This window comes from Zalophus californianus, chromosome 11, assembly GCF_009762305.2.
Source record: "Zalophus californianus isolate mZalCal1 chromosome 11, mZalCal1.pri.v2, whole genome shotgun sequence".
Classification (NCBI taxonomy): domain Eukaryota; kingdom Metazoa; phylum Chordata; class Mammalia; order Carnivora; family Otariidae; genus Zalophus; species Zalophus californianus.
In genome coordinates, this window is record NC_045605.1 from 91,484,022 (window position 1) to 91,534,740 (window position 50,719).

Here is a 50,719-nt window from a genome sequence, read left to right on the forward strand (position 1 = left end):
CATAGCAGAGTATATAATTTTTATAAGTATAATTAACCAAAAAACCCCCAAACCTATGCATAGAAAAAAACATTTATGTGTAATAATTGTGCAAAAAATTTAAAATTTTAGGTATTCAAATGATCTGTTTTGAATTTTTTCTATAAATATGCACAGTAATTGCTCCCTAATCATGTGCTGCCTTTACATAAAATTCCAGCATATGCATATTTCTATGATACCCACACAAGGAAAAGAATTTAAGGGCACAAACTTGGAAACCATATTGTGCTGTGAAAATGTTTTGAAATTAGGAAAGTTGACATAAGGATAGGATCCAAGAAAAGCTACTGGCATTTGATCACTGGAAATTATGGAAAAGAGGAAGTAATGATGAATTAGGTCTGACAGTGGTGCCAAGGTAAAGGGATGCTATAACACCATATATAAGAATCTCCAGATGTTTGGATCAGGGTGATTTACCAGACAACTGTAACTTTTTAAGATTATCTAATTCCTCTGCCTGGTTCATATCCAACCAATCACATAGCTGAGCTAGACTTGTTTACAAAAAATGTTTCCCTGTTCCATGTAGAGTAGTGGACTAGTCAAATAAATGTTTGATGGTTTGTTTCTGCTTTGATAATCCTTCAAGTGATAACATTGGTTTTAAGTTATAAAGCTTTCTCTAGTGAGTTTTAATATATGCAGATATTATGATCATGTATTGTAAATTTTTAAATTGTTATGTTTTCCTGAAGCCTCAACATCCACAAGAAGGCTGTGAGAACCTCGCCCAGGTTATCAGATGCACCAGTGTGATAAGGCTGGTTCCTACCTCAAGCTTCTCTTCTTGCTCTCCCCTGACTGTGGCCCTAGTGACATTAAAATGCACCAGTAAAATCCCTTCATGCTTAAATATTCCACCTTGACTCCCAATGAAGGAACTTGCCCACAGGTGCTCTCTCTCTCTCTCCCCCTCTCTCCTCTACACCTGCTTGGATAAGACTGCCCCCTTGAAGCTCCTCCCACATATCCCTCTGAGTGGTGTGCTGTGCTGCCCTCTCCTAGGACCTCAGGGTATCATCTATCTTACCTTCAGTTATCTCTTTATCTTGTTATTCCATGTCTGCACCAGACTGATCACCAAAAACCCCTACTTTAGGGGAGCCTGGGTGACTCAGTTGGTTAGGCATCTGACTCTTTGTTTCAGCTCAGGTCATGATCTCAGGGTTGTGCAATCAAGCCCCACACTGGCTCTGCACTCAGCGGGGAGTCTGCTTGAGATTCTCTCTCTCCACTCTGTCTGCCCCTCCCCTCGTTCTCTTTCTCTCTCTCTCTCTCTCTCTCAAATTCTTAAAAAAAAAACTACTTTAAAATAATGTAATTATTTCTACAACAGAGTTTAGGGCTGCAGAATCTGGGCTTCCAGTCCCATGCAGCTGAATACTTGGATCAGTAACATCAGTTCTGGGGTATATCAGAACATCTTTACCACCACTTCACAAGCAGAGGTCAGAGTTGGATGGTTATCACTGGAAATTATTGTGGTAGATTCATAAAAATAAACGAATCTGTGATTTCTAAGTGTGCATAGCCAACTTTCAGTGTTATCACTGTGATGTTTAATTTTATGTAATAACTTGGCTAGGTAGGCCATGGTACCCAAATGCTTGGTCAAACACCATTCTATGCCAGATGTCAAATATGAGGTCATTGTGAAGGTATACTTTGATGAAATTAGCATTTAAATAAGTAGACTGAGTGAGTCAGATTACCCTCCATAATGTGAATGGACCTTATCCAATCAGTTGAAAGCCTTAAGAGAAAAAGACTGAGGTCCTTCAAGGAGCAGAGGGGCAATTTTGCATCCAGACTGCCTTCAGACTCAGTCTGCAGCATCAGCTCTTTCCTGGTTTCCAGGATTCAGACTTGCCAGCCCCCACAATTTCAGGAGTCAATTCTTTAAAATCTTTCTCATCCCCTCTCTTTCTCCTTCTCTGTCTCTCTCTTTCTCTAGATACATGATAGGTAGGTAGGTAGATAGATTGATAGATACATAGATAGATATAGACTTTCTCTCTCTCTCTCTCTCTTTCTCTCTCTCTCTCACACACACAACACACCTTATTGGTTCTGTTTCTCTGGATAACCTTAAAACATTGTTCTGTGTTCTGATATATTTTGAGCTACTTAACAATCTATTTCCTATGGTAGACACAATATTTTATACTATCTTATCAATCCCTCTTTGTGGGAACTCAGGGGGATGATATCTTCTAGCCTCCTTTGTAGTTATGTTGAACCTATGTGACTGAATTCTGTCCAGTGGAATGTCAGTGGAAGCAAAGTAAGCCTCTTTCATTCAGGCTTAGTCCTTAAAAGCATCTTACTGAACCTCCAACTCACTCTTCCTCTTACAAAACAACCTTGAAGGCCATGTATCCCAGATGACATAAAAACAAGATAAAGAAAAGCTTTCTGATCCACATGAGACTAGTTTAAGCAAGAAGTGAGACTTTATTATTACGCGGTGACTGAGATATAGGGGTTTATTTCTTACTGTAGCATAGTCTAGTATTGTTATTTATACCATGCATCATGTGAGTTGCTTTCAGCAGTGTGTAATAGCAAAGCCAGAATCTGACTGGTTTCAACAATATGGAAATACACTATCTCACATAATAGGAAGAGCATTAGTTGGATATGTTTCACAACTGGTTGAATACATCAGTGATGTTAATTACCAAAGGCTGTCTTTTAAAAAAAATCTCTGGATACACTCCCAGAGATTTTATTTTAAAAGACAGCCTTTCATTACTTTTATTATTTTAATGATTTAGTGAAGTGACTGAATCTGGTATAGACTTTTGGGGGTATGTGTGCGAAGTTTTTTATCAAACTGTAATATTTGTGAATGGAATGCCTTGCAATATGAATGTTAATATAATGTGTAAAGGGAGATTAAAAGTTTGAATGATTAAAAAATAAAATAAAATAAAAATAAATAAAAATTAAAAAATAAAAAAATCTCTAATCTATTTTCCTCAGTCTTACAGCTTTGCCTTCATGCTGGTTCCCCTCATACTCATACGGCTGTGGCAGATAGACTTCACATCCAGATCCACTATTTCCCCAGAACTCTTCAGCAGTCTTTCCTCATGTCCCATTGGACAGAACTGAGTTACACACACCGACCCCCTGAACCATCAATGCCAAGAGAATTAGGAACATGATCATTATTTTAAGTAAATGAAGATTTCCCTTCCTGGGACTAAAGTTAGGGTATATGTCTCCAGAATCATGTGAAAAAGAAGTGCTCATTTGAAGCAAATCAAAGCTCTATCAATAGCATGTTCCAAACTCAAGGTCACTGGGGCATTAAGTTTAGATATTATGCTATGGATCTATGAAGGGGTCATTACCTAAGCTATCTAAGAATCAAGCTATAAAGGGGTCACTACCTAAGCTGAAGAATCCTGGCCAAACCCATCACCATTCCTTCAGGGGGAAGGGTATATAAGTAGGGCCAGATTCACATTATTACATTGTAGGACAGAGGTAGGGCGGAACATGTATGTCCTGAGATTTTAACCATACCCTAACTCTTAAAAAGTTTGTTTTTTCTACTATCAGGAGCTGTCAATGATTCCTCCCAGTAGTAAATAGTGGGGACAAGGCTAGTCCTTTCACTAAATTCTCATAAGGAAAATAAAAAGTAATAGGGTGATCTGTAAAATGCCTCACTGGGAATTCAATATCAAAATGCATTAATTTCAGCATCAAATAACAGAAAAATACATTTCATAATACATGACTACATCTCTTTACCACCCAAGAGAATAACAAAAACAAGGGAGGGGAGAAATCTAGAGAAAGAGATGGGAAAGATATAGAAAAATAAAGGAACAACATTAATGGCAAAATGCCATTATGCTTCATAAAATTAATTAAGTCTTCTCTTGCATGTCATCCAAGAGCCACATAATCCCTGCTCAAAAAGATTAACCCAATTTATACCAATTAACCCAAAGCAAATCCAGCTATTTTGCATATGCTTCACAGAAGCATACATAAATAATATAACACATCAGGATTAGATAAGAGTCATTGTAATTTTATCTTATTGACTAAGCATTAAAAAGCAATAAAACATAACCTATTCAGTTGTTGAGTGTATTCAAAATGTCACTTTATAGAGGTACATAGTATAAGGTTAGTGTCCATGGTCTTGAATTTACCTGGGTGACATTCTATGAAGGCGTGAAGTGGCAACTGGTTGGTTGGGGAGTTGGGATTTCTAGTTTTAAAAATCTCTCCATTATTAGCTTTGTGACCTTGGGTGATTCACTCAAACTTTCTTAGGTTCTGTTTATTTACCTAGAAAGTAACAGCAATGAATATATTCCTATAAACCTCCAAGAGTTGTGTTATTTATGTAAATATCACCCCAAGGTTAGACAAAAGAGCTGATATGTATTATCACTGACATGCTATACTGATCAAACATTTATAGTCTTAAAATAACTGCTTGTTCATTAAAATATTATACACATTATTCGGCATTTGGCAGCTCTAAAGCCTTATTTCCTCATTACAATTCAGTTGCTAGTCATGGAGGACCAACTCCTGTACTCAAGGTAGTCAAAAAAGGGCTAATGTCACAGCTTTTATCTTTCCCCCCTGCTTTATTGAGGTATGACTGACAAATAGAGATTACATATATTTAAGGTGTACAACATGTTTTGGTATACATGTACATTGTGAAATGATCACCACAATCAAGCTAATAATACCCATCTCTTCACATATTTAACTGCTTTTTGGTGAGAACACTTAAAATATAATTTTTAGCAAATTTTAAATATATGATACCATATTAACTATAGTTACTGTGCTGTATATTATTTCTCTTATTTATCCTGTACATCTGAAACTTTGTACCCTTTGGCCAACATCTCTCCATTTTCCCTTCACCCCAATCCCTGGCAACCACCATTCTACTCTCTGTGTCTATAAATTTATGTATTTTATACACATATTATATCAAAGATCAGATAAATGTGTGGGCCTATTTCTGGGCTCTCTGTTCTGTTCCATTGGTCTACATGTCTGTTTTAATGGTAGGACCACCCTGTAACTTTGCAGTATATCTTAAAGTCAGGCAGTGTGATAGCTTCAGCTTTGTTCTTCTTGTTCAAGATTGCTTTGACTATTCTGGATTTTTCGTGGTTCCACATGAATTTTCGGTTTTTTTTTCTATTTCCATGAAAACTGCCACTGGAATTTTGATGGGGATTGCACTGACTCTGTCATTCACTTTGGGTGTTGTGGACATTTTAACAATATTAATTATTCTCATCCATGAACATAGAATATCTTTCTATTTATTTGTGTCTTCTTCAATCTTTCATAATTTTCTAGTTTTCAGTGTACAAATCTTTCACCTACCTGGTTAAATTTAATTCTAATTATTTTACTCTTTTTCATGCCAGTATTAATAGGATTGTTCTGTTCATTTCATTTTTGGATGGTTCATTAGTATTATCTAGAAATGCAGCTAATTTTTGTATGTTAGTTTTATATCCTGCAACTTTACTGTATTTGTTTATTATTTCTAATAGGGATCTTTTGTTTTGTTTTGTTTTGTTTTGGGTTTTTTTTTTTGGTGGAGTCTATAGGGTTTTCTGTATAAAGTCATGTCATCTGTAGACAGAAAAAACTTTACTTCTTCCTTTATGATTCAGATGCTTTCTATTTCTTTCTCTTTACCTAACCGGCTAGGATTTCCAGTGGTATGTTGAGTAGAAATGGTGAGAGTGGGCATCCTTGTCTTGTTCCTGATCTTAAAGGAAAAACTTCCAGCTATTCACCATTGAGTATGATGATATTAGTTGTGGGCTTGTGATATATGACCTATATTATGCTGAGGTACATGCTATCTATACCTAAATTGTTGGGAGTTTTTAATCATGAAAGGATGCTTTATTTTGTCAATTGCTTTTTCTGTATCTATTGAGATAATTATGTGATTTTCATCCTTCATTCTATTAATATGGTACATCACATTTAATAATTTGCCTATGTTGAGCCATCCTTGCATCCCAGAGACAAATCCCACTTGAGCATGGTGTATAATCCTTTTAATTTGCTGCTGAATTGAATTGTCCCAACAGTTTCTTATGATCCTTTTTATTTCTATGCTCTCAGAAATAAAAATTATGTCTCCTCTTTCATTTACAATTTTATTGAAACTTTTCTTTTTTTTCTTAGTATAGCTAGTTTGTTAATTTTCTTTTTAAAAAACAACTAAGTTTTGTCAATCCTTTTTATTTGTTTTTCTCATCTCCACTTTTTTGATTTCTGCTCCAAACTTTATTATTTTCTTCCTTTTACCAATTTCGGGCTTAGTTTCTTTTTCTAGTTCCTTGAGGTGTAAAATTAGGTTATTTGAGATAATACTTTTTTTTTTCTTAATTTAGGCATTTATCACTATTAGAATTGCTTTTTCTGTATTCTGAAAGTTTTGGTATGTTGTGTCTCCCCATTATTATTTGCCTCAGGATAGTTTTCTATTTCTCTTTTGATTTATTCTTCAACCTATTGGGTATTCAAATTCATGTTATTTAATATTTCCATGTTTGTGAATTTTCCAATTTTCTCCCTGTTACTGATTTGCAGTTTGATACAATTGTGTTCTTGAATTGATTTCAACTTGATATGATTTCAGCCTCAATTTGTTAAGACTTGCTTCTATGTAAAAATCACTTTTATAATAAAGCTCCTTTCATTAAAACATACTTCAATCAACTCTTGCAAAGGAAAGCTCACCTAATCCCAAGTCAACAATATAAAAGCAAGGAGAAAGGACAGGTTCTCTGCTGTGATCATGTTCAGGACATTCAGAAGGGTGAATGAAGGGTGAGCTAGACCCCAGGAGCGCCATTGTGCTGTCTGTGCCAAAACTTGCACATACTGCCCACCACCTCCCAGCCCTGAAATAGTCAGCTCGTGGGTTGTATGCTGTCCACACTGGTTCTCCCACAAACAGCCACGTGGCCTTCATGTAGGTCTTTTCCTCAGCATGAAGCATTGATAAATCCCTACAGGAAGAGATATCATGTCTCCTTTTTCCATGAAAATGTGGATCCATGTGTCTTCTTTATTTCTCACATCAAAGTAGCCACTGCTGTCCAAGATGGAGCAGATCTCATCATCCAGGTGCTCCTCACAGAACATCTTAGTCTTTTTTTCGTGATTTGGTTGCTTATCTTTGCATACAGTTATTATGTCCATCCAGGAGTAGTTTCTCTCTCTTCAGGGTTTTCTAATTCTGGATCATTCTCGTATTTGTCAGCAACCAACTTCTAGTAAAGAACTCCCAGCTGGTGCAGCTGTTCCAGGCCAACTGGGAGGCTGGTTTGGTGTGATGGGGCCGCCTGGGGTCATGGGCAGACTCTGCACCATGACCCAGCTGGGGCGCCGGGAGCACTTGCCTGCTTAAATTCCCTGCTTGTCTGGACCACTAACCCCACAGCTACTGGTGGTGGAGGAAGAGTGGCCCTTATATACTTTTGATGATGACTTATTTTTCATCATATGATGACCTTCTTTGTCTCATTATGACAGTTTTGATTCAAAATCTATTTTGTCTGATATAAGTGTGGCCACCTCTGTTCTCTCTTGGTTTCCATCTTCACGAATATCTTTTTTTTTCATTCATTCACTCTCAGCCTATCCATGCCCTTAAAGCTATAATGAATCTTCTGTAGATAGCATATTGTTGGATCTTGTTTTTCATCCCTTTAAACTTTTTATATCTTTTGAATGGAAAATTTAATTCTTTTACATTTGTGATAAAGTGAAAGCTTCTTTAGGAGTACTCATCACATACCAGAAAATCCCAATAAGGCTATCACTGGGCTTCTGAGTAGAAATTTTGCAGATCTGGAGAGAGTGAGTTCCAGCATGCTGAAAGAAAGTGGAAAAAAAAAAGAAAAAAGAAAATTATACCTGGCAAAGCTGTCTTTCAAAAATGAAGAGAAAAATACTTTCCCAGAAAAGCATAACCACAGGAAGTTTATCACATGAGACCTGTCTTACAAGAAAAGCTAAAGGGAGTTCCTCAAATTAAAATGAAAGACACTAATTAGTAACATGAAAACATATAAAAGTATAAAACTCACCATTAAAGTAAGTATACAAATTCTGAATACTCCAACACTTTAAATAATGACATACATAGTGCCATACCTGGCACATAAAACTAGTCCTTAGCTAAAAAACAAAATAGTTATGAATGCTATTTAATGGTCTATGTCAGTTCTGTTCAGAGTGTGGCCCTCAGACCAACAGCACTGGCGTCAGTGGAATTTGTTTTAAACTTAAGTCCATTAGTCCTACATAGACACATAAAATCGGAATACACAGAGGTTGGGATGACACATGTGTTTTAACAAAATCTCCAGGTGATTTGTACACTAATTAAAGTTTGAGAAGCCCTGGTCTAGGTAAAGTCTTTAAGAGGCAAGTAATATGTTTAGAACTTTTATTTTGAAAGTATAATGCCATTTAAAGGGGGACATTATTATAGTCGAGTGCATGGACAGATACAGCGGATAGTTAGCACATGCCACATAAAGATACACTCTTCTGGATTTAGAGCCTATATCTCTTAATTTATTTTCATATTTCAAAAAATTAAGTGACCACTTTTGACATGCCGGTGGTATTAATGAGTGGGCACTGGATATACAAGAATAAATTAGAAACTTAACATGTATCTGAAAGGGAGAATCCTTGCATTATCATACATGAATTGTGACAAATAATGGGTGTACCATAAAAATTCAAATAAAGTTACTATCTTGACAAGAAAAAAACTCAGTAGTCAAGGAATATGATGACAGCTTAAGAGTATTGCTAATATTGAGAAAAACCTTTCAGAAGAAAGCATACTCTGAATTCTTCTTAAGTACAATACTTTATTACAAAGGAAAACAAGCACTCACTGCATATAACCAACAGCTTAGTAAAAGTTTAAGGGGAAAAAAAAACACATACACATTTGGGAAGTTGTAAGGCAGAAACATTGACTAGAAAGGAAAATAGAGATTGAAATACAGAGGAAAGTGAGAATAACAATAAAAAAATAAGCTAGAGATAGAGAACAGATGGAGATATAGCCAGAGGTAGAAAAAAAAGAGCAAAAGGATCTTGGAGGCAGTTAGCTGAGGATATGTAAACTCCTAAATATGAAGATACTTGTATGGGGGCTTCAGAACTGCTCAGACACTCAATGAGCTGTTGTGAACACATTCACATGCCTCCTGCCCACCCACTTTCCCACAGACAAAAAGGAGAAGGATGAGAACGGTGTTTGGAACTCTATTCTAAAGGCATTTTTGTCCTGGTGTGTAGGAAGTGTGGAAAATAATAAGGCTGTTTTTAAGATGCCATTCCTTGGCTTTCTATGGTAGAAGTATCACATCCAGTGTAAGATAGCAATCTACTCAGGAGAATTCAAACTCCTACCCAGGAGAGACACAGCACTGGAATTATCAACAAGTACCATGTTATTATAAGAATGTCTTTCCTTCCCAAATTTCAGAAAGAATAGCACATTTCGAGACTTTTATTACTTTCATAAACATCACTACGAAAACAGATTATTGTTTTTTTTTTTTAATTAAAAGCAATTCTTAGAACAATATCAAACCAAACTAAAGCTACCTGAGGAGAGAGAAACTAGTCAGTTTTCAACTGCTATAACCACACTCTATTGACGGACATCTTTACATGGACACATTTATGTGCATGTGAATTTTAGAAAAAGAAGCTCACAGGCTGCACCAATTTTTAGTGCCAATCCACCAACTAGCTACAATCATTGCTATTTTAATAACTGTACTCATTTCAAAGAAACCCAAGTAATGCCGCTTTCTGCAAAAGCCTTGAAACTGACTAAGCCCTTAGGGTATCAGCATTTCTCAAGGAAAGAGGTTCACAGTTTTCCATGCTATTTATAAGCATATTGAAAGAGAAAGATTAAAAACAGCATTGTGTCTCCCTACATTTTATGCCTGCCAACTCTCTACTCATATTATAAAAAAGAAAAAAGAAAAGAGTGTAAACTAAGAGGATATAATCTACTCATACCTTGATTAAACTAAGGCAGAAAAATCCAAAAGTTTCTGTGCTGCTCTGGAGAAATGCTGTGGAGGGTACCTGATGAAGCCAGTCATTCAGCAAAAGCCCTCACATTTGTGGAGGCTGTCATATACCAATTCAGCTGGTCACTTCCATGAAGCCTTCAGAGAACAATTCAGTTATATCCTGATTTCTTCCCTGCTCATAAACACCAGATTATATTCTCAAGTGGCATATATAAATCTTGATGTGGGTTGACCCTCCCCACCTGGATCATATAGTCTTGAAGAAGCTTCCCTTACAGCCCACCAAGGATGCAATATAGTATTTTATGCACAGAAGATGCTAAATATTTCAGTTTAAGACTGAGTCATCATGCTTAATGTATTTACCAGAGATTCCATATTTGTCACACAAGGATATTTGACTCAGCCAATATTGTAACCACATGTAATTTGTTTAGGAGCTAAGTACTTTTATAATGGTTGCCAAGGATAATAAATCTAAGCAGAATTCAAAACTCACATTTTGTATTCATTATAAACTTTTGTAAAGTGAGAAAAAGTTCAAGCTTTTTATACCCAACATTTCCAGAGAGGATCTTTAAGGGGAAATTCTTTCAAGTTTAGGGAGAAATGAGAAAAAGAAGACAACATTTGTAAACCCAACATTCCTTATACTATCTTTCATAGTCAGGGATTTACTTTGGGATTAAATGGGTCATGGGTGCATTGATCATGATTGCCAAGCCCAAAAATCCAGAAGTAGTCTGTTGAGGCAATATTTGTAATTGGGATTGTTGAAAAATCTGGAATAGTAGCCAAAGACATGAGACTCTTTATACTTCACTCATTTAGGCTTAGAGGAGGTTACTGTTTAGGGTCCAAGATTTTAACCTGGCCAAAGAGAGTTTGGAGAAAAAAATAATTTCTACTTTTCTGAAGAGGAAGTCTACCTTCCACCTTCAAACTGTTATGTTGCAGCATAATTACTGTAAACATGCTTAGCCAGTTGTGTAGAAAATTTCAGTGTCTATGTTTCAGAGGATATCCAGTTTTTCTTGGAAAATTTTAGAACTCCAATCAACAGTTGCTAATCTGTAGTAGCCTGTGGCTCTTGAAAGGCATGAAGCACCTTGTTGGTGATCATTTCTGCAAACAATGTCACACCCTGCATCCAGGTACCAAGTGAAAATTCCTTCCGTGTGTAACGGTTTGAACACATTTCTTCCCAAATGTCTTGGATGTTTCTCAAAAGATTAAGTTTATCTCTCCAACATTCCCAAATAAATGCCTTTGTGCATACCCAGTATAACCACAAATTTAACTTTTCAGGCAGGAGAAAGATGATACAGTATGAAAGACTGGGAAAATATCAAGATTGGGCACCAATCTGCTTGGTTTCTAATCTCATCTGTGAAATAATCTTGAGAATAAATATCTTTAGCTCTCTGGGATCCAGCTAAATAATTTCCACAATCTTACCCAGCTTCATTCTGTAACACAAGGAGCCTGGAAATATCTCTATTCTTTTTTGACCGTTATCATGATAACAAAGATTGTCAATAAAAATATATAATATTCTCCTTTTCTTTCATCTGCATAATATGCTGTTTTTTCTTATTTATTTATTTATTTATTTGACAGAGAGAGAGAGACAGAGAGAGAAGGAACACAAGCAAGGGGAGTGGGAGAGGGAGAAGCAGGCTTCCCACAGAGCAGGGAGCCCGATGTGGGGCTCGATCCCAGGACCCCGGGACCATGAGCTGAGCCGAAGACAGATGCTTAACAACTGAGCCACCCAGGTGCCCCCTGTGCTGTTTTTTTCTAGCCAGATATAAAACTGAGGAATTTACAGACCCTGTATTAATTACGGTTCCTCTAGTCAAAATAAAATACAACTTGAATTCATTCAAAAAGAAAACAGATTTTTTATAAATATTGAATAAAATCTGGAATATCATATAGGCCCATCCTGGCACATTCAAAGAAATATGGTCTGTTAATCAAATTTAATTATTGATAAAAAAATAACTAAAATCTTTACTGAAGTCTCTCTAGTTCAAAGAGATTTTGTAACTCACAGTATTTCATAAGATTCTCCATTTCTCTAATTCTCAACAGCTCTCATCTATAGGGGCCAGCTTCCTGCCCCTCTTTCAACTCCCTCTGAGTCCACTCCTAATCAAACAGTACCCCAAACACCTCCCCTTTTCAAAATTCCATAGTCTTGCCTATTTTTCATCTCCCCTTCCAATGTAAAGTAAAGCTCTCCTCTTCCTAATGTCAGTTCTCTCTACCAATCACTCAGAATTGGTAGTACAAAGCCAGGGAACTTGAAATCAACTTTAGAAAGTGAAGAAAAAGAGGAAAAAGGAGAGGGATTATCTCAGTGGGGATATTGAAAGGGGAAAAGTTTGAAAACTTTTATAATATTACATATTCTTTTATTTTCTATACTTTAACATTCATGGGGAGAGGGGCAGCGGGCTCCTGACCAATCTATATGAAACATATAGCTGGGTCTCTGGAATACACTAGAAATAGTAGTATGGATATTTTCAAGGGTATCTTTTTTCAAACTCTGCTTTATCTGTTAGTGCATGTTTGTATCTTTCTTCTCTCCTGCTCTAGAAACTGTTCTTCACTGCATTTTTGTCTCTATATGGGAGAAAGCACATTCCCAGTGAGCTTTCCATTTAATATGTTATGTATTCAGCTACTCAGAGAGTAAATAATCTCTTTGTAATAGGAAGGGAATCTGACTCAATTTATATCTCATGTCCATTCAACATCTAATTAAAAATTGCCAAGGTGATTGGTGCATATTATCCCAAATATATCTCGGTATGGATACAAGAAGGATTTTTTTTAAAGATTTTTATTTATTTGACAGAGAGAGACACAGTGAGAGAGGGAACACAAGCAGGTGGAATGGGAGAGGGAGAACCTGATGAGGGGCTGAGCAGGGAACCCGATGCGGGGCTCGATCCCAGGACCTGAGCTGAAGGTAGACGCCTAGTGACTGAGCCACCCAGGCGCCCCTACAAGGAGTATTTCTTAAAATGCAGTGGAGGGTATGGTCTGCAAAGACATAGCAGGTGGCATCAATTCCAGGGCAATCATGAATTCCAAGTCTGAGTGTAAGAGCAAAATTCCTGATTATTTAGACAGGCTTGGATCATCATCCCTCTCCTCTTCATTGTTATTTTAGTTGTATTTCAGGTATCTCAGTTTCAGTGATGTATCCCTTATTGGAGAGATACTTTAAAAATACATTTCTACAGATAAAATGTTTTGTTAATTACTCATTGTATATCTTTGCACAATATTGTCACATGTATCAGTTTTCCTAATGAAACTTACTGATTTTTATTTTTACCGAGAATCTTGCTTTCAGAATAGTAAGATATTAAAAATTTCAATATATTCACTGTATAGATGATGGAACTGAGAGACTTATCCAAGACTACAGAGCTGGTAAGAAAAAAACACAGCAATTTTATCTCCTCCTTACTTTTCATTTAATTTCACCTGTGGGCCCATGAAATGCCAGTAAACCTGTTCTGTGCTTTGGAGGCAGAGTCAACTTAGGGTTGGCTAGGTTACAGTATCTAATTTTCAGAAGAAAGATAAAGGCAGAACCAGTAGTTTTGTGATTTAATACAAGTTAATATGCTAGCTAAATTCATTGTTAAGCTAGGTACCAAGTTATATGACCCAGGAAATTCATAAAACTCTGGATTTTCTTTGTAACTTAATACCTATAGTGATAGTGAATTCTTCCATGGCTTTAGCTGCACATAAGAGGTTTTAAAATGACCTTCAATCAAACACCTACATTCCAGGCATACAGAAAGAATTCATTTAGAATGTAAAACTGGGGCGCCTGGGTGGCTCAGATGGTTAAGCGTCTGCCTTCGGCTCAGGTCATGATCCCAGGGTCCTGGGATCGAGTCCCGCATCGGGCTCCCTGCTCCTTGGGAGCCTGCTTCTCCCTCTGCCTCTCTCTCTCTCTCTGTCTCTCATGAATAAATAAATAAAATCTTTAAAAAAAATAGAATGTAAAACTGGATTTGAACTTTCCTTTAGTCAGATTCATCTAAACTTTGCATTCAACTCTTTTTACATCAGTAAGAAGGGAGAAGGAAGGAGGAAAATTATTGTGCTATCTAATTTGATGATGATAAGGTTGGGAAGGAAGATGGGCAAAGACGGAGTCCAAATATTTAATTACACTGACTAGAGAGACCAGCAAAACCATGGGGCAGAAGCAAGCAAACTGCAAAAGTTTTCTTGGTGATCAAGTTATGTAAAGCCTAGACTTCTAAAGGGCAGCAAAAAAAGAGCTGGATTACAGAGAGATCCAGATTCAAGAAGTCTCCAGTCAAGGCCAAATTCACACAGATAAGTGCATATTAGAACATGGGATTAGGTGGGATAGGGGTTAGGGCTAGTGGAATTAGGAGGCAAGCGAAAGTATTTACGGATGTGTTGGTAAAAGCCAACCAAACTTGGAGGATTTCGTCTCTGTAATAGTTAATTTTATGTGTCAACTTTACTTGGTTAAGGGAAGCCCAGAGAGCTGGTAAACTTTATTTCTGGGAGTGTCAGTGAGGGTGCTTTTAGAAGAGACTAGCATTTAAATCAGTAAAGAAGCTCCATTCTCACGAATGTGGGCAGGCATCACCCCATCTGTTAAGGGCCCTAAAAGAACGAAAAGGTAGAGGAAGGATACATTCTCTCTCTCTCTCTCTGTCTTCTTGAGCTGGAGCATCCAACTTTGTATGTGTGTGTGTGTCTAATGTTTTTATTGAATGGGGACATCCCATGTTCGCCTTCCCCTGGACACTGGAGCTCCTGGTTCTTAAATCTCCAGCCTTGGACTGAATTACACCACCAGCTGTCCTCATTCACCAGCTTGCAGATAGCATCTTGTAAAGTGCTGTGGTTAGTCTTGAGTGGGCTTCATATGAAACACCACAATGATTTATGATGCACCACTTAGAATAACTATAGTTTTCAGTTGTTGGCTCATGATGATAGGGTTGTAATGAATATATACATTTAAATATATGGTAGTCTTTTAAAAGCTGTTTCCACTTGGGATATACATTCTTTGGTCCTGAAATCTTAACAAAATGCTACTCTTCTTTTACTTAACCCATGAAGTTTCAAATTAATCTGAAAAGTCTCTCTCATTCTGTTTCTTCTAAATGCCTCTTTGGAATTTGACTTTCTCTTTAAAATAGACATGATATGAATACACTGAGACTTGTGACACAGCCAACACAAGAAACTCTGGGATTTTCCTGATTCGAGTTCAGAAAGATCTTTGCTTCCCTCCACATTGCTAAATTACACTCAGTGCTCACTTTCATCCTCACTTTCTCATGGTCAGCCTGGATATTAGAAAGAAAATCACACAGACACAGGATTCCTGGTGAGCAGTAAACACAAAATTAGCTTTCTTAAAATTTCAAGATCTATGTTCATGAAAAGAAGAATTGAAGAGAAAAAGTAAAAGTTCCTAAGTGGGCCCAGTTCTTCTTTTAGATCTATTTAAATGTTATATATATCTTTAAAAATCTATATATATCTTTAAAAATATATATATATTTAAAATGTTATATATATACACCATATATATAAGATTTATAGCTTATAAAGTATAAAAATAAGCAAATAAGATTTCTAATTTTCTTATCTGTAAAATGGGGATGATATATATGCATTATTGCAGATGTGCAGGTCCATCTGGGTCAGCATTATTTATTTATTTGTTTGTTTATTTGTTTATTTACTTATAGAGCATGAACGGTGGGGGAGGGGTGGAGGGAGAGGGACAGAGAATCTTAAGCAAGTTCCGTGCTCAGCATGAAGCCTGGCACAGAGCTTGATGCCACAGCCTGAGATCATGAACTGAGCTGAAATCAAGTGTCAGAGGCTTTACCAACTGAGCCCAACTGTGTGGGTATTTATTTATTTTTTATTTTTGGTTAAATATTTTATTTATTATTTATTTATTTGTTTGTTTATTTATTCATGTGTCAGAGAGAGAGAGAGAGATAGAATGCGCACAGAAGCAGGGGCGGGGGAGAGCGTCAGGGAGAGGGAGAAGCAGGCTCCCTGCTAAGCAAGGAACCTGATGCAGGACTTGATCCCAGGCTTCTGGGATCATGACCTGAGCCGAAGGCGGACGCTTAACCAACTGAGCCACCCAGATGTCCCAACTGTGTGGGTACTTAAACATGAGGCTACCAAATACTTGATGTAGTCAAGACGATCACAGCAACTACTCCAATTTTGAATTTGGAAACATGTAAATTCAGGGACTTAGCCCAGATTTACCTATTCAAAACTTCTGGAGATGAATCTGAATATTTTTTTAAGTTCCTCAGTGAATTCTGATAGATGGCCAACTTTAGGTTTTAGTGAATAAACACCTGTTAAAATTTCTGATATTAATACAATTTTAACAACCAATTTTTACTGTGTGTTTATGGTTTGCTTGGCACTTTGCCATGTGTAATATATGCTGCATTCTCATAACTACCATAGAAAGAAATAGAATGGGGCACCTGGGTGGTTCAGTCCTTAAGCATCTGCCTTCAGCTCAGGTCGTGATCCCAGGGTCCTGGGATCGGCTCTGCATCAGGCTCCCTGCTCAGCAGGAAGCCTGCTTCTCCTTCTCCCACTCCCCCTGCTTGTATCCCCTCTCTCGCTGTCTCTCTCTGTCAGGTAAATAAATAAAACTTAAACAAAAAAAAAAAAGAAATAAAGAAATAGCTTAATTGCATTTGACAGATTAGAAAACAGGCACAGAAGGGAAGCAACTCCCCTAAGTGGACAGAGTGGGATGATGACAAAGCGGGGGCTGAAACCCAGTTCTTCCTGACTCCAGAACTAGTCCAGTAATCTTAACCAGTACACTAAACTATCTGTTCTGAAGCACTGTGATACACTCTTCTTGTTTCTTCCCTGTTCCATAGTTCCATAACAACTAAAACCATCTGAGCATGTTCTACTTTGATTGTGTTTTGAGCAATGGGTAGGAATGTGCTCTAAACTGCAAATCTGTGTGAAATTATGGATAAATTTCCCTTAATTTCTTTCTGTTTCATTTATAGTGTCAACACATTTGTAGCTTTCGGAATTATCTACGCATTTGAGAGCTAATTAGAAAACTTTAAAAATGATGAAACATTCACAAAGCCTTTGTAACTTCTTTTTCTTTTTAAACATGAACAACAGCAACGGTCCCTTTCCTTTTAGAAAGCTACTCATCACCAAAAAGAATCTAAAGCTTCCAGGCACCTTTTTTTTTTTTTTTTTGCCTTTATTTCCTGGCTTTCATTTAACTATGTTGCTGCTTTCTAGATATGAACAGGGATCTATTGATGACATTAACTTAGAATCATATTTGAGGGAACAATTATAGTTACCAAGAGGATTGATTAGCCATGCATTGGATTCTGATCAGTCCTCTGTACAAAAGACCCCAAAACAGAGTGGTGATACAGTACAAAAGTTATTTTTATCTTACATAGCCTATTACAGGGGCTATTACAGAGGGTAAAAGAAAGCAAGCATCTAGGCTTCTTCTATCTTTTGGTCTTTGCCTTCCTTGACATGTGGTACACAGACCATGGTTTAACCCCTCCCCAGACTTACAGTAGAGCCATAAGAAAAGAAAAAGGGAGGGGGAGAAGTGTACCTTTTTCTTTTAAGGACATGACCCAAGAGTTAATCCCATCTCTTTTGTTCATATGCCACTGGACGGAGCCTAGTCACATGGCCACACCTACGTGCCTAGAAGACTGTCTGGTATGGACCTGGATGTATAGTTACGTGCTCAGGTAAGATGTATATACTATATGAGAAAAAAAACGGACATGGGTGGGCAATGTCAGCCTCTGACATTATCCCCATTGTTTTAGAGATAAACATTTATAAGTGTTCAGAAGAGATACAGTTCCATTTTTTCCACCTTGATCTTAGTTCTTGACCTATCTCACTTAATCCCTGGTTAGACTTTAATAAAGAAAGCCTATTTAAGTCAAAGCTTAGAATAGAAGTTCTACAGCATTGGTAAACATTTCTTTCTTTCTTTTTTTTTTTTGACTGTGCCATCTCTACAGATGCTAATGAGGTCTTAATGGATGAAAGCCTTAAAATAAATAGTAGGATTTTTTTTTGTAAGGAAAATACTCTTTCTATTGATGTACTGCAGCTTCAGTGCCTTCTATCAAATTAAGCAAATGTCTCCTACTACTGAAAGCAGCATAAAAACATTGAAAGGACATTCAATAATCCATAAATGTCAGGAAACTTAGGTCTTAGTCTTGACTCTACAGGTGACAAGCTGAATGACCTTTGGTAAGACACTTTGTGATATTAATGTGGGCAAAATAATGGCTCTCCAAAGATGTCTGGATCCTAATCCTTAGAACCTGTGAATACATTAGGTTATATGGCAAAGGGGAATTAAATGTGCAGGTGGAATAGAAGCTGCTAATGAGCTAACCTTGAGATAGGGAATTATACTGTATACTTCTGGTTGACCCAATATAATTACAAGAGTGTTGTTTTAAATCACTAAGTTTGTGGTAATTTGTTACAGTAGTATTGGAAACAAATACCTTTATTTGTATTATATTTAGATTCAAGAGTTTTACTACATTATTCAAAGCATCTCTTTGACTCTCTCAAGTAAGTATTGAAGGAAACCCAGGATTAAGGAAGTTAAGTAACTTTCTCAAAGTCACACAGGAATTGGTGAAAAAAGTACTCAAATATTGTTCAAAAGTCTACGGTGTCCTATTTAAGGCATAGTCTTTGTACTTTATAATACTTGTTCCACTATGTATTTGTTTATATACCTTTCCAAATGTGTTATATTTCACAATAAACAAAATATAAAATCAAAAACAAAAAGATACAGTCTTTGTATTCAGGGACCTTAGAGGGGTTCTGATTCATTAATTTTATGGTGTTTTGAAGAGCATAGAATAGGAGCTGGCAAACTTTTCTATGAATAACCACACGGGAAATACTTTAGACTTTGTAGGCCAAATGTTCTCTGGGCATACTCGACTTTGCCATTGTAGCATGAAAGCAGCCATAGACAATACCATAACAAATGAGTGTGGCTATATTCCAATAAAACTTTATTTACAAAAATAGGCAGTGGACCAGAACTCGCCCATGGGTGTGGTTTACGAACCACAGCTCTAGAATACAAGAGCTTAAATACAGGGCATTCTTCTATTAAATGGTTTAGCTTAATGGAGACTATTCTCTGTGTATAGGTAAAGACTGTTAATAGAAAGTATAATTCATAATGAATTGGACTTCATCCTGGTACTTTTCATGGCTATTCCTTTCCTGATAGGCTACCCCTCCCCCAGCTCCCATGTGTACACAGCTAACTTCTCCTCTCTTTTCAGTCTTTATCAAATCTGATCTTCTCCATGAGACCTACCCTGATCAACCCATTTCAAATGAGAACTTTTTTGCCATAACTGCATGATAGATCCCCTTTACCTTGTTCTATATCCCCCCCACCAAGGTATTTATTACCTTCTGATATATAATGTATTTATTCATTTTGTCTATGGTTAAGTCCCTATCTTCCCCTAATAAAAGTGATCTTTGCCTTGTTTGGCTTGCTGACATATCGTAAGTACCTTAATATAGTACTTAGTATATAGCAGACTATCCACACATATTTGTTGACTAAATATTTTCCACGGTATCTTATTTGTTTCTTGTTAGGTCAGATTTGTAAAGCATTAATTTCTTTACACTTGAAGTGTGTATGTGACCAGAAGACTTCACTTAATATTAAATTTCATTTTCCATTGGGATAGTGCATTTTCACTGCCTTGTTAAACACAAACATAATTCCTTTTAACCTACTGAATCCCCCCCATTCAGATGAATTTGAGGTTTTCTATTCCTGTCTCTAAATTTGCCTTCCAATGCAATTCCAAATATTTGTTGCTTTTCTCCCCAGAGAATCTCACATCAGTGATCACAAAGCACTTGGAAAATATTTCAGAAACAAGTGGCTATTTAAATGCAAGCTCCAATATGATAATGAAGGAAAGGAGAGACATTGCAAGACACAAATGAAAGATAGAGCATGCTTGTGTTTATCCTAGAGCTGTATTGGGATTCCTATAATGATTAATGATGCAATAATATAATAAGAACTCAGTGGCCATGAGGCAGTGGCATTTGCAAATAAAGAATGAGATCGGAAAGTAATCAGCAGCAACTTCGAACCTAGTTAAGGTTCCAAGTTATGCACCATTTTTTATAACATGTTAGTTCATTTCCTTTCATATTACTACCCTAAATCATTTTGCTCTAAGGAAGAAAGAACATCTGAGTTGAGTATGAAGATTAACGGGCAGTATATCTATCTTTGTTTGGTAGGATGAACACCTAAAGTTTAGAAAGCAAATCAGAACTTCTAGGTTTGCAAATTGGACTGGAAAATTGCCCGAGAATAGGTTTTCTGCTAAACATACTCTCTAACCCTGGTCATACTGGAAATGTAATGCTGGTCCTTATTAAACCAAATACAAGCTCTGAAGAGACCACAAATATATGACTGCAAATCACAGCACATTGAAAGAAACCAAGTCTCCATGACAGTTTAATCAAGTTGAAGACCCAATTATTTGAATGGGGGCTATTTATTAATTCAAAGTATACTACTCTGGACTCTTGCATCTCTCTTTCTTGACACCAACTCCTTTTCAGAAACCCAGACCTGCATTTCTGTCTGACTGCTTCACTTCTCCATCTAGGTGTCTTACCCAAAGGCCACTGACACCATAAACCCATCATGTTCAAAATAGAATTTGTCACCTTTCTCTTAAAATGCCTGCTAATAGCATCAGTCACAGAGATCTGATTCGTCCTTCTGACATCTATTATCTAATCACTTACTAAAATCACATAGATTCTATATTCCCAGTGTCCTTCATATTTTGTTCATTCTCACCTACATTACCCATTATAATACAGGCCTTTATAACATTTCTACTTTGTCATTGTATTAGCCTTCTCACTGGTCTACTGCCTTCTCTGTCTCCAAGGCAACATTCTGCCACCAGATTAATCTTCCTAAATTATAGCTCTGACAATAACCTGCTCAAATACTTACCAACTCTTCAATACCTACCAGATTAAGGATGGCTTTTTCTGTCTTTGTATTCAAGTCTTCCTACCTATTATTGAACTACCTTGCCAAAAGCATCTCCAAGGTGCTGCCAAACACAGAGATCAAACTGTGGCCAAAATCCCCCTAACTTTCCAAAGTCAGTGCTTTTGCTCACAATACATTCCTTATCTGAAATGTCCTCCCTTAACTCTTCTGCCTGTGAAAACCTTATCTACCCATTAATCTCACATGTGAATCTCTTTAACACATTCCTATTTTCCTTAAAATGATGTGTCCCACCTCTGTTGAAAATATATACAATCCTTTGTTAGTAATTTCCTATATCCTCACCTCTCTCCCAGTTAGGTCAAGAAGGATGGTGCTTCCTCCATATTTGTATCCTTCTTGACATCCTGCACAGGGTACCACACATAGCAAGCCCTTGTTACACGCATGTGGCAATAAGTAAGTTGAAACCAGGAATGTGAACAAAGATCTGACTAAAGATTTCTAAAAGGCAGTTAGTGGTTTCCAGTCATTTTAAATTTCAATTTCTGTAGCTGTTTTTTACCTTACCCTGGAAAATTCTGAATGATACATTTTTTTTCACAAGGAAGGAACATGTACTGAAATTCACTTAACCAAATTCAGTTAATCTTTATGAGAACATTACATAACAAGATCTAGCCATAGACATCTATTAAGTTTGAAGTAGCAATGAGTATACTATATATGTTTTGGTGAGATATCTAAAACTACTGTAAGCCTCCCTGCTCAGCTGGGAGTCTGCTTCTCCCTCTGACCCTCCCCCTTCTCATGCTCTCTTTCTCTCTATCTCATTCTCTCTGTCAAATAAATAAATAAATCTTTAAAAAAATAAAATAAAAAAATAAAACTACTGTAATGGTTTATGAAAATATCTGTTAGTTACAAGGTTGACAAATGACAGGTACTACTAATACTTCTATGATTTATCACCTAAATTCATAGATAATAAATAATAGGTTTGTTGTATATATTGATAGCCAAAAAGTATTAAAGAAATACTAAGTTTCAGTTAGAAGGTAATGAAAACAATGATATAAACTTGCCATCTAAGTTCATGGATTCCATCCCCTACTTGGAAGACCTTGAAATTTTAGATTCTCTGAGCTAGAAGCACGGTCTTCTCAACTTCTAACACTGAAGCTGCATCTCTGTTATAGCATTTATATGTAATAACATCATCTGATAGCAAATTTTACATATTTTTAAGAATCTTGGCAATTTTTGTTTTTGCAATTTCCCCTGACATTACCTGGATCATTTTAAAATGTCTCAAAACAATAGATTTGACTCAACATCTAAAATCTACAAATTGACTCTTTCCCAGAGAAGAAAATTCCATAATACTTCTTTAATATCTCCAAAGACCCTATTCAGAATAAGGTCACATTCTGAGGTTCTTCTGGATGGACCCAAGTTTTAGGGTACACTTTTCAACTCACTACAAGTTTTAGGGTACACTTTCAACTCACTCAGTTCCCATGTGTTACTTTGTCCTAAAGTAGATACCAATAGAAGCTTGGGAAGACAGTTTCTAATGTAAAAATAAGGATAATGATAGCTGGTATTATTCCGAGTGGGCCCTAAATCTGATGACTAGTATTCTTGTTATAAGAGGAAAGGGCAGGGATGCCTGGGGGGCTCAGCTGGTTAAAGCATATGCCTTTGGGCGCCTGGGTGGCTCAGTTGGTTAGGCGACTGCCTTCGGCTCAGGTCATGATCCTGGAGTCCCAGGATCGAGTCCCACATCGGGCTCCCTGCTCGGCAGGGAGTCTGCTTCTCCCTCTGACCCTCCCCCTCTCATGTGCTCTCTCTCATTTTCTCTCTCTTTCAAATAAATAAATAAAATCTTAAAAAAAAAAAAGCGTATGCCTTCAACTCCAGTCATGATCCCAGCGCCCAGGGATGGAGCCCGGCATCAGGCTCCTTGCCCAGTGGGGAGCCTACTTCTCCCTCTGCCTGCCGCTCCCCCTTCTTGTGTGCATGCACGCTCTCTCTCTCTGACAAATTAAAAAAAAAAATCTTTAAGAGGAAAAGGCATACAAAGACACACAAAGAAAAGAAGGTAATGTGAAGAAGGAGGCGGAGATTGGTGTGATGCAGCTAAAAGCCAAAGGACACCAAGGATTGCCAGAAACAACCAGAAGCAACGAAGAATCAAAGGATTCTTCTCTAGAAGCATTCTTCCTATGCTCCTGAAAGGGAGCATGGTGCTGCAGATACCTTGATTTTGGACTGCTAGCCTCCAGAAAAACTGGAGAATAAATTCCTCTTGTTTTAAAGCACACAATTTGTGGCAGTTTCTTACAGCAGCCCTAGGAAATGAGTATATTACCTAATGCTTCACAGAAATTCCATAATCAAGGGTCATGGACAATCATCTTCAATTCTTTTATGATATTTTCAAAGAAAGGCAAAATGGCCTAGGTATTAATAATGCAAATGTTTCACACCAAACCTATATATATATATATATATATATATATATATATATATTTAAATGTACAGCACACTGAATGAAAGCTTAGACGTTCAGTCAAATAGAACTGGGTTTGAATTCTAGTTTTACTTATTTACTTGTTATCTGAGTCCCTGGGTAAGAGCATTAACATCTTTAAGCCTCAGCTCTTCATTAACAAAACTAACATAGAACAATAGCTACCTCATAAGGTTCTTGAGGGAATTAAAAGAAACAATGCATATAAAATGTCTCTCAGTTACTGCTACATAATAGGCATTCTACAATGTCAGCTGACATTACTGTTATTTGCGTTTTAATAATATAATTATTACTATGTATCATTATTATCTTCTGGGGAAGGGATTAACTTCTCCCTGGCAAACTCCCTGCTGTCTCATAAAATTAGAACTTCTATCAGTACTTTCCTTCCCTTTGTTGGGGAGAAAAATTACCTCCCATAGGCTGAAAGTTGATTTTATGTTGCTGATAAGATGGGGAAGGTCATTGTTATTCAGCATAGTGTAGACCATGATACATTAACAATTCACCCCCTCCAACACACCCCAAACCTCAGAGGTTGAAACCATCAATATTATTTTTTCACTTCTTTTTTTTTTTCCAGATCAACTGCTACTTCTGTTCCATGCCAGCCTCATTCAGGAATCCAGGGCTGACCCAGTAGTGGACATCTCTGTAAGAATTCGGTAAGAAGTCTTCCTTTAAGAAATGACCTATATGGACTCTGAGAAATAAGCTGAGGGTTCTAGAGGGGAGAGGGTTGGGGGGATGGGTTAGCCTGGTAGTGGGTATTAAAGATGGCACTTATTGAATGGAGCACTGGGTGTTATACGCAAACAATGAATCATGGAACCCTACATCAAAAACTAATGATGTATGATGATTAACATAACATAATAAAATTAAAAAACAAAACAAAACAAAAAAAGAAATGACCTATATCACTTTTATTCACATGCTATTAGCTAAAGCAAGTCACAGGGATATATCTAACTCCATGGGGGCAGAAAAGTGCAATCCTACCATGTGCCTAAAAGCAAATTAAATATATCTAGTGAACATTCCTGATGACTACCACCATGTAACTTGTCTTGGCCCCTAGGTTTCGCTGGGCAAGTGCAAGGTCTTAAGAGTTTGCTCCCCTCCTTCACAGAGTTAAGCATACCCATAGAGTCCCTACCTCTGCAAGGGAAGTTCTATAGATTTGTCTACTGTCTGTCTTTGACTGAGTGAGTACCTCAATTCAGGAGAAAGAGAACTCAAGTCAAATGTCTATTACCTACTTCAGCTTTATAAATAATAAAGCATATGTTTTATCTATAGATAGACTATTCTCCATTTGTTAAAAATCTTTAACGGCAAAAAGAATAAGGATTAATAAATAGAAACCCTCAGAAGCCCCAGTGTTTAAGGAGACACATCATTCTGTGTATTATTTTGCCAAAAATTCATAGCTTGAATTTAATCATATGAAAACATCAGACCAGGGGCACCTGGGTGGCTCAGTCATTAAGCGTCTGCCTTTGGCTCAGGTCATGATCTCAGGGTCCTGGGATCGAGCCCCACATCGGGCTCCCTGCTCAGTGGGGAGCCTGCTTCTCCCTCTCCCACTCCCCCTGCTTGTGCTCCCATCTCTCACTGTGTCTCTCTCTGTCAAATAAATAAGTAAAATCTTAAAAAAAAGAAAAAAAGAAAAAAGAAAACATCAGACCAAACTTGAGGACATTTTACAAAATTTCTGGTCCGTCAGAAATATAGAGGTCATGAAAGATGAAGAAAGAATGAGAAATTCTCCCAGATTAAAAAAGAGATTAAGGAGATGTAAAAACTAAATGGAACCTGGGACCCTGAATTGGATCTACATCAAAACAAACAAAAAGACAGTACTGGGAAAACTGAGAAAATTTGAGTAGTCTTACATAAGTGTTAATTTCATAATTTTTTTTATTATTTGTGTTTACATAAAATGTTATCTTTTGGGAAAGCTGGTTAAAGTGTATATGAGAATCTTCTGTTCTATTTTTGTGACTTTCTGTATCAAAAGTGAAAAATGAAAAAAATAAATTTAATAAGAGAGTGCAATAATTTTGAGAAGCAAACATCTGGGCAGATATATTCCCAGTTTCCTTGCCCAAATCTTTGTCTTCCCAGAATCACTGTGTTCATTTATCCAAAGTATTAACCATCCCCACATTACCAAATCTAAAAACCGTAAGACAACTTTGTGGTTGGTCCTGTTGGATTCTTCTTCTCGCTTCTCTGTTTAGTTAGCAGCAATTGCTCTGAGAACTGATCATATTTCTGAGATTTCTATTTAGACTAAGTCATATGTATACTACTAAATTTTATTTACTCAAAGAAAAAAAATTGTGTCCATGGGGGGAACAAAACATACATTCTTTTATTAATTATAATGTAGGTGTAGAATTTAAAATTGCAACTCCGACTTTGTGAACCCAAAGGAAAAGTGTAATTATTAATTATCATGATACAATTTCATCCCTGCATTTGCAAATATTTGCTCCAAACCCAGTGACAGGTTCTATACTGAAAATGAACACTTTTAATGAAACAGTCAATAATTAGAAAACCAATGTTATAGTGAGTTTCCTCAGACATTTTTACCATCAAAACAGAACATAATTTTGATCTAGTTTTTCTAAAGGAAGATATGCCTCACTGTGGGTGCCTTGTTACACCTATAAAACCCAGCTGCTGAAAATAATTCTTCCTTCCTCTTACTTACCATTGTCCAAAACAAACATATCCATTTAGTCAAATGCAGGATTCCACTGCTGGTGTTTCCCCAGCATGTCCAGTAACCACTAAGCTTAGAGTCTTTAATATCTCTTTGCCTGATAGTTTGCCATTTGCTTAGCCTTTTTGCCTACATGAACACAAACAGAAACTCTCACAATATCCCACAAATCCACAAACACTCCCCCCCACCCCGACAGCTGCTTATTCACAATGTACAGTTAATTAAAAACAAGTAGAAAGATGTTTCCAATGCATAAAGGAAAAAAGTCCAAATCTCTTACTGCTGATTACAAAGCTTTGCATAACCTGGTTCCTTACCAGCCTCCTCTCTTGTGACTTCGCATGTTGTAAAAAATAAAATACCCTACACTAACATGCCTCTGTGGGTGTTGATCTCTCTGTGTGAAATCTTTGTTTGTTTAAAAATTTTATTTATTTATTTGCGAGAGAGAGAGAGAGAGAAAACAAGTGGGGAGATGGGCAGAGGGACAAGCAGGACTCTCCACTGAGCACAGAGCCCTGATGTGGGGCTGGATCCCAGGACACCGAAATCACGACCTGAGCCAAAGTCAGACGCTTAACTGACTGAGTCATCCAGGCGCCCTGCTCTGCATGAAATCTTATCCACTCTGATGGCATCAGTTGGTACCATTATGCTGAAGATATTCACATCCCTATTGGTAGCTCAGCTTTCTTTTCTGAGCTCCAGACCATGTTTTTAAATGTTTACAGCGTCTCTTCAGTTCAATGTCTCACAGTTCTTAAAATTCAAACAGACCAAAGAGTTGCCACTTTCTCTACCATCCAAACCCATTCCTTCTTTACTCTCTAATCAGTGAGTGGAACGACATTGTAGTCATTTCCCCAAGTCAGAAACTAAGTTTCACCATTAATTTTCCCTTCCCTTGTACACCTGTAATATATTCAATCCTGTGTCTTGAAGAACTAATAATCTCTTGAATCCATCCACTCTTACCGGTTCCCATGCTAATGCTCTAAGTGGTCACCATCTTATCTCTATTCTTTATTTTCTCCAGTCTTACCTGGTCCCGTAAATGTGGGATAGAAATCTTTCCTGAGCACTTTTCCTAAGGTAGGTATCAGCACCCCCCCAACTAAAGCACACCTCTATATTTTTTTAAATTTTTTTATTGTTATGTTACTCGCCATACATTACATCATGAGTTCTTGATGTAGTGTTCCATGATTCATTGTTTGTGCATAACACCCAGTGCTCCACACAGAACGTGCCCTCCTTAATACCCATCACCAGGCTAACCCATCCCCCACCCCCCTCCCCTCTAGAACCCTCAGTTTGTTTTTCAGAGTCTATAATTTTTTATAATTGTGTCTCCATGCCTTGTATACATTGGCCCAAAATGTATAGTCATCATTTTTTTTTTGCCATTATTGTTAAAAATGTGTCAAGTACTTGCAAAAATTCAAAGGGATTATTTTGTTAGCCATGATAAAATGTATAACAGTGAGTTGTGTGATACAGGAAAAAAAATAAAGAATGCAAGAAATAAACCTAAAACCAACGGCTTTTTAGCCAATTTATGCTGACAGGGCAATTCAAGAATATAATAGAAGAAAGGAAATTGGAGTGTGGATTTGTATGTGTATGTAGGTCTCAGTTGCCTAGAAATCATTTAGTTCTTCACCTCTACAAAGCCAAACCTGGACTTGTTGTTTTGTTAAGACTATCTCTCCTTCTGGGCATCTGGCCCATCAAAAGACCAGAGAGTCACCTACATCAAAGAATCCTGATGATAAAAGAGATTTTCCAACTAGATAAAACCTAAAAGTCTCCGTGGGGTATTTATTTATTATCAGACCTTTATTCTAAGATCAAACATGTCCCAAGTCAGCCAGCTACCAACCTAAACTAGGTATCAATTGATTAAAAAGTGAGAAGCAAGCAGATGTAACCAGTCAAATGCCAGGGTTTATGTACTTTCAGCCTTGAAAATTGAGGTTCTTGAGGAACCTTCCATTCACATCACCATAAAAACTGAAACAGCTTCCTGATTGAAGCTGCCAGGTGTGAATCATGCAAGGGAATGCGAGTAAAATTTTATAATCGATAAAGTCAACAAAAAATGGAAGTCATTGGAGTCAATAATCAATAAATCCATTGAAAAATCTGTTAAAAATCAGAATACCACTCCTTTTTTGGCCTAAATTTTATCTCAAGAGCTTTGTATTTGCAATGGCATAACATGCCCCCCACCCCTTTAAAAAAAAAAATGAATACTTCCCTCCATGAACACAGGTACAAAGGATGTTTTCCACTTCTTCAATTTCATATCATTTTGTTACTTGTTAGTTGTTCACAGGTCTCCTCCTTCAGCTTCATGATACGTGAAAGCAGATATCTTGTCCCTTTTGTCTTTATGCCCACTTTCATGCACAGGGCCTTGCACATAGTGGACAATGAAGCCTTAAAGGATGGACTTACTGAATATACCAGGTCAACCTCTTATACTTTAAACTTCCTTCTACCTGAGACTTTCCATTCTAAAGGGAAACATTTCTCCTCTCAGGAGTTCTCCAACTTAGCTACAAAATTAAAATCACCTGGAAAGTGATTAAAACAAAAACAAAAACAATTTGGCTCCTCCCCTACATCAATTAAGTCAGAGAAAGACTCAAGGGTCCTAGATGAGTGTGTGTGTAAGAATTATCTTGAAATGCTTGTTCAGTTCAGGTCCCTGGGACATACAGTCAGAGGATCTGATTCATGATGCTTAGGTGGAGACTTGGAACCTGCATTTTAACAAAAGTACTTCCTACGTTATGATGTTTGGAGTTCACACTGAAATGGCAGTGTTAGATTTAGTATCTCACATAATGCATCCGTGTACAGCTAAGCCAAGATTCAACACTTCTTTTAAAAAGCTTATGGAGGGGGCGCCTGGGTGGCTCTGTCGTGAAGCATCTGCCTTCGGCTCAGGTCATGATCCCAGTGTCCTGGGATAGAGCCCCGCATTGGGCTCCCTGCTCCACGGGAAGCCTGCCTCTCCCTCCCACTCCCCCTGCTTGTGTTCCCTCTCTGGCTGTGTCTCTCTCTGTCAAATAAATAAATAAAATCTTTTAAAAAAAGTTTATGGAATTTGGAGATGTCTTCACAAAAATTGTGCACTAATTAGATTGCGGAAAAGAACCCATTCCAGAAAACAATATATTTTAAGTTGAAAACAATGTCTTTAAACAAGCCTTTGCTGTAACTGCTATCCTAAGTATTGAAAGCTGGGTTTTGTTATCCTAACTTTAATAATTAATGCTTTCTTGATGATTTGCTTTACGTTAGTCCTGCTCTACTAAACTACTTGAGGTTATGAATAGTTAGAAGCATGGAGTATGGAGTTAGACTTGGATTTTAGTTCCCACTCTACTATTAACTCAATTAGCCATATGCCCACACAGTCTGCTTCTCTATAAAGTGGCTACCAATGCACACAACTTGTAGGGTTAATTTGATGTCATTTATGTGAAATGCTTGACATTGCACACAGCAAGCATTCTATATATGTTTTTCTCAAAAGCTACCAACTACTTCTTTATAATACTTTGTATACTAGCTTGCACCAGGCACAAGCCTGGGCATTTCATAGCTATAGACTAAACTGCCCCATAGTAAAAATAACTTTAAAAACATCTCCTGGACATAAAGCCATGTGCTAATAATGCTTTACATCCATTATCATACTTATATCTCACAACAAACTCATAGGAAATTTGGCAGATAGAAAACCAAGTTCAGAGAGTTTAGGTCACTTGACCAGGGTCAGAATTTTAATAATAGGCAGAGTTGAAATTTGAACCTACAGTTGACTTCAATGTCAAGGTTCTTTCCATTGCACTACATAGTACCGCCCTCTGGACAAGGCAATGCCAGGGTCCCATGGATCTAGAAGACTCACTCTGACCATCTGGTTCTGCCTTCTCGTGGAGTGAGAAAACCACAGGCTTAAAAGAACATGCCCATCAAAACCTGCACCCACATTTTAATCCATACTTCAGTTATGCAGGACCCTAGATTTCTCTACACAAACATCCCTGGGCCAACTTAAGGTAGACTACAGCATACCTTAAGGCCTCAGGGATGGAGAAGGGTCAGTGTGGTGGACTTAAGAGGTTTATTGTCTCCGTGGTCCTGATGGAACAGGGGAGGGAGAAGAGAAGGTGATAGGGCTTCAGCATGACTCTCCCTGAACCACCACATTCTGAGAGGGCAAGAAATTTAAGTTCACACCTGCCTTCCAAATATATATGTGAATAAAGGTGTATCTGTCAATGCAGGGGAATAGAATATATTTTATTTACCAATTTATTAATTCATTACTTTTAACTATTAGATATATGGTGTGTGGCTTCCATTAGTAAGTTTACCCAGAACCCCATGGATATTGTGTTGGGGTTATTACCTGTAAATAAATATATATTGCTTGTTTGATTAAGGGGAGAAAATCACTAACTCAGATATGTCTCAGAAGTAAGATCATAAGTACAGTTTATATATATTTAGTAATTATGGTTACCTTACCCTACTTCAAAAAAAGATTTGAAGTGATTTATATTAAAAGACCAGAGGAAATCAGAGGGGAAAATTTCCAATCACAAAAACAAAGAGGGAATGAAATATGAAAATAACAGCTGATAGATTTTATAAATAGCAATAAAGGGCACATAGAATTAAATAGACTCTCTTCTATTTATATTGACAATCTTGAAAGTACTTAGCTTTAAGTCATGCAGCTCTTGTAGTCCTGAGAACTGTATTCAGAGGAAATCTTTCCAAACTGTGAATACCACACAGAGTGAAGCCAGGGAGCATCCTTTGTGGCTTCATTAGCATAATTGGATATGCAATTCTCTCCAACTGAAATTTTTCAAGAGCAGAGGAAGGGCCAGAAAAAGACAAATGCTCCCAGGTAAACTCCATGCTTAAGAAGATTTTCTGCTCTTTAAAATCATCTTTCATGCAATATCCACATGAGGAAGGGCACAGTGCTAGAATTTCAACCATAAAGTGGAGAAGCACATTCTGTCTCTAGAGGAAACTAAAAAATAATTTCCCATAATCACATCTACTATGTTTCTGAAATGTTCTTGGATAACTTGCATTTTAAAAATGTGGCCATATTTTTCAAATTACTTTTCCCATATTGGTAAAATTTAAAATCTCTGTTTTGGAGAATGCTGATGACAAATGTTTTCTCTGTTGAAGTTTGGTGCATGTAGTGTTGAGCAGTAAAGCGAAGAATATGTTCATACATCTATTTATTTAATAATCTATTAAATAGTCATTGAGTGAGTGTCTACTATATGCCAGGCAGAGAGCTAGGTGCTGAGTAGATAATGGTTTTTATGTCAAATGTAATCCACTACTCTTGGAGCTTCTAGTATTGTGTGGACTCAGCAAACTTTTTCTGTACACAACTAGATAGTAAATATTTTAGGCTATGTAGGTCAAGAGGCAAAATTGAGGCTATTATGCAGGCACTTAGACATCCAGAGGAAAATAAATTTCCATAATTTTTTTTATCACCATGAACCATGCCAAAACAGGGTAGGGGGATAGATCTGTCCCATAGCTAGCCCACAGTTTGACGACTCCTGGTAGAGTATGTGAATAATCATCTTTCACCACTAACTCTAGGCATAGTGTGAATTAGCAGAAGCTCAGCTCTGATTGAATTTTATCTAGATGTTTTCATCCATTCACTTATTTATTCTCTCATTTGTGAAATATTTCATTGTCTCCCACATTGTGCCAGGCCCATATAAACTCAATTTTTAGTGCATCATGTAACTCCATTTCTTTTTAATAAAACTCCCAGTTCATAATACTTATTATATGGAAATTACTTTTCCTCAAGTAATCCATATGCCGTAACATCGAGGAAATATGAGCTCCAATTAGGAGATGAGAAAATTTAAAGTCATACTAAGAATAATAATTTATTACCGATTCTGATGGACCCCAAAGACATGCTTTTACATGCAGCCTTCTGTGGGCTCTATTAGTCTTTTTAGTAGAAAGCAGGAGTGAGATGCGAGGCCATACATTTTATTCACCCAACCGTTCATCCATTTGTCCATCCACTCATCCATGTTTACTGAGAACCTACTCTATGGTTAGCACTGAGGATAAGATAGATACTAGCCACATGAAACAGAGTATCGAGTGCTTTAAATATGGGTCCCTCTCTCCTGATCTCTCAGGAAAGGGTTTGAGAAAATGAAAGGTCATTGCTTTCTCAGTAGTCTGGCTCATTGCTCAGGTGAGCCAGTCACCTTGCCTCACTCACACACTCACAACCCAGCCCCAGTAAAAATAATAATAATAACAATAATCACTGTAGAGTTCCATTGGCACCAATATCTGTCTTTGCCTTGACTATCCTTCTATACAGAATGATTTTAAAATACCCATTCATCTCCTACTTAAATCAGGAAATTCCCTGAGCTCAAACTCTGTTCCCACTTGCCTGCTGGGGTCTTGCTATAAATTGTCCTATCTTAGTACACTGGAAAATATCTCTTGCACAGATTGGAGAAAAATGACTTGAGAATTTTCTCTTTCCTAAAATGCATAAGTTAATCAGTGTAATAGTTGATTGGTAATAAAAGTCATACTTTATTTGTAATTGTCTAGGTTCCAGACCCCATCCTAATAATTTATATACATCCATTATTACCTCACATAAAGCCTCACAACTACTTTATGATGTATTTAGGCTATTATTCTCATTTTACAGAATGAAATGGGGCTTCAGAGCTTAAATTATTTACTTTCTAGTGAGTGTTGGAGGCAAGATTCAAAGAGCCTTTCTAAATCCAGGAGACTAACTTTTAAAGACTTCATTTAGTTTACTTAGTTTACTTGGTTGCTGGTACAGAGAATATTCTTTCCCTTGAAGGAAACAATTATTATATTATATATTATTTTATATATAGTGATATATCTATATATCATGGCAGTAGCTTAAGCAAATTGATCATGCACAAGATAAACACCAGACTTTTAATGTTGGTTACCTGGAACACATGGGTAATAAGTGTCATCTTTATGTAAACTTTTTTTTAAAGATTTTATTTATTTATTTGAGAGAGAGGGGGAGAGAGCACGAGCAGTGGGAGGTGCAGAGGGACAAGCAGACTCTCTGCTGAGCACAGAGCCTGAACTGTGGCTCGATGCCAGGACCCTGGGATCATGACCTGAGCTGAAGTCAGAGGCTTAACCAACTGAGATACCCAGGTGCCCCAACATCTTTACATATTCTTGTATTTTATTGGCTTTTCTGTTACAACAGTGTGCATCAATGTTATAATTTAAAAAATGAAACAAAGAAAAAACGGAGAAGAGAAAAAGGAAAAAGAGAGGGAGAGAAGAAGGGAGGAAAGAAGGAATAATAGTAACAGTATTAAGCATGTAAGAAATTTCAACATTGATAGTGAAATTAATATTTGGTATAAAACACAATATTTCAAAAAGAGCTATAGATTGAATATTTTTTTCATGAGAAGGACAATAGAAAATATTGAGGTGTTAGAATTCATTGAATTACATTTTGTGAAAGAATAAAGCTATTTTGAGGTATTCTTATTTTCATCCACTAGCTGATCACTATATGACATTATTTTCAGCGTAGATTTCACTAGAAAATCCAGGAATTGAATCACAGGATCATACCATATTGCCACATATTGCCACAGCTGAAGGTTAAGCTTTTCATTCTGCCACCCTCCACTTATCTTCCTTTTCCCCAGGAGAGATATATGATAGGGGAACCCTTGACTGGTTATCTAGGAAATTCAACTTCCTGTCTTCCCTGAAGTTTGTATCTTTCTTATCCCAGAAAAGGCATATGACTGCCTCATTCTCAAAGATGTCCACTGATGGGAATTATAACTTCCTTTCTTCCTACATCCCAGGTCCTATCTATACTCACAGAAACGTATTAACTACTTTTAACCTCAAGGATTAGGATAGCCATTTGAACTCATTATTATGATGAAAGCACATAGTTGACAACTAGCTACTGTTTTGCACAAGTAGTCAGTTTATATTCATATACATTTATATCCATTAAGCCATCACAAGTATTGGTTGAGTACGAAATTCCATGGCAAATGGTATGCCATATACATGTATGATAATATTATTGATCTGGAAAGCCAGTTCTAGACATCTGCTTACATGCAGTGTTAGAGACTAAGTTTCCATGCATTGCTTTGCTATTTCAAGTTCATTCCAATCTCCATCAGAAACTTCATGCTTTGTTACTACTAATGGTCTATTGGGTTTGTCATTCCATAGAATCTAACTGTCTGTGGTTATTAAAGCATTTAGATCAGCAGTTTTTAACTTTAGTTTGTATTATAACTACAAAGGGATCTTTAAAAAAAAATACTGATGCTTTGATCCTACCCTAGACCAGCTCAATCAGAACCTCTGAAGTATGCGTGGATCTTGAATACACTATTATGTAAAAACTTCCAAGGTGTTTCTAAAGTAGAGTCAGGATTGAGTTAGACATTTAAGTGGGAAGCAGAGGCTGTAGATAGATTCTTTATGGGAAAATGATCTGAAAAGGAGCTTTTCTTATCTTGGATTACTAGGCAAAGAAAAATCTCCTTATTGCTCATTATTCCAAATGGAGATCTGGAACTTGTTCAAAAGCACTTGGAAGATAGATGTGAAGTCAGACTCCTCAAAATATTAGATATTAGTTTTAGTGAATTGTGGGCACATTTCAACTGCCCAGCCAACTTTCAAATCCTCTGCAATTATTATCCAAAATGTACTTGAAACCAGCTTAATTTATTCTTTTATCTTCTCTTTGATGTAACTATAGATGGAAGTAGAACGCAATGTAATTGTGTTATTTCAGACAATAAAACAAATCATCTACCACAGAGAAGTAATCAAACCATTTAAGTTTGTCATGGTTGCCTGAACACCTGTCTTTTTTTATTTTTAGGCCTGACTATATTTCCCTAATAATTCTAGTTGAAAGAGAATCATCAACACAGCAAAATAAATATTTCTCCAGGAAAACAGCATTTAACTGAAGAATCTATTCAACATATAAGCTTAGCAGAGGATACTGTGAGTTTCTAAGGAACACTCACATTTAAGATGCATTGGCTTTAGGGCGCCTGGGTGGCTCAGATGATTAAGCATCTGCCTTTGCCTCAGGTCATGATCCCAGGGTCCTGGGATTGAGTCCCGCATTGGGCTCCCTGCTCCTTGGGAGCCTGCTTCTCCCTCTGCTTCTCTCTCTCTCTCTCTCTCTCTCCCTCTGTCTCTCATGAATAAATAAATAAAATATTTAAAAAAAATAAGATGCATTGGCTTTATTCTTTTCTTTACAAAAAGAGAAAGCCTTTTTGATTAAAACCCATTGGCTAGTTTTCTTTTGATAATGACATTCTTGTTGGTTTGCTCTTATGCAATTAAAAAATATTGCAAGTGGTAATAAATTCTGCAAACAATGAAATACTGAAGGAATCTCAAAGACAAGATTTTAAGGCATGTCCAGTACAAAATTTCACTTATTCATAAATAGCATGCTATTTTGACCTTCACTGTACTAATGAGCAGTGTAGAAATGGGAAAGTAGAAGAGAAGGTAGTTTTGAGGAATACAGATATGGAACTTCAGAACCAAAAACTATTACAAATCATTTAATCCTACATAAGTGATTGCACATGATTACAGAGACTAATTTCTGTCTTCTACACCAGGAGGTGGCAACCTATCTGTAAAGAATCAAATAGCAAATATTTTAGGCTTTTTGAGACGTACAGTCCTAATTGCAACTACTGAACTCTGCCATTGTGGTATGAAAGCAACCATAGACAATGCATACATAAGCCAATGGGCAAGGCTGCATACCAATAACCTTCTATTTACTAGCAGTGGTCATTGACAGATGGGGAGTAGTTTGCTGACCCTGAGTCCAATAAACTTTGCTAAAAGTGAGATTTTGCCACATAACTGATCTGCAGATTGATTCTATATAGTTTGCAAGATTTCTGATGTATCCTTTGCTTTCTGGTCAGTTGATTTGACATTTCAAAGGCTTTCTGCTAACACATTTTAGAAAAATCATAAGGATGGAATAATTCTACAGGGAGAACTGGGAGAAAAGAGGCCACATTTAAAATAGGTCTAGGGCTCTTAAGGTCCCTTCTAACCCCTAAAAAGGGGTTTTAGAGTAAAGCTGAGTAAAGGGTAGGGAGAATATTTGGCAAAAATACCTATAAACTATAGATAAGAGTTTGGAGCCATGAAACAAATGTAGCTGAGTTTTGCAAAAGTTTTCTTTTAAATTCACTGACATGATTTTATGGTGTTTGGTAACTGGTGCATGCATTTTACTTTTAAAATCTATTGCATCATTATGTGTGCACCTTTGTGTTTTAGTAGAATGTGATCGAGTTTTCCACTTTCCAAGATCCCCAAATTTTAGAGGAAAACAAAATGAACTAAAAATTCTCTAACTGCATCATATTAGATATTTTCTGAAAGTCTTCATCCTGAAAACACACTGCTTGGCAGAAGTATGATTGAGGCCAGGAGGTGAAGTCCCAGGAGCCCATATTAACTCAGTTCTGTTTAGCAAGATAGTTATTAGAAATATCAGGAAGAGAGAAGGACTGGGCATCAACTTTGCAAAATTATAAACTGCGCTTTTCACATTTATTCCTTTTACATCCCTAGTGAATTTCTTCAGGGCTACATTTTCAAGGTCTCAATTTTAGGTCAGTGAAAGGGTTCTGTAACTCTGAAACACATTTTCAAGACACAGAAATAGTTCAGAACCAGAGATTTTGTGTGTGATTAACCTCTGTGGGTCATGTTCCCTTTATGGACCTAGGAGAGGCTGAGAGAAATTAAATATGGATTGACTAACCACTTTCTTCAGTTCTTTCTTTGAGGGACTTATTTATCAAATAGGATTTAATAAAGCAGTCTTTTTATACAACAAGTATGGTGGCAAAATTCCTCTTCCTGAAAATAGCCATTAATAGAAAAGGAATAAAAATGATGTGCAATTCTGGTCCTAATTTTCTCTAACTGGTGAAATCTTCAAACTCGTTCCTTATTTTTCTCAAAAGAACACAGTGCTTAGTCTTAATATCAGGGGCAATTAGAAAAGTTAAGGAATGTAGAATCAAAGTCATGAAACTAAAAGTAATTTGAGCTGAGAATTCAGTGAACATTAGCTATAATGATTTTATTAAGATTATAATTAATGAAACATTATTATCAATAATGTGGGTGTACAAAATTACATATTGGGAAAGAACTGTTTTTCTCAGAGGAAAAGAAAAAGAAAAGTGTATTGAAAAATAATGTGGCTTTAAATTTGATATCATGTTTCTTCAATATTCTGAATCTGTCAGAAGCAACCACACGAATTAATAAAGAAGAAAAAGCACATACTATGGCCCTCTCCTGTTTTGAAGTTTTAAACTCTGAAATTTCTGGAAGAGAAAAACTATACTACACATTCAGGAAAAACTGATGAAATCCGTGTTTCATGAGTAGCAAGAAAAAGGAGATTTTAAGTATGAGAAAGAAGCACATGAATTTATACCCACACATACTTGCACACACATATAACCACTGACGCAAATACTAGAGTTGTGTAGCTTAAAAAACGTCAAATCTTTTTTTTCCTTATGGAAATTTGGAGACTAAAAATAAAAGCTAAAAAATTGCAATTAGTGAGTGGGTGGCTACTAGGACAAAAAAAATTAAAACTGAAACCTTGAATAGCTGGAATTCGCACAAATATGATGGTTTGATGATATTCTCTCCCTTTCCTTCAGGATGATATGCCTGTTCCAAAATTTTTCATGACTGAAACTCAGTGACAAATGGGTAAATCTAATAGGGTATGACTTGATCCAAAAAAATTACGGCTAAATCACAGTGTTTGTGCCAAATGTTTAAAGGCTGCATATAAAACAAATATTCTAAAATGTAGGATATTTTCCATAATTATGAAAAAGTTGAACTATTTCCAGGTATAGAAAGAATAAAATAAAGAACAATAAAAAAACGCTTTGTTTTGCAACTATGTTTGTGGTCCCTTTTTTGAGGACCAAAAGAATAAAAAGATAAAGGGTAAAAGTCAAAACTCAATACATGTAGTTGATTCATTGCGTACAATTTAGATGCTTTTGGAATTTTAATTAATCCATTAAATTTTAATCAATCACTTAAATTAATCAAGTAAAATTAAAGATGATCAACTTCAGGCAGGGACTTAATCTAAATCCTACACAACATTTTTCACTTTGAGACATACTAAAAAGTCATGGAATGAAATGACTTCAAAGGATGGACTTCAATGGATGCTGTGCTAGTTTAGTATCCAATTGGAGAACCATAAGGGAAGTAATGTAGAGTCCAAATCCCTGGTGTTAGGTTTTGTGAAATTTAATAAAGAGAAACCTCACTAAAATGGAGTTGGAAGGCCAGAAGGGAGTGTTCTCACTCCCCATCACTTGTCATCATTGCAGAACCAATAGAAAGGGACAGGACCTTGCATTTTCTACAGGAGGAAGCTTATGCTTTATTACCCCAGCAGGAGGAAGAAAGATTTTCTCTTTATCTAGCAATAGCCCAGTTAATGAGAAACTATCACAACTCAGCCAATGCAAAGCCCCTGCACTTTGAACACCCAATTTATTCCAATGGACTTCTTGTTTATAACAGCCCCTCCTATCATCCCCCGTCCTCTATAAAAGAGGGCTCTCTCCTTTGTTCTCTGGACTTGCCTATGGTTTTGCCATAGCTTGCATGTCACCAATTGCAATTCTCTGCCCTTCCCAAATAAACCTATTCCTGCTGGTAAATGACCTCACAGTTTTACTTTTAAGATTAACAGTTTACAAACTAAAAAAATATAATTTTTGTTTTAAACACCCTGTGTCCGGGGAGCATCTCTTTACTTGCTAAAAAGTTTGCTGCCCAAGGGCACCTGGGTGGATAGGTCATTAAGCAGCTGCCTTTGGCTCAGGTCATGATCCTAGGGTCCTGGGATCAAGCCTCACATCGGGCTCCCTGCTAGGCGGGAAGCCTGCTTCTCCCTCTCCCACTCCCCCAGCTTGTGTTCCCTCTCTCGTTGTGTCTCTCTCTGTGAAATAAATAAATAAAATCTTTAAAAAAAAAAGAGTTCACTGCCCAATTCATGAATAGCTTAATAAAGTCAATTACATCTTTAAAAAAATAAAAAATAAACACACTGTGTTTAATTAAAAACTCTTCTTCACCCCCACCTTCTGTGTCCCCATTTCTAATAATTATCATCTTGATTCAAGTAAGGTTACCTACTCATCACTTTTTTTTTAATCTGCTCATGGCTTTTGATTTTTTTCATTCCTTAATGGTTAGCATAGAAATATTTTATTCTAATCTGCACGCCAAGCATGGCAAACCCAGTCATCATGACTCAGCAAGGAGATTCCAGGCTTCTTTTTTTTAAATGCTTTTCAAAATGTTAATTATTAATACAAAAGTAAATTTATTACTGTGTGATAAATATATATCTTGCTATATCTTGCTATACCAGCATGAGCAGATCACTTATAAATAATGCTTTATGTAAAAATAAATTAGAAATCTTTGTCATTTACTTACCAATTTAGTATCATTTCTCTTGGAACAAGTGCCAAAAGATTTTGAACAGCTTTCAGATGGTTGGATTAGTATTACATGTGATAGAAATACACATCTAATGAGATGGAAGAGATGTATTACGACACTTCTTGCCTATGTGTTCGTGTTCACAGCAAGATAGTTACCTTTAATCTGGTCTCTGGAGGTTTCATTTATTCCATATTGGAACTTTTACTACTTTCCTTGAAATTCTCTTCAATATTCTACTCACAAATTTAAAAGTTTTTATTCCTTTCATTCATCATAGTTCTTATCTGATGGCATTGGAAAACAGCAACTGTACTCTTTTGCTCTAAGCTATTATGGCATTAATTAATGTTATTTAATAGTTGATAACCTAATTTCATTCCTATAACGGACTCTGAAGTATTTTAAATTTCATGTTTCATTGTTCTTCCTTTAAATGCAAATTTTATTACTTCATTGGATATCAAGAGATGAAAGAACCTACTAAAATCGATTAAATACCCATTCAGGAAATTTATCAGATGTATTTGTTTCTTGTTCTTTCAAGTATTGTAAATTATAAACCAGTCTGACTATAGAGATCCTGAGTCCATCATGCCTCAGAAAATTCTCTATTTCCAGGTAATAAAGTCTACTCTACTAAAAGTACAGAGTTGATTATTTTAAAACAAATCTACGGAATTTTCTTGTCATTTTCTCAAGCCTGGCTAGATTGGGATTTATACTTTCAGTGATGTCCCATTTTGTTCTAATAACTTAATCATTGTGCTGTGAATGTTGGTCCATATATACTTTTCTTTTCTATGGCTACTTTCTTGCCTATAGAATAAAGTCTGAATTCCTCAGACTAGCAACTTCTGTTGCGCTCTGTCTTCTCCTTTTAGTTAACATCATCCACAAATAATCTCTCTACTTACACTTTTCATTCCTTCCAAAGAATCCATCTCATTGCTTCCACTTCTGCTCCCCCCATCAATTTCCTCTCTTCACTATAATATGGTCTCTTGTTCTCTTGTCCTGACTCCCCGCCAACCAATGCATACAATCATTTCCTAAAACTGTTTTTGCTAAAGCTATCCCTAACTTCCCAATTGCCAAATTCAGTGAATGTTTTCAAATTTCTTAGATTATTGGCTTTATGCCCTTCAAAAAATTCATTTGTCTGGCTATCACAAATCTCCTCTTGGATCTTGTCTATTTTTTCCCCCTGTCTTCTCTTTCATCTTTCATCTGCTTCTTTAACCCTCAGGCACTTAACCCAGACCAGTTCCTCTGTTTCAAAGTCCCTTTGCCTCTACTTTTTTTTTTTTTTGCCTTATAACAATCCATTCTTCCTGTCCCCCCTTTAAAAGCCACTACTTTAAATAGACCTCCCAGACTAGAGCTAATTCCCTTGGTTTACATTCTCAATGATGTGATCCTGCAATTTTACCTTATAGTTCTTACCACAGCTGCAATTAAATAGTTATCTTTGTCATTTGTCTTCCTTTTCTGGCCTGGCACTCATCTTTAAAGTGATAACACCAAAGTCTAGCACAGGGCCTGGTATGTAGCAATGACTCAATGAGTAATTTTTTAATGGATTTTAGTAAATGGTTTTCTCTTCCTCTCCACACCTATCAAATGGTGTTTCTCAGTGTTCTATCCTTTACCCACTGGACTGCCTGTATTGCACACTAGGTAGTCCCACCCACTCACTCAGCTTACTTTACAAATTTTCTATAAATGATGACAAGATTGATATTGCTAGTCCAGAGAAGCTTCCTGCTGGACAGCTCTACCTGGATTTGTCATAGGTATTGCAGAACCAAACTAAAATGAAGTCATTTATGTCAGGGACAAAATGGGAGATAGTCAACACAGGTGCATAAAGGAAACTTGAACTAACCTTACAGGAATTTACAGCTCTTCTCAGAAATCAGCAAAGAACACCAGCCAATCCCCAAATGCCAAGTCTGCTCAGGTAGTCTCTGGACTTTCTCGTTCCCCTGATTCAGCTACCCTGATCCAAACAGGTAAGAAGACCAGTAGGCAACCAAACAGCTAAAAAAGCCAAATAATTTCTCCATTTATTCCATAAATATCCCTTAGCCTGTGAGCATCTAGGTACTCATTACTCCCGTGGCTTTGAGTTTCAAAAGCCTTCCAATAAACTCATCTTTCTGCTTTGTTTAATTTTTGTGCAGAGTTTGGTATTGGGCAGTATTCAAATTCCATATAACTAAAACTTACTGAGCACATAACCTTCCTTCCCCAGCACCCATCCCGAAAAGCATGTTCTACTTCAGCTGCCAACTACAAACATTTCCTTCTACCTCCCACTCACCTTTATATTTCTACTAGTTAACAAATATAACAAATCTTGACTTCCTCTCCTCTCCTCCCCAACATGTAAAGGGACATCAAGTCCAGCTAACTAAGCTTGATTTTTTTTTTCAGCTGGATCCTTTAACATGTCCTGACTATAATTTGCACTAATCATGTATTCACTGTAGTAGTGAAACACCTTCCAAAGCGGGTTTCTCTTTACCCCAGTCTTGTTAACCTTAATTTTTTCTTCTTCTGCCATGCAAATGACCTATCCAAAGCTCAAATCTGAGGATACCACTCAATTACTTAGAAAATGTTCATACATCATCATCATCTACAGGCTAAATTCAATAGGGTCATCATGCTTTAAAGGTCTTTAATCATTGCCTTGGCTTTGTTTTTGGAGATCTCCAAATTCTATATTTTGCTCTGACAACATTAAACCACTTACAGTTCTATCATACATGATGTTGCTTGTTCCTTGACCTTGCTGTACATTGTGCTGGAAAAGCTAATGTATCCCCGCCTTCCACCTGGCTAACTCCTGTTCATCCATTAGGGCTCAAGCCAGGCATCACTTCATACAAGAAGCAAACGTGATTTCCCCTCTTTCAACCACACAGCCTAGGTCTGTTGCCTTTCTCCCTTCTTAGGTAACATGCACTGCCTCTTTCATTCAATGTATCATATCGTATTTGCAACACTGCAATATAGTACTCCTTATAAAAGCAAAGACTATGTCTTTATTTGTATTCCTGACAACTTTACTCATTGCTGGCATATAGCATGCACTCAATGACTGTTTTTTGAATACATGAATACAAGTATTTAGGAATGAAAATATACTGACTAGGGTCTAAGATTTAAAACTGACCACTAATGCTAAATTAAAAAGTATATATACAACTAGAGTCCTATTCTCTAGTCTGTCACTAATACCTTTATGTGGAGAGACAACTAACTGTATTTTAATGCTGGTTCATATAACTAATTAATTCTGTCATGTATCCATCTGTTTTTATGATAGCTTCTCTTTGGTGCATTCATTACTTATCAAGGGGAATGCTTTTACTTAGTATGAAAAATAACTACAAAAACAAGTATAGAGGCTTAAATTTGTAAGGGGTACTTGGTTGGAGTAATCATTATTTTTTTTATCGGAATTGTTCATTTAAATCTTCAATGTTTAAAAGTTAAGCCTCTGGCTTTGGGGAGTATAACTTATGTTTTGGGTTTTTTTTTTTTTTAATTTTGTCTCTTTCAGCTACTTTGCAAGTAAAAAATTATTGCGTAAAAAAATTATTGGTTAGTGTTTATCTCTTAAATAGTTTAGAAAGCTTTAAACAGTATGTTGTATTCCAAGAAAGGTAAGTTGGATGCTTTATTGACTTCATGGAACAGTTTACATAATGAGATGTTGAGGTTGGTAAAGAGGATTTTTTTTTAATATGGAAAGGAACTGGAATATGATACTTTAGCTACTGTTTTATTCATGACTATATCCATCAATGACATTTGATTAGAATACAAAAGTGAATCATAATGAAACCCTAAAAATAAAATACCTAAAACTTATTATTATAATAGTATTGATTGATTCACTTCCTCTTTGAATGCTAGCTGATCCATAATGTTTTCCATTTGAAGTTCCTCCGTGAAGTTCAACATATCAATATTTTAAACAGTGTCACATTAGCCAATCAAGTGCTTCAAAAATGTTGGCCTACCAATTTCATTAGTAAATTTCAATGAAGAAACAAACAAGACTAACACTAATTACCAAAACATGTCCCCAAGAGAAGGCTGTTTTCCAGGAGGAGACAATCTAATAGAATACAAGTCATGAAATATTCTGAGAAGCGTCAATGATTTTCTATTCTGAATAATAAATGTCATTGCTAAATTAAGGCTTGAGACAGCCATCTGAAAACTCCAATTCTCTTCTTTCATCCTCGGTTTTCTTTCTAATTTTTGTGCAGTGGGAAGAGTTTACTCTCAATTTCTTCCTCCCTAAAAGGAAGAAAACAATGCCTACCTTATAGGTTTGTGTAAGTACTGGAGATGAGGAGTGTAAATGGAGGCTATAATAATATAATTGTTGACATGCTCAGACTATAACTGCTCCTTGAGGGAAAGTTCTGTTTTCTGTATTTCTGTTGTACTCCACAGAGTGCTTTCTAGAAGTTATTCTAGGGAATTTGATATAGCCAGCATTTGCTCTTGGGATGACCTTGCCCAACTTAGAAACAAAGTGCTACTGCTTACTTGTTGCCAATGTTATCTGGCATTGCCATTAGCAATGAGATAAGCACATTAATTTGAATAATGGAATCAAGGTAAGTAAGGTCTAGAGGAGGGTGACCAACCATCCTAGCTTGCCCTGAATCAAGTGGTTCCTAGGACACAGGATATTCATTGCTAAAACCAGGAAAGTCTGAGGAAACCAAGATGAATTGGACATCCTATCATATAGGCCATGGCTTTTGTTTTGTTAACTAGTGTATACCCAGAGTCTTAAACAGTGCCTGGACTTAAGAAGGTTTCTCAATTCTTAACTCACTATGCAAATTAATCCATTCTAACCTAAAAATAATCTAGCCATGTTTTCTCCTTATACTGCTTCCTTTTTTTCTCTTTCCCAGTGTTTTGTTTTCTTTCTTTTTATTCTGCTTAGGGCTTCAAAATATTAATAGTTCTACCTAGAGACAAATACACAATTCAGGGAAAATTTGGTATATTAGTTAAAATACACTCACCATTCTTTCAAGGCTCAACAAATAAGAAAACAGATGAAAACACTTTCTAAGCTATAAAGCACACAATTTTTATTTTTGAATTACCTTAGGATTACTTAATGGTATCCCACTAATTTCCACAAGCCCCCTTTATTTCTGACATTAATTGTGGATCTTTACTCCTGAACGTCAGTGCTTCCTCTGATTACTAAAATGGCTTTTAAATACCTATTACAAATCACTCTCAAAATTTGTTATAGAGTTTTACAAGAGTTTAATGATGATGTCAATAAGTTGAAATCATGTTGGCCAATAAATGAGATTTTTATCTCATTAGCATATACTTTCTGATGAATAATCAATATATATTGGCATTTGTCTTTGATAGGAAGTATGGTAACAGTTTGTGTTTATAAAATTATAGATTAGATAGATAAACTACATATATATAATTATTTTATATATTCTGCAGCTTTTTAAGCATTTTTCAATACTGCAAAATTCCTGGTTTTCTTCCACTTTTCTTGGAGGTAGAAATTAAAAGAGGTACCACTCCTACAAAGCCTAGGAAATAATGTATTCACCTTCAGTTGTCCCCAGTATTGTTAGGGATGAACTCCAGATCATGTAACTAAATGCTGTGTAGAAGTGACAGATTCTGATTTTAGAGTATTTCTGGAGAGCTTGAACACATGCTGAGATAAAATATACTTCTACATAGGGTAAGGATATATATTGAAAAATGAAAATGTAACTGAGCACATAAAAACCGGCATTGATTTTTTTAAGAGTGACTTGTTTGCAAGACTCTTGAAAAAATTTTAGGTGGGAATACATAACTACATGACATTTTTATGGTCCAAGTGAGCTAAACTTCATTCTTTAACAGTCAATTTATGTTGAGAAATACCTTTACAATTATGAGTTACTCTGCTTGAGGGATGCTGGAAAGAGAAACTTTATTACTTCTCTCTTTCATTTTGTAAAACTTTATTTCTTAAAAACAGAACTAGCCATAGGACTGGGAATTCCACGTCAACATTTGACTTTTGAGGCATTGTACACATTTTGTTAAGGTTAATTTTTCTTCATAATGATTCCGTTAGTAAAGAAACTCATGATTTCCCTAGTATTACAAATTATTTGATTTAAAATTTTATAGTAGCTCCCATAAAAAAGCATATACCATAAAATATAGCATAATTACTCTTGTGTATGTTTAATATATTTAGTTGGATTGATGTGTCACTTGTTTCTCTTAGAGAACCATACACGCTACAAAACTAGCAACTGTGCTTAAATAGAAATTAAGTTCCACTTTATTTTTACCTCTTCCAATGTGGAACCAGGGGCGGAGAAGTAAGGAGATTTACTAATTGTCATTCAGAAGCCTTACTGATATATGGACATAATAAATGCTAGGGGTTCCCATAATGGGTTTTCATCATGATATCCTGGGGCCCAGCTAGTGGATATGCTGCCAAGTTCTCAGGATTATGGGACATAAATCAGAAGAGATTCCCCTGCCATCACAGAGACCAGTCCGTCTCCTTCAAACCACACTGAATCTTTCCTTTCATCCGGGTTAAAAGCCATATAGCCACTACTTCTGCCAACCCGATAAAGACAGGATCGATGCCATTGGGACAAAGTCAAACTCAGCAATTCAGCATCAAATGGATAATAAAGTGTAGTCTTAATAATCTGGAAAGTGAAATTAAATTACTGGAACAAATATTGAAAGATAAGGCTTTATGGTCTGGAGTTTCAGAGGTCCTTACTTTCCATATTTTGTGCAGTGGATAAATGAGAATCCTTGTTTCCTGAGCAGGACAAAATTTACAAAACAGAAGGATCTTCCAGTATCATGTGCTTTCATGAAAATGGCTTAATTGAGTGTCTCACTGCAAACCCCCCCCCTTTTTTTTCTTATTTATCTCGGACAAAAGCAAAATGAATGGCAGTTTCACTTACTGCTGCCAAACACGTGTTATCCAATTTAATTATATAATTTTATATGTAATGTGTATATATTTCTTAACGCTAAGAAAGGGTGAAGCCTCAGGAGTTTTGTTGGCAGTACTTGAAAAAAACAAAAGGACACGAACTGATTTGTGCTGTAAGAATGCTTCACTCAGCATCTAAATTTGGATCTTAATTGATAGTGCATTTATTCAACATTTCTTTTTTCCTCTCATGGAGCCAGACATATCTTATTTTGTATCTTGCTGGAGCATGGAAAGACAACGGTGTCACAGCCGGTTTCTATCTAATACAGAGTCTTTAGGAATTCATATTTCTCCTTATAGCAGAAGAAAAAGAATAGAAGGTATTCATTTTTTAAGGCAACTTTTGAAACTCATTTTTACCTTAAGTTGCTTTTGTACAGGGGTGCCTGGCTGGCTCAGTCAGAAGAGCATGTGACTCTTGATCTCAGGGTTTGCGAGTTTGAGCCCCACATTAGGTGTAGGGATTACTTAAAAATAAAATCTTTAAAAAAATAAATAAATAAAGTTGCTTTTGTACAGAAATCACATTCTAATCAAATATAATGATATGCATATAGTTTGGAAGGAGATGTTTTTATAAGAGATTTGACTCTGTGCTAATATATTTTATGAGAAACATAGAAATGGTTTCCTAGAAGAGTCTGACTCCTCAGTCACCCACATGTTTTGTGTGTGATATTTAATGATATCATTATCTTCAATATCCTTATTGAAACTAGCAACCTGAAGACCAAATCAACAATTGAACACATTATTTAAAAATTACATTGCCTTAGAACACTGCACTGTATTCACAATCACTCACCTGACTCTTCTACCTATCTAAGCATCTCGAAAATTATCCCAAAAGGATAAAGGATAGTTGTTGATGTTTTTCTACCTTTCAATATTTACCTTGGAAATGTTGGATACTCTGGGCCATCCATTTATTATTTTTTCCATGTTTCAGTAACCCCTGTTCTAAAAAAAAGTCTTTTCCTTCCCTCATGCAAATAACCCTTCTACTGTCAAGTTACTTTCCAGCAATCCATATTCAGAATTTCATAGTGTGGCGTGTCAAACATTCTGATTTTTAACTCTTTGATTATAAGGCCTGATAGCAGTCATGGACTAGCAACATTTTTCTCCTCAAACAAACACTGGTCAACGTTCCAAGATCAAATGACCTATTTCAATTTGGGAAAAGATATTTGATTACAGAATATTCAGAATATGAGGGAACATTTAGTAAAGCTGTATCAGGGCATATGTGCATGAACTATACCGAATTCTCCTATTTTACCACTGAAAATGTATTTGGACGCATTCAGAAGAATTTAGGAGATCTATGTGATAGCCAGGTGTATAGGATTCCTTAAAGAAAAAGGAAATGTTACAGAATCTTCTTTATAAAATATCTTGATGTTTCCCTGAAGCAAACTGCATACCTTTAGTAGGGAACACACACACACACACACACACACACACACACACACACACACACACACACACAATTACCATCAGGTTACCTTAACTTAGTTACTTGTAAAGGACATATTTTTGGTGCACATAAGTGTTTAAGAGTACTACCACTTGGTTGCCTTTGGAGAGAATGAAGAGATATTGACATAGAATTGTGCTTTGCTATCAGGATATACCAGATGTTAAGACAGTCACATGAACTTTCTGCTGGACCAAGAAGTCCACAGGGCATGATGGTCTCTAACACATCTAACACAGAGTGACTCCTGTAATGAAGGGCCAAAAGCCAAGAGTGCTGTGCAGAGCAAATACAGACACTGTTAATCATAAATCTCTAGACACATACCTCTAGGTAATGCATTTATAGCATTCCACCCTTCAACCCCAAAACCTGCAACAACAACCTTTGGTCAAAAGTGTTTCTAAATTTACTGTGAAGGCCAAGTTTGGCTTAACCAGTCTTTCATCAATATTTTGCTTCTAGAATGTATTTATTAGAGCAACCATAATCTCCTACAGGACTGAGATGTATGCTTTCTTACTTAACTTTTTAGTTTGAGTTCACCTTTCATTCTGTTTAGTAGAATTTTTCCAACCATTCAGCCAACCCTCACAGCCAAGGGGAATTGTGTGCTGGGACTAACTCCATAAGAACCATCAGCTCAAATTGAATGAAGGTTCAGAGTCAGCAAAGAGAGAGCTCAGGGAACACAAATCAAATAGAGAAGGCAGGATTCTTCTCCCTCTTTGCTTATACCACTCTTCTTTGGACTAGCAATTGCTGGATATCCCTTGGTGGGTTGTTTGTTTGCTTTGTGATCTGCAGCTTGGGAATATATTAAGTATATTCTATACTGAATAGCTTAGCCAATGACAGCCAACATGTATTGTCCCCTTTTTTGGGTCTTCTCCACAGTGAAAGTAAATGTGAATTGTGTTCCTAACAAAGGGAGGTAAAATACAAGGGAGGAAAAAGCTATTGGAGAATTAGTGATCTAAAAAATAAAAAAAAAGGGGGGGTGCCTGGGTGGCTCAATTGTTAAGTGTCTGCCTTCAGCTCAGGTCATGATCCCAGGGTCTTGGGATCGAGCCCCACATCAGGCTCCCAGCTCAGCAGGAAGCCTGCTTCTCCCTCTCCCTCTGCCCCTGCTTGTGTTCCCCCTCTCGCTGTGTCTTTCTCTGTCAAATAAATAAATTAAAAAATAAATAAATAAAAAATAAAAAAGGTAAAACCCTTATGTGGTCTTACTTATTTGCTTTCCCTTCATCCCAGTTCTCTGACCTACTTTGCCAGTAGTGATTGATTTTTCACACCTGGAGACCACAAACCCTGGTGTGAGCTCCAGCCTGCAGAGTTAAGTGTGAGTATACAAGCTGCTCCTCCATTAGGAGATGAAGTTTTCTCCAGCTTGGGCATCACACGTTTCACCAATGAGGTGGTAGGTTTCAAGGTCAGTAATAAGAGGTGTCTGTTTTCACTTTGCTTCACATAGATCAAGACATACTATGTTAAAATATCAGGAGAATGCCAAGGTACCAAGAACCAGCAAGTTCCTCTTTTACTTGGAAGCTAGTGTATGTTTTCATACCTAAAATTTCTCCAGTTCCTTCAAGTAACTTTAGTGAATTACTACTGTATTAACATTGCTATCTCTTGGTGTGCACACACCCATCATGGCAAATCCAAACTCACACACCTTTACAGCTCTGCAATCTGCATTTGAAAGAATAGAATCAGTTCTTCCAGAAGGACAGAAGAAACCATAAATCAAGTTTTCTGTAATAACAGTAACCCAATATTTTTGAAATTTCAGGTTCCCAATTCACAGCCTTCCGCTTAACAGTAAAATTAGAGCTAGCCCTCAATAATAGGCTGATATTTTTTCTAATTATATTTCATGATTTAAGAACAAGAAGCAGGTCTTGTCAATTGTGTACCCAC

The 50,719-nt window shown here is 36.5% G+C and overlaps 1 pseudogene; it reads right to left on the reverse strand.

The window, feature by feature from the left end:
* Nucleotides 1-6,810: 6,810 nt before the first annotated feature.
* On the reverse strand, nucleotides 6,811-9,632 carry LOC113913591 (annotated as a pseudogene).
* Between the last annotated feature and the right edge of the window lie 41,087 nt (nucleotides 9,633-50,719).